General features: G+C 51.0%; 1 long non-coding RNA gene across 1 annotated transcript; it reads left to right on the forward strand.

Annotated features, from left to right (window-relative positions):
* Window positions 1-2566: 2566 nt before the first annotated feature.
* Window positions 2567-54713, forward strand: LOC127484710 (uncharacterized). The gene is made up of 3 exons (XR_007911902.2): window positions 2567-3131; window positions 7697-7784; window positions 54118-54713. It is a non-coding gene; the product is annotated as an uncharacterized lncRNA (long non-coding RNA).
* Window positions 54714-71266: the final 16553 nt, after the last annotated feature.

Genomic DNA, 71266 nt, shown 5'->3' on the forward strand with positions numbered 1-71266 from the left:
GATGGCTGGTTCATTCCCCAAATGGCTGCTACAGCTGGAGCTGGGCCAGGCTGAAGCCAGGAGCCAGGAGCTTTATCCGGGTCTCCCACGTGGGTGCAGGGGCCCAAGCACTTGGGCCATCTTCCACTACTTTCCCAGACACACTAGCAGGGAGCTGGACCAGAAGTGGAGCAGCTGGGTCTCAAACCGGCGTCCATGTGGGATGCCCAGCACCATAGGTGGCGGCTTAACCCGCTATGCCACAGCGCCAACACCGCACTGATTTCTCTTTAGCTGGACTCGCTTTCCCCTGGCAGTACATTCCCCCACCCTAAGGCATAACAGCCACCAAAGCAGAGCCGTGCTGACCTTGGCCCTTGCTGCTGCGCCACACTCAGATATCGCTGGTTAAATGAAGAAAAGCTTGGCTTGGAAACGCATCTTAGGTACAGTGCATGGTGTGTGTCCCAGGCAGGCCTGCCTGCATTGTCTGCAGGCCAGCACTTGGCAGAAACGTGGGGTTTCCTGCTGCAAAGTGGCCAAGCACTGTGAGATGGCAACCGCAGCACGTTAGAGCAGCGCTGGGACCGCTGAGCGCTGGAACCCTGGAGGCCAGGACCTGGTCAGGCTGGGAGCCCGGAAGCTGGCCCCGGCCCAGGCTTTGGGAAAGCCCATTTTAAGTAGGACCAGTTTGCTCTCCCAGCCCAGATCCCTGGGCCCACAGACAGTGGGAAGCCTGCTGCCCACCCACATTCAGGGGACTTGAAGGGCTGCCTGTGAGCTGCAGGGTCTCGAAGCAGCCGATAGCACATGTGGTCTCAGCGGACCCCTGGTCCAGGAGCGCTGAGCCCAGGGGAGCCAGGAGGCGTGCCCACGAGGCGGTCTCCTTAGTGGGGCTAGGAGGAAGAGCTGCGTGGTGGGACTGAGAATGTGCGCCTGTCTGTCTGCTTGCTTTGGTGATGAGCTCCGTGTGGTTAATACTGCCGCCCAGGGATAAATATTTTCCTTCCCTTGTCATGCAAGAGGGAGGGATAGACAGAAACTGGAGGAGCAGGATGGGGGCAAGAGAGTGGGGGTGGGAGAGAGAAACAGATCCAGAAATAAAAAAAGAGAAAACATTTCAACGTGGATTTGCAGAACCCTTACAAGAGTCGCAACAATCTCTTTGGCCCAGCTGTTCCGTCACCTGCAGGTGACTGCCAATATCCGTGAAACACCCTAGGCTCCTGGGCTCCGGGATGCAAACCCCAAGCGCTGGTCGTGCTTGGCACCCAGTGTCAGGGGCTCTGTTCTTTGGGCTTTGAGTTTGAGGCCATCAGCAATGATTTTATGAGTGTGGCTGTTTCAGCCGGGATGGCTTCTCGCTGGAGACCGGCGGGCCCGGAGCACTCAGTTGCCCATGGAGCACCCGCTCAGCCTCGGAGAAGTTGTGAGCTCCGCAACAGTAGGTCCCACTGCTGGGAATGGAGCTTGTTCAAGCCATTTTCAATCCACCACAGAGATTCTGCAGGAAAACCACGTTTTGTGGTAAGGGGACACAGCTCTTCCAAAAATCTTTCTCTTGGTTTTGTTCTGTCGCCTTCTCCAGGAGTTGAGTTAAAACAAATAAATAAGGAAAACGTGTATTTCACAAAAAATTCAAGTGGAGTTTATTTTCCGAAGAGTGTCATCTGGGCTCTGCCGGCGTCACCGTCCCAGTGCCCGAGAGAGGTCATCAAATTCCATCCTGTGTCGCCGTCCCAGTGCCCGCCCGGGAGAGGTTGTCGAGTTCCATCCTCAACAGTAGGAGGTGGGGACGGCATCCTCTGCTTCAGAGACCACAGCTGAGGCGGAAGCAGCTTGCTCGGTCTGTACACCTGTAGGTGCTGGAGTTGAGCTTCAAATCTGTGTGGACCCAACTTTTAAGTCCTATGAGCAAGCAAGGACTCTTCTCTTCCCCTGTACAAATTGTTCTCACCCACTAACTGGTTCCTTCAAGAGACATCGATTGAGCCCCTGCTCCGTGCTGGGCTGGGTCTTAGGCACTGCTGATGTTACCGATGCAGCTCTGTCTCTCATTGCTGCATTGTTCTTGTCTCGCTTTTCTTCTGCTTTTCATTCCCATACCTTTCCCCCATTGCTCTGTGGCAGCAGTCACCCACCGGGTTTGTCTCTCTTCTCATCGAGAGGCAAACGCCAGGGGAACTCGGGTCTGTGTCCCAGCCTGCGCCCAGGACCTGTGTCACAAACAACTGGGGTTTGGGTTTGCATAGTCACAGCTTTCCCACTTCCGTTCTGAAATTGCTCCTCCCTCACTTTAAACAGGAGGCGCCAATCCCATTTTCCACCTCCGACCACAGTGATTGGTCCAAGCATGTGCAGGGGACTCAGACAGAGCCAATCAAATTGCTTCCCTAGGATTTTTCTTACCGAGTTGGTAGGGGAGGTTTTTTTCATTGTTGCTGGTTCAGGTGCAGCCATGATTTCGGCTTCCTGATGGCAGAAGAAGAAGGAATGATGACGGAAATGGGTCAGGGACGTGTAGGGTGGAGAGTTCCCAAAAGCCCATTGCTGACATTTGAGAAGGGTTCCTGTCCCACCCTCTCTGTTTTTGGTGAGTGCAGTTGGAGCTGGATTTCTGGGTCCTGACTAGCACATTAGAGCTCAATCGTTCTGGCCCTGGGTTCTTTTGAAACGTTTATGCAACACCATGCCGGGTGTTGGGAAGAGGCTGGAGCCGGGAAGGAATCAGACTGGAATTATGGATCCCATTCCTCAGGTGGAAAAAAACAAGTTCCTGGAAAGAAACCTGGCCTGCCCAGTGCCATGAAGCTGTTCAGCGGAGGGGCTGGAACCAGAACCAGGGTCTTCAGACCTGGAGCCAGCGTGGATTTTTTTTCCTTTCTGCCCCTGAAGAGTTCCCCACCGCCATCCCCCACCTGGGCCGGAGCAGGCCCCTGCAGCTCTTCTGAATGTGGGGAATGCTCCGATTCCTCACGCACTCACAGCCCCGCTGTCTCAGGAAGCTCGCAATAAATTGTTTTTCCAGGCAACGCCTTGCTCCCATCCCTGCAAAACAATGTATTTATTATTGCTGAGCCTTTTCCATCTTAGAGGAGAAAATGCATTCCACATGACTCCCCAAAGCTGAGCGGTCCCGGTTTACAAATACGGTACGTTAATAGCTTTGTAAACATTTATTCAGGATGACAGCTGAGGGGGACATGTGGCATTAATTAGAAGGCTCGACAACGCGGCCTATTAAGAGGGAGGTGAAATCGGAATTAGTTCGCTTTGCTGAGGCAAGAGGCTGTGGGGTGCAAAACTCGGCTCTCGTGTGTTCTGACTCTGGGGACGTGGGGTGTGTTGGGGTGCGTGGGGGTCTCCGAACTTGGGGAAGAAGCCTGCGTTGTTGCAAGATGACCAGGGCCGGCTTCCCCGAGGGTTTCTCCCATGAGCGCTTTCACATGGGGTGGGGTGGGGGGCTTCAAGCCCCATGTCAGCCCCGGGAGCAGGAGGACGGGGTGTGGCAGAACTGGCCAGCCTGCTCTGGGGGGCTGTGGGGGCGCAGCTGTCAAGGAGCTGACTGCGGCTCCGCCTTGCTGTCGTCTCTCCTCTGTGACTGGTAGGCTCTGTGGGCTTCCCCATCACGGCGCTGCCTGGTGCAGATCGTCCCTGCCTTGGGGTACCCAGGAGGCACCCCACTCCACAGGGCAACTCCCAGGGTCCTGCCTCTTCCCAGCTGCCTTGGCGTTCAGCAAGGTTTGCCTCATGGGGCTGTTAGATTGCGGCCTTGTGTTCTTCAAGGTTCTTGAGTTTAGATGTCGGAGGTTATCCCCAGATGGCTGTACGCGCACACACACAAATATCCCAACAGGCTCAGGAGGGGGTGACACGTGTCACACCACTCTAAACTTGTGTCCCGTAGTATCCCCTGTAGACGGTGATATATGAATACTCTTTGGTTTTCCATAAATCCTTTAATTATCTCGTGAATAGCACAATTACGTTGCTTTGTTGCTCTGGGGGCGGTGCTCAGTGTGTTAATTTGTTACTTGTAAGCACGCAGTTGCTCCCTGGTTTGCCCGTGGTCCGGTTTTGGTCTTTCTTCATCTGTGAGTATTCTCCTACAAAGGGGACCCAGGTGCCTCTTGACTTGCAAGAACTTGGCTAGTGGGCTGTGACTGCAAGCAGGAAAGTTGCGTCTGACCTTGGGGAAGCCATGTGCTTTCTCTGGGGCTCTGTTTCACCATCTGTCAAGTGGGAGGATGGGCAGGTAAGGACTGGGGACGCCGTGCGCTGATGGGAGCACTACACAGAGCTGTGGTTTCTGCCCTGCAGGTTTTGCGTGCAAGAGTCTCTGGTCCCTCTGCCCTGGATCCATTCTCTTTGTTCCACTCCTCTGACCTCCTGGCTGAGCCATCCTCGTGCTCAGATCCAAGCCCCACCTGATGACATCAACACGGATAGGAGGAGCCGAAGCAGACCCTCCCCTTGGGCACTGCCTACAAACCACCGCCTTCTCTCCTCCTCTCCGCTCGCAGGGCGGCAGGGAGAGCTCAAAAGCTCAAAGCCGTGCCCTCCTTCCATGGCTTTCAAACATTGTCATGCTCCTCTTCTATGCAAGTGAACTTGCAATGTATTATTACAATGAGCCAACCAGGCGTGGCCACAGATGAAACTAGAGTAGGAGGTCCTACGTCCTTTTCTAGAACCTTCCAGGGTGTGGCAGGGTCCTTTGCAAAGTCTCTATCTAACTCCTCATTTCATGGATGGGGAGCTCCCACCTAGATGGGGCAGAGCCTTGTCCAGCTGGGAAGAGGTGGGGTGGGCCTTCCCCCTTTTTCTTCCCACTAGATTTCAGCAGAAAGGCAAGAGTTTGAGAGAGCATGCTGATAACAGGTAGGTAGCCAGCGGTGAAGAGGGGGTGCCTAAGAGGTGAACTCCCGGGTTCCAATTCTGATCCTATCACTGAGGCTCCGTGGGGCCCAGGCAAATGGCCTTGCCTCTCTGGGACTCAGCTTCTTCGTTATAATAGAAGCGACCTCACTGGCTTGTTGTGAGCGTCTAGTGAGGTGGGGACTTACAGAGTACTCAGCACTGGAGCCTGGTGCTCAGTTGGGGCTGCTCCACCAGCTCCATGGTGCGGGGGACTCATTGGTTGGACAGCTATGGGGAGTGCCGATCAGGCAGACGAGAATGCCAGCTTTGCAACGAACGCCTGGGCACTGATCCCGGATCCCCACTGCCTGCCCTGAGCCCCTCTCAGAGCCCCAGCCACCTCCTCTGATGTCACCTGCTTCTCGCCTTCCTCGTAAGGACAAAGAGAAGGAAGCCATGGAAAGTTCTTAGCTCAATGCCTGGTGTGGACTGTGTCCTCAGCTAAATGGCAGCCTTGATTCTCAGTACAGTGTTTTTTTTTTATTGTTTTCTTCTCAGTAGAGGATGTAGGGCCAGAAAGTCTTCTCTTTCTGGTTCACCCATGTCTCTCTCAATGATCATCCTCATTATAATTATCATGATTATAATCATTACCAACTTAAAAATTGCTCAGGTTCAATCACGGCTCTGCCGCCTAAGAGCTTAAGCTCTTAGACATCACTCTTCCTATCTGTGAAGTGGGTTGGTGATGCTCCCTGCATGGCATAGTGAGGGTTAAAAGGACCATCTAGCAAATGCTGTTTAGAACAGCGCCTGGCACATCAACAAGCTATGCAGGAGCATTGGTCATTTCAGTATTAGTTTTGTTTATGGTGGAAGAAGTCTTCATCCTTATGGAGCTGACAGGGAAAGAAAGAATGTGTGCCATTTGGCGGAACAGGAGACTGAGTCTCCGAGACTTTCAGACCCTTGGCCAGGTCCCCAGGCCTGTAAGAGCTGGAGTCGGCTGCATCCCCTGCCCCCGACACGGCCATCCCCAGCTGGCCCCGGGGTCTGGTGGAAGACTGGGGAATCAGGTGCAGGGTCCAGGCTTCCACCTGTTACTGAACCAGCGGACAAAGCGGGGGCGGCCGCACCCTCTTGTCAGCACCTTCGGCCTTTGCTTTGTTCTCTTTCCAGCCTCCTTTTGGCCTGGAGAAGAACCGACCGTACGACTAGGCTGCTCGAACAGAGCGTGGCTGAGACCCACAAGGACAGCTTTGTTACGGGGTGATGCCCCTGGAGACAGAGGACGTGTGGTGGTGCCTCTTCCAAGCACCTTTGAACACCTCTTCCACTAAAGGCCAGGGGTCATTCTGATCTGTTGGAGAGCTGGGCCGGCACCTGGGAGCGGGGCTGTTTAGATCTTCCACTGAAATGCTGAACAATGCTGGCGAGTTACTTAGCATCGCTGACCTTTGATTTCCCCTTTGATCCAATGACCCATGATCTCATGGCCAAGTATCCTGAAGTCTTTTTTTTTTTTTTTTTTTTTGACAGGCAGAGTGGACAGTGAGAGAGAGAGACAGAGAGAAAGGTCTTCCTTTTGCCGTTGGTTCACCCTCCAATGTCCGCCACGGCCAGAGCGCTGCGGCCGGTGCACCGCACTGATCCGATGGCAGGAGCCAGGTGCTTCTCCTGGTCTCCCATGGGGTGCAGGGCCCAAGCACTTGGGCCATCCTCCACTGCACTCCCTGGCCACAGCAGAGAGCTGGCCTGGAAGAGGGCAACCGGGACAGAATCCGGCACCCCGACCGGGACTAGAACCCGGTGTGCCGGCGCCGCAAGGCGGAGGATTAGCCTAGTGAGCCGCGGCGTCGGCCCCTGAAGTCTTTTCTAACTTTTCTTAATAGTCACTGTGTGTTGGGGGCTAACACACCCTAGTCCCCATGGGATGCTCTTGGAAGGCATTACCCATAATCCCCTGGACAAACCAATGAGATTGGAGTAGAAGCCACATAATCAAACTCAACTGGGTCATATGTCCATTAGTGGGAAATAACCAGTTAAGGCCAGGAACAAACAAAGGATGCACTGTGTTTCAACCTATAAATGTGCATTAATTTGTCACTGTGCTGATACAGGATTAAAGGCTTGAAATTGTATCTGTTGACTGAAGGCTCTTGTACAAGTCACATTCAGTATGGGGGTGACCCACACTCTGTCTGTGAAAGGGGCATCATGAACAATTCCACTGGGATGGCAGGTGTCAACCATGACCTTCAAGGGGAAACAAGGGCATCTGTTCCCTCTACCCATTGTGAGTCATGTAGAATTTCTAATTTATGAAGAAGAGTCTTCCTAGAATTTTACAAACTCCCTCCGATAGTTTAAATTTATCTTATGCACACCTAATTCAAAAGTTATTTTTAAAAGAATATTTATGTATTTATTTGAAGGGGAGAGAGGGAGAGAGGGAGAGAGGGAGAGAGGGAGAGAGAGAGAGGTTGAGAGAGAGAGAGAGAAAGATCTTCTATCTGCTGGTTCACTCCCCAAATGGCCACAAAGTCAGGAGCTAGGAGCTTCCTCTGGGTGTCCCATGTGGGTCCAGGGGCCCAAGCACTTGGGCCATCTTCCACTGCTTTCCCAGGTGCATTAGCAGGGAGCTGGCTCTGAAGCACAGCAGGTGGGACTCGAACCGGTGTCCATATGGGATACCGGCACTGCAGACAAAAGCTTAACTTGCCATGCCACAGCACCAGCCCCCAAAAGTGATTTTTGGAAACAACTTCATTCCATTGTGTCTAAGGTTCTAAACATTCCATTGTTTCGAATTTTAGTGTTCCTTGATGTAATTATTCTCATTCTGCACTTGCAGAAAATGTTACGTGATGTATGATTACCTGATGACAACGATGAGTACAACTGGGGTCGATTGATTTGGGAGCAAACACAAGGAACTCTTGGTGAGTGTGCAGCTCGCGTGGCAGAGGTGGGTTCGAAGGAGACTCCGTAGCAGAGTTGTGAGCACCTGTTGGTACAGTCCCTGGAGGGAGATCTGGTGAAGGGTCAGATAAGAGAGTGTCATTAGTCTTATGATTCTGATTTTTCAAGATACGCGGAGTGGGAGTAACTTACTCAATTTTTTTAAAAGATTTATTTATTTTACTTGAAATGCAGAGCTAAAGAGAAGCAGAGGCAGAGAGAGAGAGAGACAGAGACACAGAGAGAGAATCTTCCATCTGCTGGTTCACTCCCCAGTTGGCCACAACGGCCAGATCTGTGCCAATCCGAAGCCAGGAGCCAGGAGTTTCTTGCAGGTCTCCCATGCAGGTACAGGGGCCCAAGGACTTGGGCCATCTTCTATTGCTTTCCCAGGCCATAGCAGGGAGCTGGATTGGAAGTGAAGCATCTGGGACTTGAACTGGTGCCCATACGGGATGCCGGCACCGCAGGCGGTGGCTTTACCTGCTACACCACAGCGCCTGCTCCCACTTACTCCTACAGCTGTGTAGTCCCTGCTGGAAATTCAAAGGCACATCAGCACATTCAGACTGCTCTGTGCCCCAGGGAAGGGTTCTGCTCAACTATTTAATTACGACTCCTTCATAACATCCTCCTTCCCTTTAAAAATACATACGTACAAAATCCTGTGTCACATAGACACTAGCACGCCACGGAGGTCTCCTGGGAAAACCACACACTTTTCAAGGCTGCTCACATTTTGATGTGCACATGAAATTCCTGCAAATCCTGTGAAAGTGCAAATTATGTTTCGGTAGGGTTGGGCTGGAGCTTGCAAGTCTGTGCTTCTAGAAAGTTCCCCGGGTGATGCCTGTGCCGCGGGTTTAGCTTTTGAGTAGCAGGAGCGCAGATCTGTTCAGCAGAACGACAGGAGTCAGTGTGTAGCTTTCCATTTCCTAGCAGCCACAAGAAAGTTACAGAAAGAAACAGTTGGCTGGCGTCCGTTTCAATGTATTTTGCTTAGGGGGCTGGCACTGTGGCATAGTGGGTTAAGCTGCTGCCTGCAATGCTGACATCCACATGGGTACAAGTTCGAGTCCCAGTTGCTCCACTTCCAATCCGGTTTGTTGCTAATGAGCCTGGGTAAGCAGCAGGAGATGGCCTGAGTCCTTGGACCCCTGAGCCCACACTGGAGACCCAGATGGAACTCCAGGTTCCTGGCTTCCACCTGGCTCAGCCCTGGCCATTGTGGCCATTTGGGGAGTAAACCAGCAGATGGAAGATGTCTCTCTTTCTCTGTCTCTTCCCCCTCTATCTCTGTAACTTCCATTCAAATAAACAAATAAATCTTTAAAAAATTATTTTGTTTCACCCAATATAACAAAAATGTTATCCTTTTGATATGTAATTAATATAAAGAGATGAAACCATTAACAAAGGATGTAGATAAAAACCAATGCTATCTTACTTTTTTTTTTTTTTTTTTTTGACAGGCAGAGTGGACAGTGAGAGAAAGAGAGCCAGAGAGAAAGGTCTTCCTTTGGCATTGGCTCACCCCACAATGGCCGCTGCGGCCGGCACGCTGCGGCCGGCGCATCACACTGATCCGAAGCCAGGAGCCAGGTGCTTCTCCTGGTCTCCCGTGCGGGTGCAGGGCCCAAGCATTTGGGCCATCCTCCACTGCACTCCCTGGCCAGAGCAGAGAGCTGGCCTGGAAGAGGGGCAACTGGGACAGAATCCGGCGCCCCGACCGGGACTAGAACCCCGTGTGCCGGTGCCGCAAGGCAGAGGATTAGCCTATTGAGCTATGGCGCTGGCCTCTTACGTTCTTTATTAACATGCTAAAGCTTGGACAACTGGTGTATTGCTGACACTTATGGAATGTCCCCGTTTGGAACAGAAAGGGTTCCAGTAGTCGTCCCACATGCGTGGTGGCTGGCGCAGTGGCACAGGTGGCCCTGGCACACAGGGTGGGGTCTAGGACTGCCTCATGTGCGCATCTGACTCCGCCCCCCTCTTTTGTTGTGAAATCTGAGTCACTTACAGAATTTTCCCAAGCCTGGGTTTCTTCATCTGGCAAATGCAACTGAAATTCGGGTCCCAGCCCTGGGGCAGCTCGCCTTCTCTGGAGTCATCCAGTCGCCCAGACGGGAGGTGTGGTGTACAGTGAGCCCTCAGGGAAGATTGCGAGGAAGGCCCAAGGCTCTTCAGGCATGTTCTGACCCATGTCGTTGCAAACACAGCCCTCCCTGGGGCCGGGCAGGCAGGGGCTCCCTTGGACTCGTCTCTGCTGTCCTTCACTGTGTGGACATCTCGCTCGCTTCTTGGAGAGGAGCGGTCCCTCTGGTTGGCTGACCGCTTAGAGGGAGAAGCAAGCAATCGGGGCTGGGAACACGGCAGCCCAGGCTCTCAGCGCCAACAGTTGGCTGCAGGTGCACTGAGTGACAAGGGCCCCCGTTCTGTTCTGGGAAGGGCTGTGCCTGGCCTTTCAGGTGTGGATAAGAAACATGGGGCGAATGCATGGGCAGATAAGCCAATTAATGGGGGGACAAAGCCAACAGAGCCGCGGGGAAATAACTGAGACTAATGGGCCGCGGGTCTAAAAAGCGCCCTTTATGAACCTGCGAGAGAAGCAGCCTTTTGCTTGCCTTTCTTTTCTTTTCTTCCTGATGTAGGAGGGAGAAGGTTGTTTTGTTCCGTCTGGGTGTTTAGGCGTTTCCATGGGTCCCTGTACGTATTTCAGAGCCCCGAGGTGGTGTCTCTGCTGCTCCATTTCCTCTGGAGCGGCCCACGGGGCCCTGGGGTGAAGCTCAGGATTTAGAAGACCCATCCCTGCCCCAAGGCATCAGGGCTGCTTCTTGGAGCTTTGCTTCCCTGCCATGCCAGCTCTTTGAGCTGTGCCAGATGGAGATTCGTCCGGAATCTCGGAGCTCTCTAGAGGTGGGAGGCCCGGGGAGCTGCAGTGGACCACGTCCGGCCCGTCGCCTGTCACACACCCGGCTGCTGAGTCTGTGCCCGCGATGGAGCAGTGACCTTAGGCACTCATTTCCAAAGGCAGAAGGAGGAGCCAGTGACGGGCTTGGGGCAGTGGCAGGAGAGGGCCTTCCTTCTATTCGCTCACCGTGCTTGGCCTGTCTGAGGGAGTCTCCAGCAAGTTCTAGGAGTTCAAGTTGTCTCTCTGCGTCGTCAACTGACAGGGTAAAGAGAAAAGGTCATGGTTAAGGGGAGGTTTGACACCCAGGCTTACGGGAGAGGAAACCCTCTCATAGGACATCAGATAGACAACCAGAAGTCCCACCTCCACTTCCGGTCCTGCTGCTGACCACAGTGTGACTGGGTGGGGCCAGAGCCACCGCTTCCCTCCAGGCCTCAGTTTCCCCACCTTTAAACTAGGAGAAAATCTCTCCTCTGCCCAAACATGTGGGAAAAATCGTCAACCAAGCCTGGGTCCTTAGCAATGCAGTTTGAGCATCATAGTCCAAAAATCTGAACTCCTGAGTGGTTCAAAATCTGAAACGTTTTGAGCATTGATAGGATACCACTACTGGGAAATTTCACACCATGAAAATTTGTCACATGGGCAAAATCATTAAAAGCAGTGAATAAAATTACCTTCAGGCTATGTGCGTATGTATGAAACATACATGAATTCTATGGTTAGACTTTCATCTCCAAGATATTTTGCAAATATTCTAGAGTCCTCCAACATTCAAAGTCTGGAACATATCTGGTCTCAAATATCTATGGACCAAGGATGCTCAACCTGTATCGTCACACCACAAGGTGTTTGTAGGTGGGGCATAGCTTGTCGTCAGCTGTTCTTTCCTGTAAGATTTGGGAAACCTTGGGGTTTCGCTTACGGGAGAATGGGGAGATGGCAACACTGACCAGGGAGAAGGGCTCTTGGTTGGAAGATGGGAGGGATGTGATGTTAACGGTCAGAGCTCAGCCTGAGTTCATGGCCGGGTTCACAGCCGGGTTCACGGCCGGGTTCATGGCCAGGTTCTGAAGTTGGCCTCCAAGACTTGTGCTTAAAAAAAAAAATCCTTGTGGGAGCTGCCAAACCAATATTAAAACCAGTGGCTTATGAAAGGGGCTGGCAGTCAGTACCAGGGATCTTTCTGCACCTCCTAATTTTGCAGAGAGAAGGAAACATCCCATCTGAGCAGGTCTTGCAGAGACACGAAGAGCAGACAGGGGACAGGGGGGACCCTGTGCCTCAAGGCTGTGATGGCTCCGTTTAGAAATGGTCCAAGAGGCAAGGGGCGGGGTGGGGGGACCGCTCAGAAGGCCAAGGGACCCAACCATAGGTAGGGAGAGACGTCATCACGGACAGGGAGACGCCCACATGGAAACCCAGCAATGGCTCAGCTAACCGACCCTGCACGCCGCTGGGGCTTTTTGTTGTCATTGTTTTCAAAAACATTTTACTCACACCCACGAGGGCGACCCAGCACCACTGCATGTGACGGATGTGAGGCCAAATTGAGAGCGCTTTCGGGAGGGCAAATTCCTCCACAAGGTGCGAACCTTCCCCCGCTGTCATGAGCTTATCCCCCACTGGAGGAGAGCACGGAGGTGGAGGAGAAAGACGGGGCTGCAACATCGTGGCCGGCAGCAGTGACGAGAAACGACCGCGTCACTGACAGTGGGAGGCTGGCTAAGACAGGGAGTTGTACTCAGGCGTGGGGGGTTCAGAAGACGCTAAGAGTTACTTTCCTCTTCCCTTCCACCCTACCCTCCCTCCCTCCTTTCCTCTTCTCCCTCCCTCCTGTCCTTCTCATCAGTAGATGAGACATCGCTCGTCTACTGTTTCACTCCCTAAACGGCTGCAACAGCTGGGGCTAAGCCAGGAACTCCAGCAGGATCTCCCACGTGGTGGCAGAGGCCCAACCATTTGGGCCATCTTCTGTCTTCCCGGGTGCATTAGTAGGGAGCTGGATCAGAAGTGGAGCAGCCAGGGTTCAAACTGATGCTCAGACATGGGATACCAGTGTTGTAGGTGGAGGCTTAGCTCACTGCACCACCGTGCCAGTTCCGCTGCAAAATACTTTTGAAATCAATGCATATGCAGGATCTTGAGAAAGTCAGTGGAAGATGTGAACTTTTCACAGTACCCTCCTATGTCTTGGGCACTGTATTATGATTTTTACATAAAGATTTATTTATTTATTTGAGAGGCAGAGTTAGAGAGAGAGAGGTCTTCCATCTGCTGGTTCACTCCCCAGATGGTGGCAGCGTCTAGAGCTGGGCCGATCTGAAGCCAGGAGCCAGGAGCTTCCTCTGGGTCTCCCATGTGGGTGCAAGAGCCCAAGCACTTGGGCCAATTCTACTGCTCTCCCAGGCTATAGCAGAGAGCCAGATCAGAAGTGGAGCAGCCAGGACTCAAACTGGCGCCCATATGGGATGTCGGCACTGCAGGCAGCGGCTTTACCCCTACGCCACAGTGCCGGCCCCTGCACCACTTTACATGCCTATCAATGAGGCTGAGGACTCTGATGTCCTCCCTGCCAACACTTGTTTTTCATTTTCTTTTGTTAAAATTCATTAAATTATTTGAGAGGCAGACTGACAGCTAGGGAAAGACAAAGAGAGAAGCCAGGAGCCAGGAGCTTCTTCCAGGTCTCTGATGCAGGTGGAGGGGTGCAAGCACTCTGCTCTCTCAGGCCATAGCAGAGAGCTGGATCGGAAGTGGAGCAGCCAGGACTCGAACTGGTGCCCATATGGGATGCCGGCGCTGCAGGAAATGACTTAACCCAGGGCGCCTCAACGTCGGCCCCCATTTTCTTGGTTACAGCCATCTTGGTTGTCGCTCCCCCTCTTCGTGGAGGAATGACACTAAACCCTGCCTAGGCTTCATATCCGAGTCACGGCACCATTATGTCGCTCCCCGTCTTCGTGGAGGAACGACACAGGACCCTGCGCTGTTCTTTCGTCTGCTCGGCCCTCCCCGGGTTTGCTGCTGGTTCTTCCCAGGTTGGCTACCGACCCTTCCACCTCCGTGGAAGGGCGGTTCCCCCTGCCACATTCCCCACTTCCGCGGGGGAGCAGCACACCGCCGGCTGGCTCTCTCGGGGGCTGCACAGGTGTTCCTTCAGATAGATGTTCCCCTTAGATGTTCCTGGTGCATGTTGTCTCTCTCCCCCTTTATAGTCCTTTTCCACCAATCCCAACTCTGCTACCCACACGCCGAGTACGCTGCTCTCCTCCAATCAGGAGCAGGTCCTGCTGTTTATTGGTTGAACTGGAGGCAGCTGTGTAGAAGCTGTTTCCCTTCTCAGCGCCATATTGTGGGAAAGCAGATGCATAGAATAAGTCTTAATTCCAGTAACTTAGTCTAGTCCGAGTTGCTCCCAGTTGCTCCCCACATTGGTGGCTGTGGAGTGGCAGTTTACTGGTGACCACATGACATCCTGTGCTCATCGGCCACTTGCACATCTTCTCTGGGAAGACGTCTACTCACAGCTCCCGCCCAGTGATGACCGGGTCACTTGCTCCTTTGTTGCTGTACTCCGGGTTGTCTGAACTGGATTGGCTATTGGGCAGCGAGGTCCTTGGGAGGAGCAGTCAGCTACGAAGACCCGTGCAGATAGTCCCTGGATGAAAGAGTGAGGAAACGAAATCAGGGGACGCTCCCGCGACAGCTGACCTCTGACAAAGAAATTTGGCCAAACTCACGAGGAAGTTTAGAGGCCTCCGTGCCACCTGAGTATTAGGAAGACTTCTGCAAATGTCGCTGGAAAACACTAATTCTAGGACACAAGCGGTTCTTCTCATTACAAGAACATTCCACATCCGTAAGTCCTTTTAATCACTTGTAACACTCTCTCTTTATCTCTCATATGGAAGCAATATGTTCTGTTTTCCATATGCCGTAATTACCCCCTTTGATAAAACCATGTGTGAAAACATGCACAACACGCCAAGTATTATCCACGTGGTCGATTTACATACAGTATACATTTTTTTTAATACTACGGATTTTGCTCCGTGTGTTTTTATAGCCATATTACCCAGCTTCGGTCCGAGAGACAGTGAATGGAAAATGTAGCGTAATTGCAAAGTTCTCTCCCTCTTTCATCTGCAGCCTCTTCTCTGTGATTCCATTAACCCATCACACAGGGAAACAAGAGCCTTGGAGCCAGAGAGATCCTTCAACACCTCCGACTGAGGGTGTGGGGCTCGCTCTGTCTCGGCATCAGAAAATCCTTGGGTGTCCTGGACGAGGGCCCGTCCTCCAACCTTGCTTCCTGGCAGCCCCTAAGGTGAGGCTGGAGGGAGGCCCCCAAGCCCCGGCCTTCCTGGGCTGTGGTTGATTCCCGGTCCCTGGAGTGGGATCATGTCTGCTGGGACCCTGAGTCCCCTGGGCGCGCTGCTGGTAGAACAAGGTGACAAGACTTTCTGTCATGGAATCAGACGGTTTCCATAGTAGTATAGAGGCCTCTAGGGCTTTTTGTAGATGGAGGTAAGACCTGGGGTGAGTTTCTGGATCATTCTGGAGCTTAGTCCCTTTGATTTTAAACTGGGGTAGGAAAGGGCCCAGCCCACGGAGCTTACATAGTCTTAGTGCAGCCAGTCTTGCCTGAGCGCTTACATGCACAAGGCACTGGATACAGCATTTTACCAAATGTTACTCTTTTTTAAAAAGAGATATTTATTTTATTTATTTGAAAGACAGAGTTACGGGGGGGGGGGAGAGAGAGAGAAATCTTCTATCCACTGGTTCACTCCCCAAATGGCCATAACAGTTAGCTGGGCCAGACCAAAGCCAGGAGCTTTTTCAAGGTTTCCCACGTGGGTGCAGGGGCCCAAGCATTTGGGACCACCCTCCTCTGCTTTCCCAGGTGCATTAGCAGGGAGCCGACTCGGAAGTGGAGCAGCCAGGACTCGAACCGGCGCCCATATCGGATGCGAGTGTCGCAGGTGGTGGCTTAACCTGCTGTGCCACAGATGCAGCCCCGGATGTTACACCTAACCCTGGCCACAGTTGTATCAAGAGACCCCTTGTAGGTCTATTTTACAGATGAGGAAATTGAGGTCCAAGGGCTCACAGCCTGTCCTCCGGGGCGCTGGGGCTAGCCTCTGTCTTGTGCTGTCACCACCAGTGGGCTCCTCAGATGGTGGGTGTGTGTCCCCCTCCTCACAGATGGGGCCAGGGGCGTGGGGAGCAGAGGCCCAGCGCACGGGAGGCAGGTTACGATTTGGCCTCCCCTTGCCTCCTCTCCGAGTGGCTCGTCCGACGGGCGCTTTCTCAGAGGCTGGAGTTCAGGAGCGCGGCACGGAGCTCTGGAAGGGATTCACCGAGCGCTGCCAACAGCTTTCAAAGGTTTCGGGGGTCTGCAAAGCCCCCGAAGAATTTGGCTTTGAGCAGTTTTCCCCTTCATTTCTAAATCCAATGGCAGATTAGGCAAAATGGAATCCGTATGTTTCTGATTCATTTACACTTAACTCATCAAAATGTTCCTTTTTATGAGCTATTTGATGTCCAGAAAGCCTTTTGAGTAGATTTTATAAGCCTTTTAAAGACTTTTCTCTTAGAAACAGGCGGTTGCATTTTGCCAAGAATAAACAAACTTGAACCTCAAAAGTGCAGAGCTTGCCAAGGCTTTCGATGCCAGAGGGCAAGTTTGCGAAGTCACCCTTCCTCGCCCCTGACGCCTGCTTCCATTTCTCTCCCCCACCCTCCTGCTCTTGGCCTCTCTGTTCCCTCCTTGGTTTCCCTGCAGAACTTTTTACCCCGGTTGCAAACATTTGCACCTCCTTCCAACATAGTCCTCGGGCAGCTGCTCTGCTTCGCAGCTGCGGGCCCCACGCATTCCGTCTCTTGCTGCCCCATTACCCACCTGGAACAACTGAGCACCCCCGAGAAGCCACGGCTCATTCCCAGAAGCCCTGCGGTCGGCGTGGATACCAGGACCCCTCCGCGGGCTGCGTGCAAAGAGCTCTCATTAGCCCCTGTGGTTTCTGCCGCTTGCCTGATTCTCAGGTTCTATTCACACCGGGAGACCGAGGCTCTGAGCACCCAGTGGCTCAGCTGGGAGCACCGAGCTCGAAGGTGGTGAACCCCAGGGACTTGTGCTTGGTTCTCCTTTGTCTTGTTTGTGGTGTCATTTCTTAAGAATGAGCCAGAAGGCGACCTACCAGCTTATCAAAGGACCTGGTTTTCTCTAAGGTATTACATCCAAAGAATGCAAAGGCAACTTAACTCTATTATTCCAGCTTCAAAACAGCTTTGAGGGGCAGCCACACTGTTTCCACTCTGGGAAAACCAAGGTTCAGGAGGGGGACATCACTCACATGCAGCCGCACAGGCAGGCCAAGGAGACAAGGCATTGGGACCCCGCACGGCTGGTGCTGTGTGTCCCTCCAGGCGGCTGTGTGTGCGTCAGGATGGGCCAGGACGTGAAAGCAAGCAGTTCGCCATCACACAGAGACGGGTTTTCCCTTGTGCCGGCGTCTCTCAAGTCCCACTGGCAAAGACAGAGCCTGGGAGTGGCCCTGGTGGGCCGTCCGCAGCCCTCCAAAGCTTTCTCCTCTCCACTGCGTGACATGGAGAGAGTGGGCATTGTGCTCAGAACCTCCCACTGGTGGAAGTGTGTAGCGTGGATTCAATAGCTTTATTTGGCTTTCGTTATTTTTCTTTTTAAAATTATTTATTCTTTTACTTATTTGAGAGAGAGGGGGGGAGAGAGAGAGAGAGAGAGAAAGAGAGAGAGAGAGAAACACGCTCCTATTTGCTAATTCACTCTCAAAACACCCATACCAGCCAGAGCTAGGTCTGACCGAAGGCAAGAACTAGGAGCTCAGTCCAGGTCTCCCACATGGATGGCGGACACTCATCCAGCTGAGCCGCCACCTGCTGCCTCCCAGGGTGTGCGTTAGCAGGAAGCCGGAACCAGGACTTGAACTCAGGCACTTTACCACTTTGATATGGGTCATTGGGATTCAAGATATTGTGCACTGTTTGAAGTATATATTTGTAAGTATATTTAACATACATGGATATAACACACACACACACACACACACCTATGAAGGTACTTCAATAAGCTTATGGGAAGAAGAAATGAAAGGATACGTTTCTTTTAGTGCAAAACATTTTGAAATTCATTTCTTTTGTAATATTCATTTTTCACAAACATTTTGGGGACCTCGCATATAATAATGGTATACATTTTCCTTGTGAGGGTAAGTAAATAAAAGGGTTGATTTAAGAAAAATACTGTAAGCAAATGATTATACACAGGCTGAGAGTGGTGAAATGTTGAATATTAGAACATGTCGAGTCTATTTTGCAGGTGATGAAACTGAGTACCTGAGGGAAATCTCAAGGTCAGTTAGCAGGGGTCAAGGTCAGAACTTGAGAGATCTGGTCAGTTTGGTAGTTGAGGCCATATCCTAGAAGGCACTTGCAAGGGCATCTTTGAACCGCTTGGTGGTTTCCTGCCAGGGTTTGCACGAGTCCTGCCATGACCTGTCAGTCAACAGCCATTGAAGGAGCCAGTGAGTGAAAAATGGATGAATGAGCGGAACAGTTGATGACTTCCTTCCTAATCCCTGATGTAAAGAAAGAAAACGTGGTGTGGAAGGTACCAGGCCAGGCTGGACCGGATCCTAAATTGAGCTTAACTCCTTCAAAACGTACAGGTGCTTTTGGCTTTGCGACTGGGGGTGATTTTGCACCCAACCCCAGGGGACATGTGTGCAGACACTATTGGTTGTCACAATGGAGAGAGGGTGGATGGGGGATGCCAATCCTACTGGTATTTAGCAGACAAGGATCATGGAGGCTGCTAAGTATTTTCCAACGTGCAGGACAGCTCCTACCATGGAGAGTCAGCCAGCCTGCAATATCAGCGGTGACCAGGTGGAAAAACCCAGTCCCTGAGAACCCAGCAGGGTCACCAGGCCCCAAAGAGGGAGAGAGCTAGCAGACAACCTGGAGAGTCCAGTCTTGCTGAGTGCTTGGTAGCCATCGCTCTTCCCGGCCGGCTGTCGCTCAGCAAGCCTTCCCACACTGCAGTTCTGCTGGTTGATGCCCAGGCACGCAGGTGCACGTTTGTAAAAAAGTCATTGATTGGCAGGAGTGGTCATTTGTTGACATGATCATCTTTGATGCCTGCTGTGACAGTCCAGGGCTTGGTTGGATTCCTTCCATGCAATGGGTATCTTAAATTACCCGGGAATAGCCCTGTTGGTGGTTCCTATGAGTTTTTTTTTGTTTGTTTTGTTTTAGAAAAAAGTAGTGATAGTTAGTTTAAAGAACTCTGAGTAATTCTGCCTGTTGGTGTCAGAATTTTAGGCCATTACAGAATGATATTAAGCACAGTCAGTCACGTGGGCCTTTTGTATGTATCTCTTGTACCAGAATCGTGTGCACTTAGCATCCACCGTCTTCCTAGTTGCCCAAGACAAGGTTAATGAATATTATTGCAATTTTTTAAATAAAAAATTTAAATTTATTTGAGAGAGAGAGAGAGAAAGAGAGAGAGAGAGAGAGTGAGTTCTCATTTGCTGGCTCATTCCCCAATTGCCTGCAATGGCTGGTGCTGGACCGGGGCAGAAGCTGGGAGTCACGGACACAATCCAGGCCTCTCATGTGCGTGGCAGGGACCCAATTACACGCACCAGCACCGCTGCCTCACTGGGTCTGTGTGGAGGCAGCACAGGCACTTTGATGCGGGAGGCAGGTGTCAACCATTAGGCAGATGCCCGAGTCCTGATTCACAGTCCTTAACGTGGCGTTTTGTGTCCACGTTTAAGCTGTAGCACCTCCTCTTTCTAGGTGACGTAATTGATGTTCAGGAGAGCTAAGGCATTGCTCCAAGGTCACACAGCCAGACTCACGGAAGAAGAAACAGGAAGCAGGACGGGTGGAAGACAACGGGCCCGGCTGCCACACACACAGAGGATTTCCTGGTTAGAGGCTCAGGCAGACCAAAGACAGTGCTGCTAACAGGAGCGTTTATCCACCAGGGGCTGTGGAAGCCTCAGCAGGGACAGGAAGCCTGGAGTGGCTTGGAGGGACCTGGACTCGGGCTACACTGCATGCCCCTGGGTTCTCTAAGAAGCCCAGCCTCCTTACCCCCGACAGGGGCATAATCAGAGTGTCGGACTCACAGGCTGCTCACGGAAGCAGATGGGAGTAGTACGGGAAAAGCCCAGGTCCTGGTAGATAGTGAGAGCTCCGGGGAGCTGGAGCTCTCCGTAGTGAACTTGAACTTGAACGAGACTTTTCCCCTTTACAGAGAGAGAAGACGGTCTCACCTTTCTGAAGACTGAGCCATAGAAAGAACTTCCCATCCAGTGAAAAATTAGCTCTTCTGCTTCAGAGCACACAGGCCCTTGAAGAAAGTAAGACATAAAACACGAGCGGAGAGCAGATGCTGGGCAAACGCCATCTTTTTATTGGCACTAGCAGAGGGAAATATATGAACTGTATAATACCGTCATAAATACAGCTATTTGTAATGTCAAAGCAACAATGCCAGCCACAGCGTTTGTCTCTTTCATTCCCTCCCCTAGAAATGCTTCATAAGCAAGCATAAAATCACAGGAAAATGTGAATAATGTTTTCATTCATTAGAGGTTCATAATGATATATTAGCCATGCTAGCCTGCAGCCCTCGGAATGAGGGCTTTTGCTTTTCTGCAGGGATTTTAGTTCCTTTTTTTGTCTCCGAGGCAAAGCTCTTTCACTGGAAATCATTTTTAAAAGAATGAGGTGTTGGAGCGCATATCTCGACAAAACATCAAACGGTGCTCTCGCCCACCACCGCCTCTCTCCCACCACCGCCTCTCTCCTGCAGCCGACGTGGGAACCTCCTGGTTCCTCGAGGAAGCGGGTTTGGGGGAGATCATGACCTACCACAGCACGGGGTTATGAGAGCTGCTCTGAAAGGAGAAGGTAGCTGTGCACCTTGTCCTTTTAGTCTTTCTCATCGTGTACACCCACACCCACACACACACACACCCACACCCCCCCACACACACACTGGTCAAATTCTGGGCAACCCAGCATCTCTGTTTTCCATCATCTCAGGGAGAGACCGAGGCTGTATGCATCAGGACATCTGGTCAACCACACACACACACACACACACACACACACACGCATCCATCCCACCCTTATCAGCAAACTGCACATTCAGGGGTACCTGGGCTCTTGAGAGATTCAGTTTGTTGACCAGGCAACAGTTTCTGAGTTAGGTGTAGGGAGACACTCCAAAATCCTGGGATAAAATTAGGCGATTTGTTTGTCTCCTTTTTGCTAAGTTTAATATGAATTTGCCCCCGCCACTGAATCTGTTTTGGATTTTGTTCTACTGGAGTAGATTGTATTTCTTCTTCTTCTCCTTCTTTCTTCTTCTTCTTCTTTTTAAGATTTATTTATTTATTTGGGCCGGCGCCACAGCTCAATAGGCTAATCCTCCGCCTTGCGGCACCGGCACACCAGGTTCTAGTCCTGGTCGGGGCGCCGGATTCTGTCCAGGTTGCCCCTCTTCCAGGCCAGCTCTCTGCTGTGGCCCGGGAGTGCAGTGGAGGATGGCCCAAGTGCTTGGGCCCTGCATCCCATGGGAGACCAGGAGAAGTACCTGGCTCCTGCCATCGGATCAGCGCGGTGCGCCGGCCACAGCGCGCTGGCTGTGGCGGCCATTGGAGGGTGAACCAACGGCAAAGGAAGACCTTTCTCTCTGTCTCTCTCTCTCTCACTGTCCACTCTGCCTGTCAAAAAAAAAAAAAAGATTTATTTATTTATTTGAAAGGCAAAGTTATATATATGTAGAGAGAGAGACAGAGAGATCTTCCATCTGCTGGTCACTCCCCAGATGGCCACAATGGCCAGGGTTGGGCCAGGCTGAAGCCAGGAGCCAGGAGCTTCCTCTGTATCCTTCATGTGAGTGGCAGGGACTCAGCCACTTGCGCCATCCTCTGCTGCTTTCCCAGGCCATTAGCAGGGTGCTGGGTCGGAAGTGGAGCGGCTGAGACACGGACAGGCGCCTATATGAGATGCTGGCTCTGCAGGCAGCAGCTTAACCCATTACGCCGCAACTTTTCTTTTAATTTCAAGATGTTGCCTATCCTGGGAAGCAGCCTAACAGACTCATTTAGTTTGTGGAGAGGAATTGTTTTTCTTGAAATTTTCTCTTCAATTGTTTAAGACTAGAAGTCACAACACTGGTCTTATAAATGGAAAGAAGAGGACAGGAATGATGACGGTTGTATGTGTGCAGGTGGGGAGAAGGCACTGAGTTTGAGTAAGTTTACTTTCAATACCAGAATATTTAAATTTGAAACAATCAAGGTTGAATTCCTCTCTTTCTCCCTCTTATTTTTCAACCCCCAGCTTTCTACTCCTTTCATTATGAAAGGCTTACATGCTGACTCTGTGATACTTGGAAAATAGGCAAAGAACAATGAAAAATTATCCCCAATACTCTAACAGTACAGAGATAACCACTGTTAAGCATTTTAATTGATTTCATTCAGGTTGAGATAACTCTGCAGATACAATTTTGAATCATTTTTCATACACTGTCATATCAAGAGCATTTTCTCATGTCATTAAATATTTATTAGATTCATAATTTAAAATGATTGTGACACATTTGACTATGCCACAATTTTACTTAATCATTTTTAATTGATGGATATTTGGCTTCAAAAATCTTCATTATAAATATCAGCCTTATGGACATCTTTATGCATAAATCATTGCCCCTGTATTGTATTCAAAGACCAAAGAGGTTTAGAATGATTGGTGCACAGAACAAAAGGGGTGACAGGAAGAGACAGGCTTGGGTAGGTAGGCAAGAAATAGATTTTGTGGTCCTTGTATGCGATGCTAGCAGTTTTGAACTTTCATCGAGCAATGATAATGACAAAGATGAGGATGAACATCATGGTCACGGCTAGTACTTTTTTTTTTCTTTGACAGGCAGAGTGGACAGTGAGAGAGAGGGACAGAGAGAAAGGTCTTCCTTTGCCGTTGGTTCACCCTCCAATGGCTGCCACGGCCGGCGCACCGTGCTGATCTGAAGGCAGGAGCCAGGTGCTTCTCCTGGTCTCCCATGGGGTACAGGGCCCAAGCACTTGGGCCATCCTCCACTGCACTCCCTGGCCACAGCAGAGAGCTGGCCTGGAAGAGGGGCAACCGGGACAGAATCCGGTGCCCCGACCGGGACTAGAACCCGGTGTGCTGGCGCCGCAGGCGGAGGATTAGCCTATTGAGCCGCGGTGCCGGCCTAGTACTTTTTTTTTTTTTTTTAAGATTTATTTATTTTATTTGAAAGGCAGAGTTACAGAGAGGCAGAGAGAGAGAGAGAGAGGTCTTCCATCTGCTGGTTCACTCCCCAGATGGCCGCAACAGCAGGAGCTGCTCTGATCTGAAGCCAGGAGCCAGGAGCTTCCTCCAGGTCTCTTATGGGGATGCATGGGCCCAAGGACTTGGGCCATCTTCTACTGCTTTCCCAGGCCATAGCAGACAGCTCGAGCAGAAGTGGAGCAGCCAGGACTCGAATCAGTGCCCATATGGGATGCCGGTACTGGAAGCAGCAGCTTTACCCACCATGCCACAGTGCCAGCCCCATGGCTAGCATTTTTTGAGTCCCTACTATTCCTTCACTGGACAACTTTCCAAAGAGTTTGTATCTATTCATATTGTTTAACCTTTGCAATAACCCTGGGCTGGAGGGCACAGCTTGCAAAACAAAAGCGTGGAGAGATTAGGCCACTTGACCAAGGTCATAAAGGAGTAGGAGCCCACACTGTAGAACTGACAGAGCTCACCTCTTGGGCCCATTACCTTGTAGCAAGAGGGAGCCCCGAAGGGTATAGGGTAAGGGAAGCTTGATAAATGGATTTGCGTATTTTAAAGACTAATTCTGTTGTAAGTCAGGATGGAACAGCCAAACGTGGAAGCAGTGAGGCCAAATCCAGGGGAGGGATGGAGGTAGTGAAAATAGGTGGCATTGGGGATAAAGGCAGCAGGGGGTCCCCTCACTCCTTGCCTTTAATCCCAGAAGCTTCCCTGATAGAGGCAAGCAGCTCCCTGAGGGGCATGGTGAGGGCTGGCGCTCTGTTTTGATGAGATGAGAAGCGGAGCCTTTAACTCTCAATCCAGTTGGGTGGGGTTTCTTACGGGGAATAATTTGGGCAGATGAGGTGACAAAGTAGAGGGGGAAATGTGGGCTTTGGAGAGTAGCCACTCTACGCTTGAATCCTAGTGTTGCCATTTCTTTTTTTCTTTGCTTCTTCTTCTTCTTTTAATCTGGTAACCATGGGGAGGCTGGTTTGTGTCCTTGAACTTAACTTTTATTTAACCGTAAAATGGAGGGGGGGATGGTTATCAATGAAATCACAGACACCCCAACCCCAAGGTTGAGAAATCTATCTATCATCTCTCTCTCTCTCCCCTCTGTCTCATCTATCTGTCTATGTTAACATGAGCTCCATTTTTCTTTTCTTCCCACTAGAACCTCCACGTGCACTTCTCTATTTTGAAGACTTTCTTCCTCCTCTCACTGTTTCTGAGTGTGTAACTGTGGCTCCCAGCTGCAGGGTTGGTCCCTGGCAGGCTAGTGGATTAGCCAGCACTCGGGTAGCTCTTCATAAGAGGCAAAGCACTTTCTAGGAACATTATCATTCAGTGCCGTTTCTCACAGCTCTGTCAGATTAAGAATATTAAGAATATCCCCATTTAACAAATGAAGACATTGAGTTTCAGAGACACAAAATGATGAGCCCATTCTCCAGAAAAGCTTCTGTGAGAGCCTCAATCCTGCCCCTAGAGCTTGGATTCCTTCTCTTTAATCTGAGGGCACTTCAGAAAGCTTGTAGGAAAATGGAATTCAAAATGAAGTTTATTTTGGTGCAACAGTTTCTTAGATCCATGCGTGATCCGCCCCCCACAATACCCGTTTTCCAAGAACTTTTTGAAAACTCCTTATATAATCATCTCTCTCTTCTGCTGTCCCTTGAAAAAGGGAAGCCATGACCCTGCATGTGCACTGTCCCTTATTCAAAAATAAAGCACAGCCCAGGGCAGGTGTTGGGCAGAGTGGTAAAGATAACTGCTTGGGATACATGCGTCTCATGCCAGAGCACCCAGGTTCAAGTTCTGGCTCTTTCTCTAATGTACACCTGGGAGGCAGCAGGTGCTAGGTCAAGTACTTGGGTCCCTGTCACCCATGTGGGAGATCTGGATTGAGTTTGGGGCTCTTGGCTTCATCTTGGTCCAGTTTCATTGCAGGCATTGGGTGAGTGAACCAGCAAATAGAAGATTTCTCTCTGTCTCTGACTCTCTGCCTTTCAAATAAATAAAAGATGGCTGAATAAAAATGGAAAAATAAAACTGATCAATTTCAGAAAATAATTTAAAATAAAACAAAGTGCTTTCTTTTGTAGCACAATCACTCTTTCTGGCCTGGGGATAGATGGTCTCAGCCAGGATTTCTCTCAGGCTAGGATTGCGCCTCAGAGCTCAGCAATGCCAGCTCTGATCTTAGCCGGCAGCTGACCCCATCACTCCCTCTGCACCTGCTCTTTCTGCGCCCAGCTCCAGCTGTGTGAATGTATCAATGCTGGAGCCATAGAGGTTCCATGCTGGGTTGTTTGTGTTTCCAGCTCATCGGAACATTGAAGCAACTGCATGGAAGACAGAGTAACTAATCTTGAAAACAAAAACATAACCCCAAACCCTAGAAAAGCCAAAGCAAGTCAATGCCCTCCAGGAGGACAGATGAGTGCCTTTTTAAAGGTAGAACACAATATAGGTGCAGCCGGGGTCAGGTAGTTCAGGGCCGAGTCTGAGCTGTGTGGCTTTGGGCAGGATCTCTCCTTCTCTGTGATTCTGCTTCCCAGTCCACAGGACTGGAATTCCAAGCAAGCAGTGCATCTGTCTGTTCTGTTCACTGCGGCAGTCTCAGTGCCAAGAACAGGGCCCGGCACACCGTAGTTGCTCTGAAAATATTTATTGAATGAATTTGTCAACGTTAATGATTGTTTCCACCCTGAGATATTGCAGGAAGCAGTAAGATGTGGCACACCAAGGTGGCCCAGCCCCGTGTGAGTGTGCGATTAATGGCCACTTCTCTTGTGACTTTTGGTACCCTCTTTGTAGGTGGCACGACTTGGTTCCATTATGAAAGGAGCATTAGAGTGCTCACTTCCCCGCACAGAACAAGGTGTTTTTCTGGCTGTCATTTTTTTTTTAAAGATTTATTTATTTATTTGAAAGTCAGAGTTACACAGAGAGAGGAGAGGCAGAGAGAGGTCTTCCGTCTGATGGTTCACTCCCTAATTGGCTGCAACAGCCGGAGATGCTCTGATCTGAAGCCAGGAACCAGAAGCCTCCTCCCAGTCTCCCACATGGGTGCAGGGGCTCAAGGACTTGGGCCATCTTCTACTGCTTCCCCAGGCCATAGCAGAGAGCTGGATCGGAAGTGGAGCAACCGGGTCTCGAACTGGCGCCCATATGGGATGCCAGCACTGCAGGTGGCGGCTTCTCCCGCTCCCACACAGCGCTGGCCCCACTGGCCGGCTGTCACTTTGGGCAAGGACAACATCTGTGCCTGCTGCTGCAGAGAGCAGTGTGCTTCTGAAAGCAGGAGAAGTCGTCTCTGTCGTCCTCCACGCTTGTGGCTCAGCTGCGCATGCCCCAAGACCTAGAACTCAGGAAGCTTTTTGCAGTGCGAAGGGGAGAGGTGAGACTTGGGATCTGGCTGGAAGCTCTGTGCAGTCAGAGGGGAGGCTGCTGTAGAGGGAAAGCAGAGAATGCAGTAATGAAAGACCCCATCGCTCCTTTGCCAAAGAGTCCCGGTGATTTGGATTTGATGCGCAGCCAACTGGCAATCTGCGTAATTGTGCTTTGATGACCTGAAGGTCTCCCTTGGGATTCCCGGAGACACAGTTCTGTCTCCTGTCTCCCGAGAGCCGTCAGCTTCTGTGCAGAGGGCCCACCGGGTAACAGCGGGAGGACAGGCTGGGTTTTATTACTGGGAGGGTTGAACAACACCCGTGCTGGATAGACTCACCACGTCACAGTCCAACTCGGCAGCACCCCTCATGGACACAGCCTTGCACCCCAACACGGCCTCTGAAACAGTCCCGCAGCCCTCCAGCTACCAAAACAGCACTGCGGCAACACAAGATGACCCGATATCCCCCTGTGACGTCACCCACCAAGCCAGCAAGGTCTCCAACACAACACGAGGCCCCATCTGAGCGCCACACTCCCAGCACTCTTCCTCCTCAACGCCACGATGGCCCAGCAAAGCCCAAGCCGCTCCAGTGCTGGTTCGGCAAGGCAGAACTGGCCCAGAGAACGGAAAAAGAATACTGGGAATACTGGGTACAACCCTTGTTCTGGAAAGCCCAGTCTCTGTCCCTGCCAAAGGTTGTGGTTGTGTGTGACTGGGGTTTTCCCAGCCTTGGGGAACGAAGAAACCAAACATCCAACCCTCTCGGATTTGCCGACATGCAATATTTCCTCTCACCCTGACTGCTCTCCCTCCACTACCTCCTCTGTTCCCTTGGCCGCCATTAGGCCTGGCTAACCACACTCAGGATGCTGGTGCCAACTCGGGCCTTAGAGTCAGCTCCGAGAGAGAGAGAGAGAGAGAGAGAGAGAGAGAGTTGGAGCAAGATGTCCAGCCCAGAGAGCGCTGTGGGAGCGAGTTCTCAGCATCTCAGGAAAATGGTGCTGTCCACGGGCAGCTCTGTGTGGTCTGCTCGTCTGTCCAACACAAACCTCAAACTCAACACTCGATTTGGCAGTCGGGAAAAAATAGAACAAAGTTTGTTCCCTCTTGCAAGAAGTGGACCCAGGAATCCCACTCTTGGGCTTTTTCCTTTTTAAACAAACCGCCTGGCTTTTAAGATCTTCAAAATCCCATTAAAGCCTTTTACCCCTTCGCATGGGGGAGGCGTCTGATGAAAGGGGGTAGAGGGGAGGGAAAAGATAATGGGGCCTCCGAGAACAGAGAGCAGAGGCCTTAATTTCGCTGTCTCCCCTGCCGGTAATGGTGTTGGATGTAAACACTGCTCTGGTGAATAGTGGGGCGTGATTACAGGACGGCGGGAGAGGAAGTGCTTGCGAACCACAGGCAGGAATGTCCCCCTTTGAAGGAGCCTGGCATTTATTTCGTGCCCCCTCCGCGGGTCCCCCCGCAACCCCATTCCTACTACTTTTCTCTGCTGCTTGCTTCTCTGGGTTCCTTGTGCTTTCGTAAACACAGTGACAGAAATTAGATGTGGGCAAATCTGTTAAACATTTCAGATCCAAGTGGGGTTGGCAGTTTCACTCGGCGGGATATGCGAGCCGAAGCTAATAACTTCGTAATGGGTCTTTTGTTTTTGTCTGGGGACTGCTGGGAGAGAGCAGGGGCCAGGGGTGAGGAGGGGGATTGCGATGGAGAGTGGGGTCAGGCTCCTGTTGTAGAATCGACCCAAGCTTCCCAGCTTCGGGGAGCCGAGTGGCCGGGGTGAGGGCGCCACTGTAGCACATGGGGTGGGATGGCCGGCGACCACTGCCCGCCAGCACACTGCTTGCCCTCCGTGTTTTGTGGTACATTCTCTCGTGTCCTGGTCACGAAGCTTCCTGGTCTTGACAGCTTCCTGCTGCACACGTCTCCCACCGCCTCTTCATTTGTTCCATCCGTGAAATTCCCCGTGACGTCAATGGGCTTCCATATGCAGGACACGTGCGAGCCCTGGGACCGGGAGCAGCACCAGGGAGCGCAGTGTCGACTCTGGATTTTCCGCCTACATGTTTTGCTGTCTGGAAGCCTCCACCCACGATCAAGTTCTGGGTCTTAATTCCGGTCAGATGCTTGGGGTGGGAGCCTACAAACCCACAACTGGAAGCTCCATCAGGGATCATTGAATTAATGCGACTAACATGCATGGAGAGCGTGCAACGTGGGGAGTGCGTGAGAGGTTGGGGAGAGGATCATAAGACGAGTTTGGCCTTGGCTTCCAGGGGAGCGAGAGTTCTGTGTGCTGTACCAGTTCAATCCCAACCGCAACGAGCTACAAAGAAAGACGGTGTAAAATGGGGTGCCTGTTCTAGTCTGCAGACAGAGTGGGTGCAGGCGACCCCTCTTTCTTTCTGGTAGAATGACTGTTTAAGCCAGGGAGTGGGAATCTGGGGCCTATGGACATTCGACTTTTTAGAAATTCCATGGCCGGCGCCACCGCTCACTAGGCTAATCCTCTGCCTTGTGGCACCGGCACACGGGGTTCTAGTCCCGGTCAGGGCGCTGGATTCTGTCCCAGTTGCCCCTCTTCCAGGCCAGATCTCTGCTGTGGCCAGAGAGTGTAGTGGAGGATGGCCCAAGCGCTTGGGCCCTGCACCCCATGGGAGGCCAGGATAAGTACCTGGCTCCTGCCATCGGATCAGCGCGGTGCGCCGGCTGCAGTGGCCATTGGAGGGTGAACCAACGGCAACGGCAAAGGAAGACCTTTCTCTCTGTCTCTCTCTCTCACTGTCCGCTCTGCCTGGCGCAGTGATGTATGGGGTTAGGCCTCCGCTTCTGGTGCTGGCATCCTTATATGGGTGCTGGTTTGAGTCCCGGCTGCTCCATTTCTGATCCAACTCTCTGCTGATGGCCTGGGAAAGCAGGAAAGCAGTGCAAGATGGCCCAAGTGCTTGAGCCCCTGCACCCACGTAGGGGACCTGGCGGAAGCTGCTGGCTCCTGGCTTCAGATTGGTCCAGCTCTGGCTGTTGCAGCCATTGGGGGAGTGAACCAGTGGAAGGAAGACCTCTCTCTCTCTCTGTCTCTGTGTCTCTCCCTCTGTGTCTCTGCCTCTCAAATAAATAAATGGATCTTTTTAAAAAAAGAGAAATTGCAGCCCAGAGAGATTAACTCAGTTCTCTAATACCACACAGCTACTAAATGATGAAGCCAGGACACAAACTCAGGACCTCAAACTCTTAATTCATTATTCTTCCCTAATACATTGGCTTTGATTTTTTGAAAGATTGATTTATTTATTTGAAAGTCAGGGTTACAGAGAGAGGGAGACACAAAGAGGGATCTTCCATCCACTGGTTTACTCCCCAGATGGCCCCAGTGGCCGAGGGCCAGGGTTGAGCTAGGCTGAAACCAGGAGCCAGGAGCTTCCTCTAGGTCTCCCACATGGGTGCAGGAGCCATCTTCCACTGCTTTCCCTAGGCCATTAGCAGGGAGCTGGATTGGAAGTGGAGCAACTGGGACATGAACTGGCACGCATTGCAATGCCAATGTCACAGGCAGTGGCTTAACCCACTATACCACAGAGCCAGCCCCTACCTGGGATTTCATAGCTTTTAAAATTTATTGATACCTCTCTCTTTTTAAATAAAAGATTTATGCATGTATGTATGTAAGAGAGAGAGAGAGAGAGAGAGAGAGAGAGAGACTTCCATCTGCTGATTCATTCCCCAAATGGCCACAACTGCCAGAGCTGGGTCTATCCAAAGCCAGGTGCCAGGAGCTTCTTCCAGGTCTCCCATGCAGGTGCAGGGGCCCAAGGACTTGGGCCATCCTCCACTTCTTTCCCAGGCCACAGCAGAGAGCTGGACTGGAAGTGAAGCAGCCAGGACTCAAACTGGCGCCCATATGGGATGCCGGCACTGCAGGCAGTGGCTTTACCTGTTATACCACAGCGCTGGCTCCTGAATCCTATGTCTTATATTAAATTATTAGTCTCCCAAGGGTGGATAATTTATTATCAACATCCTGAAATATATGTTCAGAATTTTCTATATGGATGGTTTTGAGCCGTCACTGAAGATACTTTGTACTTCTCTACATCCAATTAGAATCCCGTCTCTCTTTCTGCTCAATAGAACTCCACTTACTGCAGCTGACATATTTCTCATCTGCACCTGTCAAGCCCAGAGTGAATGGCCGTGTTGCCTTCCAGCTCCTCGCAGGGCTAACACATTGTTAACCACCTCTGCCCTCTGCCACACGCCTGGCGATTAACCATCCCAGCCACTCTGCCGCACGCCTGGGGATGTCTCCGTTGCTGTTTGCCCAAAGCTGGAGGACATGATTTAGAAGGAACTCTCACAAAACTTCTCCGAGAGATCAGCATCCAAAGCAGACACGTTCAGGTGGGAGCAGAGTTGAGACGAAAGCCGCTCATGGGCTGTGAAGGTTCGTGGGGTCTCTGGCCTCGTCGTGTCCCCGCACCCGCCCCAGGAGACCTGGAATTCAAGGACTGCACCACTGCGTGGCTAGTCCCTATTTTGAGGGGTGGCGTCTGGCTTCCCTGTTTGAATCTGGCCCGACTTTAGCAACTTGCTTGGCCCCTGGGGTGGGTAGAGGAGCTCTGGGAGGCTGGGTCCTCTGAACTTCGCAGTCCCCTCCCGGGCCCCCGGGGACACTTCGTTTTGGAGCCAGCAGCCACACCATGCGGCAGTCCACGCAGTCTCAAGACTCCAATGGAGAGGCAGCAAGGGCCCGGAGACGGACCTGGCACCCGGCTCGGTGACTGGGTCGCTTGTGAGTGAGGCCTCCCGATTGAACACTTCCACCTGTCACTCCACGCAGCACAGTTGAGCTGTCTGCCGAGCTACACATCTCTGCGCTAGATGAATGACTGTGGTTATCTTAAGTCACTAGGTTTGGGGCGGTTTGTTACACAGCGATAGATAACTAGGACAGCGCCCCCCCCCCCCCCCCACTCAGGACCAGCCATCTGTCTTCCGGGTGCAGGATGGGGCCAGATAAGCAGCGGACAGGCACGGGCTAGCCAAATCCACTCGCTTTTCAAACCTGGCTACGTCAGCAGCTTTTCTGGGAGGTGCAGTGGAAAATGACTGACAAGAGCCTCCCTTCTATAGACTGAGATCCGATTAGAAGTCCAACGGCTGCCCACGTGCGGAATGCTTCTCCTATGAAAAGCTCCGTTCCAAGCATTCTCCACGGGTGATTTCATTCATTTCTTTTTTTTTTCTTTTTTTTTTTTTGACAGGCAGAGTGGACAGTGAGAGAGAGAGAGACAGAGAGAAAGGTCTTCCTTTGCCGTTGGTTCACCCTCCAATGGCCGCTGCGGCTGGCACACCGCACTGATCTGATGGCAGGAGCCAGGTGCTTCTCCTGGTCTCCCATGGGATGCAAGGCCCAAGCACTTGGGCCATCCTCCACTGCACTCCCTGGCCACAGCACAGAGCTGGCCTGGAAGAGGGGCAACCGGGACAGAACCAGCGCCCCGACCGGGACTAGAACCCGGTGTGCCGGCGCCGCAAGGCGGAGGATTAGCCCAGTGAGCCGCGGCGCCGGCCTCATTCATTTCTCACAACATCCCTGAGGTTTCTCATTCACAGATGAGACCACTGTGGCACGGGGAGGTGAAATAACCTTGCCAAAACCAGGTCGCATGTAGGTAAAAGAATCGAGAACGAACCCAGGTAACTTGGCTCCAGAATCAATGCTCTTCAAGCAGTTCTCTACTGCTTTTTTTGACTTTTAAATTTGAACAAAAATATTTTCTGCTAAAAATGCCCAAAGGTGTTGCATCTCATATGAACTGTTTTCTATGGTCCGTCTTGCTGCTAGACACAGGAGATTTAGAGATGAATGGGTAGGGGCTGGTGCTGTGGCCTAGTAGGTTAAGCCTCTGCCTGTGTCGCTGGCATTCCCTATGGGCTTAGGATCGAGTCCCTGCTGCTCCACTTCTGATCCAGCTCCCTGCTTATGTGCCTGGAAAAGCAGTAGAAGATGGCCCAAGTGCTTGGGCCCCTGTACTCGCATGGGAGACCTGGAAGAAGCTCCTGGCTCCTGGCTTCTGGCTTTGGATCAGCCCAGCTCTGGCCACTGTGGCCATTTGGGGAATCAACCAGAGGATGGAAGACCCCTCCCCCTCTATTTCTCCCCCTCTCTCTATCTCTCTGTAACTCTGCCTCTCAAATAAACAAATAAATCGTTAAAAAAGGGATGAATTCATAATAAGCAAAGAAAGGCATTAGGTTAAATGTTCTGCTGAAATACAGGATTCATTTCATTTTAACAATAACCATGTGAGGAAAGCACCAGTGTGAATCCCATTTTACAGATGAGGAAATCAAGGCTTGGAGAAATTAAGCAACTTGCTTCAGGCCACATCTGTAGTGTGACCACAGAGTCTGTGTTTTCATTTCTTTGTGCTTGGTCTCTGCCCTCTGGTTTTCAGTCCAGCTGGGGAGTCAGACTAGGGCCAGCCACATCACGTGGCTGCGAGTGTGCTGGATTATAGACGTTAGAAGGTGCTGGGGGGTGGGAGGGCTGGGGGGAAGGGATCCAGTGTGCCCAGGGAAGTAGAGAAAAGTCTTTCTACAAATAGGGCAGCCCAGGGACCTCTTGGATAATTAGACTTAAAAAAAAGATGTATTTATTTGAAAGAGAGATATATTTATTTGAGAGAGAGAGAGAGAGAGAGAGAATCATCTCTCTGCTGGTTCACACCCTGAATGGCCACAACAGCCTGGGCCAGCTCGAAGCCAGGAGCCAGGAACTCCATCTGGGCCTCCCACGTGGGTGGAGGGAGGCCAAGTACTTGGACCATCATCTGCTGCCTCCTTGGCGCATTAGCGGGGAGCTGGTTTGAAAGCAGAGTAGCAGGGACTTGAACCAGCACTCCAGCATAGGACGGGAGCATCCCAAGTGACAGCTTAATCCGCTGAGCCGCAACGCCTGCCTCCAACGATTAGACTGTGCCAGTCACACAGAAAGGACCGAGGTCATCCCGGATCGCCACGGGCTGGAGAGAAGGCCCAGCAGGCACACAGGAGGAAAAGCGAGAAATAAACGGCGCTTTGGGGTAGAAACCTCCAGACGGGGCTGCTGGCGAACCAGATCCAGAAGGGAGCTTTGTGCCGCAGGAAGAGCTGTGGACTCGTCTCTGAGGGAGGCCACGCTTAGCAAAAGGACTGACAGCCACTCCAAAGGAGTCTCTTCTTATTGAGCCATCTTGGCTGCACCCCCTCCGCACCACGCCATTCAAAGGCGCGTTTGCACAAGCAGAGGTCTCCGCCATTCGGACGAGCCCGTCTCCCTCCCCGCGAACACATCATTTATTTCCTGTAAGTGCCTGTCTCCCTCGTCCTCAAATGTGCTCAGGGTTACAACTCTCCCTGCTCCCTGGGGGCGTGCCCACTCCGCACGGTGATCACTCACTCCATAAAGGCTGTCTCCAAAGCCCCCTGCTCAGCCCTTCTCCCCCCCGCCCCCGGGAACCGACCAGCGAGAGGGCAGGCGCACTGCCTCTCTACCTGATAAAAACAGCTGCCCTGGTGGTTCCCGTCCCGAAATGAATGTCCCTTTCGGGCTCCTTCCTTTGCTGCCTTGGAAGTCAGCGTCCTCTGCTTGGTGCCTTCTCACCCCGCGTCTACACATCCAACCAGGAAGGCTGAGCTCTGACTGCTCACAACGTCATGGCAGAGACGGCCTCACGTCCAAGTCTTGTGCTGAGATGCGTGGGGGGGTGGGCACATACAAGCTCCGAAGCCATGAACGCAGCTGCCGCTACAACTTCACTCCGTCGCTCTTCCGGGCTGTAAGACGAAGACGTGTGTCCCACCCGGTCCGGCTGTGTCGCCTCCAGCGAGGCAGATGGAAAGGGCTGGAATAAAACGTCTCACACAACGACCGCTCAGACGCGTCAAAACTTTGTGGAAAAAGTGGGTTTATTTTGGTGCTGGAAAAGTTTAAATGCACGCATGTGAGGAGTCTTCATGAAAAACTTGTGCATACATGTGAAAGCTTTTTGCACCCCAATAAACTTATCTTCTGTGTTACAGATTTCTTTATTTATTTGAAAGGCAGAGTAAGATAGAGAGAGAGAAAACAGACAGAGGGAGGTCTTCTAACCGCTGGTTCACTCCCCAAATGGACACAGCGACTGGAGCTGTGCCAGGCCGAAGCCAGAAACCAGGAGCTTCTCCCTGGTCTTCCACGTGGGTGCAGGGGCTCAAGCCCTTAGGTCATCTTCTACTGCCTTCCCCGGCTGTTAGCAGGGAGCTGGATGGGAAGAGGAGCAGCCAGGACTGGAATTGGCGCTCATACAGGATGCGGGTGCCACAGGCAGCGGCTTTGCCTGCTACACCACAGCACCAGCCCCTAAAATTATCTTTTAACTTGCATTTTCCATGAAGATTTTTGAAGTACCCTTGTATAAAACAAGCTACATGTGTAAGACTCTTTTTTTTTTTTCTTCTTCTTTTTTTTTTTTTTTTTAAGATTTATTTATTTGGAGGCCGGCGCTGTGGCTCAATAGGCTAATCCTCCGCCTTGCAGCGCCAGCACCCCGGGTTCTAGTCCTGGTCGGGGCGCCAGATTCTGTCCCGGTTGCCCCTCTTCCAGGCCAGCTCTCTGCTGTGGCCCGGGAGTGCAGTGGAGGATGGCCCAAGTGCTTGGGCCCTGCACCAACATGGGAGACCAGGAGAAGCACCTGGCTCCTGGCTTCAGATCAGTGCGATGCGCCGGCCGCAGCGCGCCGGCCGCAGCGGCCATTGGAGGGTGAACCAACGGCAAAGGAAGACCTTTCTCTGTCTCTCTCTCTCTCACTGTCCACTCTGCCTGTAAAAAAAAAAAAAGATTTATTTATTTGAAAGGCAGAGAGACTGAGAGAGAAGGAACTTCCATCTGTGGGCTCATTCCCTAAACGGCTGCACCAGCCAAGGCTGGGAAGCCATTAGCAGGAGCAGGAGCTCCATCTGGGTCTCCCACGTGGGTGGCGGGGCCCAGGCACGTCAGCCACCTGCTGCTGCCTTCCCGGATGCATTGGCAGGATGCTGAACTGGAAAAAGGAGCTGCTGGGACTCAAAGCAGCTCTCCGATATGGAACGCTGGCATAGCAGGCGGTGGCTTAACCCTTTGTGCCACAACGCTAGCTCCCACATACAGCGTTTCAATAGTTGTGATGTCAGGAGTAACCAAATCAGCAATAATAATGTTGACCAGGAATTTAAAGAAAAGACCGGGTAAGAGCCAGATTGCTGGTCGGTGCCGCGGCTCAATAGGCTAATCCTCCTGCGGTGCCGGCACCCCTGGTTCTAGTCCCGGTTGGGGCGCCGGATTCTGTCCCAGTTGCTCCTCTTCCAGTCCAGCTCTCTGCTGTGACCCGGGAAGGCAGTGGAGAATGGCCCAAGTGCTTGGGCCCTGCACCTGCATGGGAGACCAGGAGGAAGCACCTGGCTCCTGGCTTTGGATTGGCACAGTGCTCCGGCCATAGCAGCCATTTGGGGAGTGAACCAATGGAAGGAAGACCTTTCTCTCTCTCTCACTGTCTAAACTCTGCCTGTCAAAAAAAAAAAAAAAAAAAAAAAAAAAAAAAAAAAAAAAAAAAAAAAAAAAAGCCAGATTGCTTGGGTTTAAAATTCTTGGTTGCTGTGTGACCTGGGGAAGTGGGTTGATGTCCCTGTGTTTCTTTATCTGTAAAGAGAGTAACTTCCTCAAAGAGCTGTCCTAAGAAGCCGGTGACTACAGGAGGGCTTAGAGTCTTGCCTGGCCTGTCCTGAGCGCCATACTCACGTTCATTTTCGTTATTCTCATTTTTTGTTACTGCTTTCCACACTCGCATGTCAAAATCTCAACCTCCTCGCCCGATAAAAATCTCCCCCAGTTCAGTAGCTTCAATTCTGTAATTTTTCCTAGTCCAGAAAGAAGAGAACGAGTGCTATTGAGAACATGGTAGTGGGTAGAGCCCTCAATCCTCAGGACAGAGGGATGGGTGAGAAAGGTGAGTGGTGGACGTGGCCATGACTTTGGACAGCTTCAGCCATCAGGGCCCTAACACCCCCAGCTCTGTCCAGATTCCTTGTCATACAGCTTCAAGGCCTCAAGACAGTGGGACCTGGGCAAGAATCCCCGTTCTACTATTCCACTACGGTCGGGATTTGCCCACAGTCAGTCATTGGTACCTGTTACCACATCATGGTGAGGAGCTCAGTGTCTGTGTTCATCAGAGCCTTGCCAGTAATACCTCTGATAAAGGCACTGATGAGGCTCTGGCCTCCCAGTGAACCAAAGCTCACACTTCGGGAACCCTGGTGTCCCCCAACCCCCGTTGGCTGTGTGATGCATAACTCTCTCCTAGTCCTCACCCAACGGCTGGTAAAACTAAAAAAGAGAGAGAGAGAGAAACAGCCCGCAATGAGAAAAGGGGAAAATGTATGAAAGAGATTAAGGCCCGGTATGAAAACTATTTTTATAGGCAGTTTGGCCTGAGCTTTGAAGTTCAGTAGGGAGTGATGTATTGCTATCAGGTTGGATTTCACACCTATTCAATTCTGTAGCCAGGTAATGATGGACAACCTCCCCTGGGAATAGAAGAATGAGGCAAAATTAAGGCAAGCTGTGAAATGGCTTTCTTGCTACAATTTCATCTCTGGGCTTTGCCGGAGTGTGTCTCTATTTTTTTTTTTCTTTAAATGAGAAAGATGGTGTGACAATATTGAAAGTGCTTTGCAAAAAGGGGGACAAAAATCATCCCTTGGACTCTAACGCCCAAAGTCAAAGCCATTTTCATGTTTGAATGTTACCAGTTAGTCCTGGTCCCGAGGCAGACTCCATGATTACAGAGTTGCATCCGGCATTTGCTTTTAAAAACGCTTTTATTCCTAACAGGATGTTTTATCATCCCTCATGCTCCCCTTTCTCCAAGTGCAGAGACACAAACATAAAATCCGACGCCGCTGAGTCGCTAGGAAGGCGATGACGGCTGCATCGTGGTTGCCACCAAGCAGCCTCTCTCCGGCAGCACCGTAACCGTTTGCCCCTGCGGATTTCACATTTAACCAGCAGCCCACTGCGTTTTTGCAACAACTGGCGCTCATTTCCACCTTACGCCCGTAGGCAAAGCCATGGTGTCCAAGACTGGAAACAGAGTGGGTACAGTGAGATGCGGCTGGTCCGCCCGGAGCCACGGCTGCCTACCTCAGGTCCAGGAGCGGTGCCCCCGCCTCTTGTGGTCTCCATGGGGACAGGTGGCTGCTGCAAGCCCCCAGCTCTGGAAGCTCACTGTTTGAAGTGGTCACTGGGAGAGGTCCCGGCCCACCAAGCTCCTCACTCCTCTTCCGGATGGTGCAACACCTAGAACTAGCCCTTGCCTGAAGCACCAGTGCTGTCCACCCTGGAGAAAATCTTCCAGCTCACTCCTATTTTTGACTGCTCAGAAGTAACTGGTCTACCACACAGCAGTCCTCGCCTTGGGAGGGGTACAGGAGGGTTGGTAAGGAGCGAAGACCCCCTTCTCCTCCAGGAGCCTGCTCCTCCAACCGGACCCTTGTAACTCTCCCGTGGCACACACCACCTGCAGCCTCCCCCTACCCCTGCTTTGCTGATGGCTGGAGGCTTGATCAGCATTAACCTGATCTCCTTTTAACAGACTTCAGCTTCCCATGCTGAGACCCTGTGCCATCGCAACGTGTCCGCCTCCCCTCCCCTCCCTTCCACCCTTTAGTGAAACACCAAGACATTCGATTCCAACGGACCCTCAGCCCCTTTTGTGCCCAGTTGGATGAACGCAGGCCATTTTCCCAGGCTTCTCCCAGGAAACCGAGGCACACGGGGGTCATGAAACAGCCTCGTGGTTGTGCAATACACGAACTCCCAAGCCACAAACATGAGCCCCAAATGTGTGTGGCTCCAGACTCCCCGGTGGCCTGGGTCACACTCCCCAGAGAGCCATGATGGTGGAGGCAAGGCTGCTCAGGTTGGCTTCAGCTCCTCCCACCCCGAGCCAGCAGCATTGCACAACCGGCATAGCTTCATGTTTGTTTCTTCATCTGTAAAATGGGCTTAATAATAGCAGGGGTGCTGTGGGCCAGATTAATTAATGTTTGGACGAGTTCTTTGAGATTCGCGGGATGAAAGGTGTGAGGGGCTGCCAAGGGTTATTAACACAGAGGCATTTGCCATGCCTAATTTAGGATTGCCTCCATGGTGATTGCTGACGCAGGAAATAGTTCTGAGAGCAGCCAGTAATACCCCAACACCAGGCTTGGCTGTGACAGCAGAGGGGACATGGGGGCTTCTCTTATTGTCACCTTGTTCCTCGTTGGTGGTCTCTCCTTCCATGTTGAGACCTATGGTCCCCGCAAGTCATGATCTTTGGCAGGGGCTAGAATGTAAGAGTGGATGGAGCTGGCGCCGTGGCTCAACAGGCTAATCCTCCACCTAGCGGCGCCGGCACACCGGGTTCTAGTCCCGGTCGGGGCACCGGATTCTGTCCCGGTTGCCCCTCTTCCAGGCCAGCTCTCTGCTGTGGCCAGGGAGTGCAGTGGAGGATGGCCCAGGTGCTTGGGCCCTGCACCCGCATGGGAGACCAGGAGAAGCACCTGGTTCCTGCTTTCAGATCAGCGCGGTGCGCCGACCGCAGTGGCCATTGGAGGGTGAACCAACAGCAAAGGAAGACCTTTCTCTCTGTCTCTCTCTCTCTCTCAGTGTCCACTCTGCCTGTCAAAAAATAAAATAAAATAAAAAATAAAAAAAAAAGAGTGGATGGAGTGCAACAGGCTGGGCTGGGCACCCACAGATCGGCTTCCTTCCAGAACTAACCGTGGTGACAGTCAGTGCCTTAGGTCTCCCAAGAGCCTGGAAGTCAAGCAAGTGTGACACAGGAGCAAACGACAGCTGCCTTTACAGACACAGGTGGGCGACAGGTCCACGTTACCCAAAAATGTCCTCCCACGCTCAGGAAGGGGCCACACTAAGAAAGTTGAAAAGACACCCCTTGCCCCCACCTCGTTCTGCTTCCTTGGTTATATGGTTCAACTACATAACTGATGGCTTTTTCATAAGTTTTATCTTAGAATGGTTTTGAAACTATTTGGAAACAGTTTTCGTGTAGGAAAATGATGGCGAGGCCCCCAGGATTCCCATGTATTTCACACGGTTATTTCCCTATTGCTAACAGCTTACGTGAGTGTGGTCTGTTTGTCACGGTGAGTGGAGCAATGCCTGGGCGTTATTAGCACCGACAGCGTGTACTCTCCTCCCTCTGTTCCAGGAGCCCATCCGGGGCACGACATGACGCAGTCGTCAGCTCTCCTTATGCGCCTCTCGGCTGTGACGGCTGCCCAGATCTCCCTGGTTTTAGATGACCTTGGCTGTTCTGAGGAGCGGTCGTCATGTGTGCTGTAGAATGTCCATCCACAGGGGCCTGTTTGATGCTTTTCTAAAGACCAGAAGGTGGTGATGGGGTGTTGGGAGGTGGCCTACCATTCGCACCCCAGCATATCAAGGGCACATACTTATGAACACCATGGATGGTGAATTGTATCGATGGGCAGTGCTTGCCAGAAGCTGAGGATGGCTTAAATTTATTTTTGTATCTTATTTCGTATAAACCAATGCAGACCTACAGGCAGGATGTGATGTGATTTCTCCATGATAGGATTACATAGGATTGCAAATGATATGATGACTCCATCCATGTCTGTTTCAAACTCCCTGAGAACTCACTCACAATGCTCTCTCGAGCCCATGGCTCTGTGCTCAGTGAATCCCTCCGTGAAAGGAGGAAATGAGACTTGGACTTGAAGGAACATCTTAGAAGATAAGTGCTAACATTGACCTTAGACAAGGGAAAGTCAGAAGACTGTGCCAGTGTCTGGTGGGTGAATGAAGGAATGACTGAATGGACAGAGGATGGAAGGACATTTCCCCAGCACGTGCAGAAGGGGAATGACCAAGCTGCTGTCGCTGGCATGCTGGTCCACAGAGAATATTTCTCCACGCAGTGGAGCGAGCTGAGAAGAGCCAGTTTCTATCAACTGGCCTGCATGCCCTTGGCTGTACTTCTTCCAGTAAACCCTGTCCTGTTAGCATCTCTTGGGGAAATGAAGAGTTTCTTGGTTAGGACAAGCCTGCTGGTTCTCCTAGAAGCTCTGCTCGTGCGAGGCAATCAACACATGGACATGCAGATACAGCCTCACCCTCAAGGAACTCGGACTTCCCACGTGGGACATTTCACTTAGCGAATGTTGGTGGAGTGCCTATTGTGTAGATCTGAGGTCTTGCTAAGCAAGACAGACAGACACAGCTCCATCCCCCAGGATCTCAGAGTCTGGTGGAGAAGTTGGCCATGGCCATCTTTGGAAGCACGGTCTATGAGAAGGGGGCAGTCTCATCCTGGGTGCCCTCCCTGCCCTTATGTGGCACACAGGATTGGAACGATCAGGCAGCCTGCTGTCCCATTTCTCCATCTTGATGCTCTCTAGCTGCAACGGAGGAAAATGGGTCCAATTATGAAGAGTGGTAGGGACCTGTAAAAGACATTATTATTGCTGACTCATATGAAAACAGAAGCAAAGCAGGTTGCTCAATCAATTGGCTCATGCACTCTCCTACCTTCGTCGACGGTTGAATTCATACACCCAAAAACCCTGGTCGTCTCCACCAGACTTGCTATTTTTGTGGACAAACTACATTCATGCTTGCACATGAGTCCATTCCAGGATCTGCACCGGCCTAGCTATTTCATCATCCAGCTTCAAGCTTTCCTGGTAAGATGACCTTGTACTGGATAAAGTGCGCCAAGTCCTCCACTGAATCAAGGCTTCATGGAGATTTCCCCAATAAGGAAGCTTCCGAGCACAGAGAGGCTCCAGGCAAGGAGATCCAGACCTCTTAGACTGTTGACAGGGAGCTAAGAAAGTGAAGTCAGGGCCGGTGCCGCGGAGAACTAGGCTAATCCTCTGCCTGTGGCACCGGCACCCTGGGTTCTAGTCCCGGTCAGGGCACCGGATTCTGTCCTGGTTGTTCCTCTTCCAGTCCAGCTCTCTGCTGTGGCCCGGGAAGGCAGTGGAGGATGGCCCAAATGCTTGGGCCCTGCACCCCATGGGAGACCAGGAGGAAGTACCTGGCTCCTGGCTTCGGATTGGCTCAGTGTGTCAGTCATAGCAGCCATTTGGGGGGTGAACCAACGGGAGGAAGACCTTTCTCTCTGTCTCTCTCTCTCACTGTCTAACTCTGCCTGTCAAAAAAAAAATTAAAAAAAAAAAGTGAAGTCAGAAAAAGAATGTATCCAGGAATGAGTGAACAAGTGAATGAAAGAACCTGGGCTGCCTAAGCCTCAGTTCCTTCAGCTATGAACTAAGAATTAAAACAAACCCCTCTATTTCAAAGACTATACAAGGTGATACATTTTTGACCCATGAAGTCCTGTAATAGAGAAAAATATATCGTTTGGAGAATTACTAGATTGTGGGCAGGGACTTGGTCTTGAATGAATGGAGGTGGTTGGATGGATGAGTGAATAAATGAATAGAAAGTTGGATGAACGGACAAATGGAAAGAAGGAGGGATGATGGCTACGAAGATGGGCAGATGAAAGGATGGCTGAGTGGGGAGACGGATGGGTGGAGGCGGGGGGAGTGACTGCTGAATAAATGAATGACTCAGAGCGGTAGGCAGAGTCCCTCCTACAAATGGATCTTTTCTCTCCAGTTCCTTGTGATCATAGGAAGGCAATCATCCTAAATTTGGCTTCTGCCTTACAACTGTTTTGTGGCTTTGAACCAGCCAACTAACCTCTTAGTTTCTTTGCTCATAAAAGGACTGTAATGACACCTTCTTTGGGGGCTGGTGGTGCAGTGGGTGTTGAGAAGATTAATTGGGTGGTGGTGAGCGGCTTTGAGAGCCCCAGATGAAAGGTGCCGCACAGGTGAGCTGTTATTATCCTGGGTACCTGGGGTTTCCTCTCACTGCTTCTGCCTCCCTCAAGGCTGGCTCTTCCCAGCCTCACGGGGATGCACCGTGCCCTAGAAGCGAGTCTCGTTGGACAAGGAGCCTGCCTTTCATTGGACCGACTCTTCCCTGAGGTCAATTGGCAGACGGCGGCCAGGCGAGAGGGATATAATCCTAGGAACTTGGCTGACCTGCCTCGTTTCCTTCCAAGGATTGGTTTTCCCCAATACCAACCAGTGCACCTTAGCCTGAAAACGTACTCTCTTTCCCCATCTCCTGGCCTGATACAGTAAGGGAGCCTTCTAGATCCTCTGGTTTGGGGGTCCCATCTGTTGGCAATTCCTGGACTTGGAACTAGAGACCAGGTGTTTGCCACCTGCTATCCAAAGAGACCACAGCCTCCCTCCCTCCCCAGGTGTGGCCCAGGTTGAAGGCTGGTCACATACACACATTTTGGTTTGTGTGTTTCCAGCAGAAAAAAAAAAAGTCACAGACACTAAGAGGGTGGATTGGATCCATGGAGAAATTGCTTTACCTCCCAGACATCTCCTTGCTGCCGTTTGTAAAAGGGGGCTCTAATGCTGACCACACAGCATTGTTGGAGGGTTGGACAAGACAGCGCATGTTCAAGTGCTCAGAAGGTTTCTTTCCCCTTCTTCGACCCCCAGGGCTGCTCCTGGGATTTCTTTGGCTTGCAAGGAGTCTTGCTTTGATCCTTTGCTCCCCACCCTAGTAAATCCTAAGTTCCTGGATCCAGAGACCTGAGTGTCAGCCTCACCTGGCTCCTGGCCCCCCACAGCCCACCTCCGTCCAGGTGAAGGTTTTCTCAGGTCTGTCTCTTCCCTGTGTCATCCTTCTCAGAGACAGGCCTCCTCCTGCCTGTCCTCCCCACAGGAGGCAGAGAACTCCTCTTCCACTGTCAACGGGTGCGTATGATTCCCCACGTAGGCTTTCAATGTCTTCCCAAAGGGAGCAGGTGTCTCCGGAGCCCACATCACACCCCTGTGTCCGGGTGGTTGGAGTTGGAAGCAATTGCCAGGATGCATTCTCTCGAGAAAGTTTGACAATTCTCCTTTATCACAGTAGCACCTGGGGAGTGCTCATATTCGTCCTTCATTGGGAACTTGTTTGGGGAGAGACCACATTTTATACACACCGCCGTCTTCCACCAGGCCTGCTCAGTGCAGGGGCAGTTGGAGTTTAATCAGCAAGTGCTGAGTTGCACGGAGTGAAGAGAGAAGGTCCTCCTCATGCAAATCTGTCAGGCTAAGCTGGTTCCCACATCTTCCACAGTAGCCCAGATTATTCTATACCCTTAAAGATACCTGAAATCCCCTTGGGCCATCTTCCCTTGCTTTCCCAGGCCATAGCAGGGAGCAGGATCAGAAGTGGAGCAGCCAGGACTCAAACCGGCGCCCATATGGGATGCCAGCATCTGAGGCAGAGGCTTAACCTCCTATGCCACAGTGCTGGCCCCTTCCACAAACTTTTTGAGGCACCCTCATGGACAGTATCAATGAAACGTAAGTGAGTTTTATGCAGAGACCAGCAAGATCTCTTATATATATATATAAACTATATATATATATATAAACTATATATATATATATAGTTTATATATATATAGTTTATGTATATATATATACAGATATACAAAATTTTTAAAAAAATGACAAAACCCGAAGCGCCGAGCATCTGGGTAAGGGCTGCGCCACCTCTGCTTCCTGTTTGGATGGGGAGAGAAGTGACTTCCAGGGATCTTTCCATCAGACTGCTGCAGAGCGTTGAAGACAGCGGTGGAAACGCTGTCCCCGCCTCTCCTCCTCCACACGACAAATCTCTCCATGTGAAAACTATACCTGGCTTCCCCACCTTTTCCTCTCTGGGTGGATTTTGCTTGTGTTGAGTGAGCTCCCGGGTCAATCGATTAGAGCCCAGTGCCTCTTTTTGTAAGTAAATTTTTATTGGCGCACAGCCACACCCATTCTTTAAGTTATTTTCTAAAGCCAACTTGGCACTGAGCTGGCACAATTCAATTGTCGCGCAGTGACTGTGGGGCCGGAAAAGTCTCCAGCATTTCCCATCTGCTCCTTTGCAGGTTAAGTTTGCTGAAAGAGACGGGGCCGTCAGACTCCTTTCCAGTGAACCCTCGTGCCGTGTTTAGCTCTTTCTATGGAGCAACTGTGTACCATGTAGACAGACGCCACCCCGTTTGTAGAACGGGGTTCCTGGACATGGCAGCCTGGCGTCCAGCACAGGGACTTCCGTTCTGAGCCAGTGGAGATGCCGAAGCCGGGGCTCCGGTGTCGAAACCTGCCCCTCTCGGGTTCATTTCTGGAGGCACACCGCCACATCCAGCAGGAATCTGCTCCTACTTGTTTCACCCCCACTGTCCAGGTGCCTAATCCCTTATGTAATATTCCCAAACCCAAAATTCTCTGAAAAGAGCTTTTTTTGCACCATAAATCACTGTCTAGCTGTACCGAGCCCGAACAGACGGGAGATTATTTATAGACTTTCAAAACTCTGTTGTAACGTGGCGGGGTGAGGATGTGCTGCAGAACTGAGAAGGCGCCCAGTGAGGGGTGCAGGTGCCACCTTCTGAAATCCGGAAACTCCTTGGTTCTGAAACACATCTGGCCCCGGGGGCTTTGGGAAAAGGATTGTGCACCCCTGTGTCTTTTGGCAGCCACACCCACTTCCTGGAAAGTGTTTAAAAGTGTATAAAGCAAGACCACTTCAGCAAATAACAAACGCGAAGTAAATAATAAGAGAGGCACCTGGGACTAGTTTCCATCATAGAGCGGTGTGGAAGGGAGAAGTGTGGGAAGGTGGCCCAAGGGGCATTTTCCATCCCTTCTGTGACCCCCTCAACCCCCTCTCTCACACTCCTTTGAGGTCCTCCAGCTGCCTCTCACGGCTGCTGAACCCTGAGCACCTTGCGCCCAGTGGTTGATGGGCAGTCCTGTCCCGCCCAGGCAATGCTGTGTGGACCCATGAGCTGACGTGACAGTGTCAGCACTTCCAGGGACCAACCTGAGGTCCCTTTGCGTCTGTGCAGAAAGGAGCGCCCCCCCCCCCCCCCCCCCGCTCTGGGGACCCGAGGAGGCGGCGGGTCTCAGGGTCTGGGGTCTGGGGGATGGTTGAGAGCCAAGGCAAGGGCCTCGAGGCTGAATCACCACCCTTTCCTAGGGCAATCTCCCTGGCCTAAGTAGTTCTTAAAACACCCAGAAGCATCAGCTCCCACAAATGAGGAGGCTTAAACCTAAAGCCCATTACAGCCAAGAGTGGCGAGGCAGCCAAGGTGCCATAAAGAAATGATGTTATTATGGCCATGGGATGCCATTAAAACTCTGTTTACAAACCAAATGTGCCGGAGAATGGGTAAGGGAAAGAATTATTAGCAACAAAGCTATTTGATCTCTTTTATGATCCAGTGAGTCATGTCGCTCCGTGCTGCAGAAGGTGAATTAATGAAAACCTCAAGCCTGTTGATTTATAAACAGGCCCAGAATTCCTTGTTCTTTAACCTCAGATGGCCTCTTAAGTGTGACTTACCCTAAATCAAATGGGACATCGGATGCCACTGGGCTTCTCCCTCCTCCCGAGAGGTAATTGAAGAGGTGATTGGCGTACAGGGTGCCTAAAACCCCTGTTCAAGATGATGGATAGCTCGGGGGGAGGGTCAACAGCCAGGAGGACTCTGAGGCCCGGCTTTGTCTCTGCACGCCGGGGATCTGCAGGCTGTCTTTGTTCAAACTCTCGGATTCTCAGCCGACCGACCAAAGGGGGATTCGGGGTCGATGTTAATACTTTGTCGCAAAGCAACAGCAAAGTGGGGCTTGGGGTCCGTGTTCATACTTTGTCGCAAAGCAACAGCTTCGCTTCCCTTTCCCCTCCAGGAAGAGGTTGCAGAGAGCATGGCCAGTCCAGTTTACGTCTGAGCTCCGCTCCGGACCCAGGGCAGCCTCAGTTTCCACATCTGTGCAATCAAACAGTCATGGTTTGCACTCGGCACTATGCTCAGTGTGCCACCTTATTTCAGTGTTTATCTTTTATTTATTTTCAGTTTTTATTTGAAATAGTTGGAGAATCAGAGAGTCAGAGAGATATAACCCATGTGGCAGATGCTTTCCTTAGAATTTTGTCTCTGTGTATTTCATCTTCACAGTGGTCCTGTGAGATCGTACTGAGAACACAACCCTAAAGCACCCCCCTCCCCAGGCAGGATTTTATTCTTTCTTTTTAAGGTTTATTTTACTTATTGAACGTCAGAGAGGTAGAGGAGAGACAGAGAGAGAGGGGTATTCTATCCGCTGGTTCGCTCCCCAATTGGCCGCAACGACTGGAGCTGTGCTGATCCAAAGCCAGGAGCCAGGAGCTTCTTCCGGGTCTCCCATGCGAGTGCAGGGGCCCAAAGACTTGGTTCATCCTCTACTGCTTCCCCAGGCCATAGCAGAGAGCTGGATTGGAAGTGGAGCAGCCGGGTCTTGAACCGGCACCCATGTGGGTTTGCCGGAGCTTCAGGCCAGGGTGTTAACCCGCTGACCACAGTACTGGTCCCAGGACTTTATTCTAAGCGATTCATTTGGGAGGAAATGCCCAAGAAGCCACTCGAAGGAAGTGGGACAGAAGATGGGAAAGGAAAGAACTGAGAGTCAAGTCACAGCCCTGTCACCAGCATCGCCACTGTGGGTAGCTGGGGTGCAGCTATAAATGAGATCTTTAGAAGGGGTGCACCTCCATGGCCCCCCTCCCCAGGAAAGTGAAGAAGTTGGGGTATTTACGCCCAGGCTCCTGTCAGTCATACTGGAACCTTCACCCCACAATCCCAGTCTATAGAAAGAATTGTGTGTGCTGCAATCGGAAGCTGCTGGGTTGACCTGCGCAAGGATAGTGAGGAGAGGTGTGGGCATGGCTCAGTACATGTGTGTGCTGTGGCCAAGACCACGGAGCCAAAGCTTGGCCAGCTGGCACGAGGCGAGGGGTAGGATATATGGCCATTGGCCCGACTTCAGGGTCCACAATGAAAACTTCTGCTTAGGCAGCCACTGATGCGCCCTTGGGGCCCACCCGCAAGACCTACCTCATCCAGCCTACCTCCCGAAGACCCCACCTCCAAAGACCTTCAACCTATATTTTGGGGAGGGGGTTAAGTTTCCAACATGCGAGCTTTTGGAGGACACATTCACACCACAGTACAATCGATGTTCCATTTATAAATTACGTCTATGCAGTTCATAGGGGGGTGAATTGATGTGGTCCCACTGCAAACGAGCAGTTGAGCCAGATCAGAACGTGGTTCCCAATGACCTCAAAGCCAAGGTCAACCTCTGCACGCTGCCTTCCTTCTGTCTGCCATGGGACCTCCCTCCCCCCACCCAAAGTTGCCCTGAATTGGACCAGTGACCGAGGTCTAGGTCCGCACATGCAGGCTACAGGGGCAAACAGAAGGGTCGTGCTGTTGCAATTCCTGGAAGTCATACTCTCGGCTGAGGGGAGGGGCGGCTGATTGTAGGTGCTGGGCCCTTGTGCCCAGATTCCAGATAGGGTGTTTCCAAAGACAAACTCGTGGCTCCAGTCCCACCCAGCTGTTTCCAGCCCCTAGATACTGCCCAGGTCTGCCCCATCCCCTCTTCTGCCCCTTCAAGGAATGATACACAGGCTTAAAAAACTGCATCGAGGTCACCAGCACCCTGGCAGGGAGCGCAGAGAGCAGCATTAAGAAACCGCACGGCACCCGCGTGTGATGTGGTTTCTCTGGCTCACTTTGCTAGATCGTGCCCTGCACTGTCCCCAGAGCTGTTTGTCATTGTACTTACAACTCACATCACACCCCGAGTCAGCCCATTACCCTGCAGAGCCAACAGCCGGGCCGTTTTCATGTACAGCCAGCAAAAACAGACTGCCTGGAGGAGTTGGAAAACACACAGCCTCCCGAGCCTCCCCCGTTTCTGCAGAAATAATAAATGATAATGGCATTGAGGATGGCTGGGGCCTGGGCACACCAAGGAACAAAGAGTCCATGCTCTAAGCCCTGGCCTGGGAGACGAGGTCTGGCTCGGGCGCACATTTGCTTGGTGCCCTTGGCCAGGGCCTTCTTCTCCCCAAGTCTCATCTGTCTTATGAAAGCTGAAGTTGAACCTGAAATTCCTTTCCAGCTTTGGGGCATTGCATTGGTTTCCTAGGCAACCAAAGTGGTCACTTCAGACAACTGACATCCATCCTCTCACAGTTCTGGAGCCACATGTCCACGGGCCTGAGCCCCCTTGGCGGCCCCAGGAAGAATCCTCCCAGCTTCGGGGGGCTATGAGGCCAATCCTTGGTGTTCCTTAGCTTGCAACACCATCCATGCAGTCTCTGTCTCTCCTTTGCGTGGTGTTGCCCCTGGACATGTCCGCATTGATTCAAAGCCCACTCTGTTCTAGAATGTTCTCATGATCTTAACTTGATCACAGCTGCAAAGAGCTTTTTTTTCTTCCTCGGAATAAGGTCCCATTCACAGGTACCTTGGGTTAGGACTGCAGCCTATCCTTTTAGGTGCCACAATCCAGTCCATCATGGGCATGACTGAGAGCTTGTCCAGTAAATAGCTTTAGGGAGTTGTAGGTTTGAAACTTGAGGTAGGTGATGCTGAGGGGCTGCCCTCGGTGGAGAGAAATTGGGGAAACAAGATAAGGACGGAGCTTAACTGTGGCTGGGGCAGAGTCCAGCTGGGATGCAGCAGCATAGCTCTGAAGTTTGTTAAAATGCAGGAGGGGCTGCCTGCTGCCCGGAGAAGCCCCCTCCCACGCACTCTTCTGGCCGGGGGGGAGGGTTGTGGCTCTGATGCTGGGGTTTCCACTTGGCTCTGGTTTGTAGGCCCAGTGACACAGGGCCTCACTGTGAGCCCAGGACGCCGTCCGTGACACTGGCCACAGGTTGAATGAGTCCCACTTGCCCCTGACAGACGCTGGCTGGAGACTCCAGGAGGGCAGGGGTGTTTGCCTGTCGGTGTGTTACTGGTGCGTATCACATGGAATTAGCACACAACAGAGGTTCACTTAATGCTTGTTGAATGAGTAAATGCAACCTGACAGCACTGGTGACCAACGCAGGCAAAGGAAGTCTTCCGTGCACCCACATACCCTTGGGACATGGTCAGAGCCTTCTAATTTCACATCTGTTCCAGCAAGAAATGGCTGTTCCATAACTTGGGGGTGTCCAAGGCTTTGGTATCCTTGGAGTCTCTGGCATTCTCAGCATTTTGCAGCTGAGGCTGAGACTAAGAGACATGGAGCCCTTACTCAAAAGCACACAGGCCATAGGTGGTAGGGGCTGGAACCCTGGCCACACCTTCCCGACACAGCAGGATCCATCTCCAGTCTCCAGTCCCGTGTACAGTCACGCGCGTCGGTCTAGCCGGCCCCTCTGTGTAGCTCAGACACCTGAATTTGTGTCTTAGCGCAGGTTCTCCTGGAAGGCATCTCCATGCCCTTGTGCGGTGTCCCCCCTCGGCCAGGAGATCTGGCCCGTGGGAACCATGGGGTAGTGACAGAGGAGGGGTGTGGCTTCTGGGGTGCGTCGTAGGAGACACTGGGGTTCCCATCCCGCTGTCTTGGGTTGCTTGCTTTGGGGAATTCGCCCACCAGGTAGTGAGTGAGGACTTCCGACCTATGCCATGAAGAAGAGCTGGGACCTCTTTCCAACAGCCGTGTGAGTGGCCCCGGATGGGATCACGGCCCCAGGTGATCCTTGGACTGATGAGCAACCCTGAAACCCAGCCCCCCAGCCAAGCCACTCCCAGTTACTGACCTGCAACATGAGTTCATAAATGTTTTTTTCATAAATATTTTATTTTTGATTGTTTTTTAAAGATTTATTTATTTACTTGCAAGTCAGAGTTACACAGAGAGAGAAGGAGAGAGAGAGAGAGACAGAGGTCTTCTGCTCACTGGTTCACTCCCCAGTTGGCTGCAATGGCCGGAGCTGTGCTGATCTGAAGCCAGGAGCCAGGAGCTTCTTCCAGGTCTCCCACGTGGATACAGGGGCCCAATCTCTTGGGCCATCCTCTACTGCTTTTCCAGGCCGTAGCAGAGAGCTGGATTGGAAGTGGAGCAGCCAGGACTTGAACAGGCGCCCATATGGGATGCCGGCACTGTAGGCGGCAGCTTTACCCGCTACACCACAGCGCAGGCCCCTGATTGTTGTTTTAAGCAGCTAAATCTTGAAGTCATTTGCAGTAGATAAACAGATTATGAATACTATGTTGTACATATCTCTTTTCTTTCAAAATCTCTTATTTTTTATTTGAAAGGCACATACACAGACAAAAACAGACAGGCCAACAGAGAGAGAGCTCTCTAATTCACTGGTTCACTTCCCAAATGCTTGCAATAGCCAGGGCTGGGCCAGGCCAAAGCCAGGAGCTGAAAACTCAAATGGAGTCTCCCATGTGGACGGCAGGGACCTAGCTGCTTGGGTCCACCTACTACCTCCCAGGGTGCCCATTCCCAGGAAGGTAGAATCTGAAACAGAAAGAGTACTCGAACCCAGGCTCTCCCATATGGGATGCAGGAATCCCAAGTGGTGTCGTAAGCACCCCGAGTGAATGAATGGACAGATGAATAAGCACACTGTTTTTCAGGCTTATTAGAGTTAGTGGAAAAATAGCTTCCACCACCGCGGCCTAAGTGAGTGACTTCAGGCAACGTGATCTTGCCTTTGGACCTCAGTTTTCTCAGCTGCAAAGTGGGTGCGACAGCAGTAGCCACCTCAAGGCGTTGCTGTACGGATTCAGTGAGCAGAGACAGGCAAAGGCGCTGAGCAGGAGGCACAGTGAAATGACTTGAAACTCAGTGAGCTGCTGCCATGGCTCACTTGGTTAATCCTCTGCCTGCAGCACCAGCATCCCATATGGGTGCGGGTTCTAGTCCCAGCTGCTCCTCTTCCAGTCCAGCTCTCTGCTGTGGCCCAGGAAGGCAGTGGAGGATGGCCCAAATGCTTGGGCCCTGCAGCCATGTGAGAGGCCAGGAGGAAGCATCTGGCTCCTGGCTTCAGATTGGCGCAGCGCGCCAGCCGTAGCAGCCTTTTGGGGGGTGAACCAATGGAAGGAAGACCTTTCTCTCTGTCTCACTAACTCTGCCAAGTGGAGGCTCATTCTGCCCCGGGGGAGGAAGGGCCCAGCTAACCACACCACCAGAGGCCCCAGGAGACTTGGCCCTTGTCTGTCTCCATTCCACCTGCCAGCTGTTCTTCAGAGATGACGATGGTTTTCCCAGTCTGGCGCAGTTATGACTTCAGTCAGGAGCCAAGTGAAAAGCCAAGTCCACCGTCCACCCGCACTGCTGCCTGCAAGAGCCTCCGTTTCCCCGTCTGCAGAAACGGGGCCCCGGGGTCCTTCCCTTGTCCCGTGTTTGACACCAGTGATGCTCTATCAATGTCCCGCGAGATGCTGAATTGTGTCTCGCAAGGACAAGGCGGCAAGGGAGTCGAAGCCTGGATTCCCTTCCCGCACATGCTGCACGCAGGCCCCCTTGAACTTCAAAGAGAAACTGCACAGGAAGCTCGACAAAGTTGGGAGCCGGCTCCCGGCCGAGCAGCTGTTGGCTATCACGCCGGGGTGGCCGCGGCGTCGGGACGGGCCTGTTTATGGCTTGCAGATAACATCTCGAGTGGGCCGTGGGCAGGGGTGGGAGGAATGCTGAGGGTCAGTGTCCACCTTTGTAGTTGTTTAAGTATCGATTATAACGCAGCGGAGCGGGCCGGGGGCCGGGGGAGCACTGAGTGATGTGTGTGCATATATTCCACACAGCCTCTTGGAAGCCTCGGTTAGGGGATCTTAAATTTCCCAACCAAATGGGTGGATCGCAGCCCTCGTTTGCCTGGCTGAGAAAGTATCCAGCCGTTTCTCCTTCGTAACCATCGTTGTTGAAAATCTTGAAGACGCGAGAGGCCAGAGTCTCTGTCTTCGTGGAATATGCCAGTGAATGATGATGATAAGAGACTGAGTGAGTTTCCTGGCTCATTAGTACGGCTGTCAGGATGCTCGTTGGCGTTTAGGAAATAAGAATTCCTCAGTTAAAGATGTTTTGGAAACAATTTTTTAAAATAAAAATTGCAATTGTTTTCTTAACGACAAGATTCCCCAGAGACCATTGTAGGAAGGTATGTAAAAAAATGTGTGGCTAGGCCGGCGCTGTGGTGTAGGCAGTAAAGCCACTGCCTCCTAGAACTGGTATCTCATGAGGGCTCCAGTTCAAGTCCTGGGTGCTCCATTTCTGATCCAGCTCTCTGCTATGGCCTGGGAAGGCAGTGGAAGATGGCCCAAGTCCCTGGGCACTTGCACCTGTGTGGAAGACCTGGAAGAAGCTCCTGGCTCCTGGCTTTGGATCCGCACAGATCCTGCTGTTGTAGCCATTTGGAGAGTGAACCAGCAGATGGAAGACTCTCTCTCTCTCTCTCTGCCTCTCTGCAAATGCCTTTCAAATAAATAAATAAATGCATAGAAAAATGGAATGACAAGATATGTTTATGTCAGCACTCAAAACAGTTGAAATCCAGGGTGGATGTTTAGCTTAGCAGCTAAGAAGCCCTAGTCTCACTTCCTAGTACCTGGGTGGATTCCTGCATCCCACACCCAGGTTCCTGAAGACCCTGAGAAGTAGCAGTGATGGCTCAAATAATTGGGGTCCCTGACACCTGGGGGATTTGGATTGAATTCCTGGCTCTTGGCTTTGCCCCAACATAGCCCAAGCTATTGTGAGTATTTGCAGAGTAAACCAAAAGATAGAAGTGTGTTCTCTCTCTCTCTCTCTCATCTCAAATAAAAAAATACATCTAAGAGATTTTTAAATCCACGCGCAGTAGGTTTTTATGATGCACACATGAGCTTTTTGCAGACCCTGCTTATGCTCAGGTGCATTTTTTTTTTTTGGGACAGGCAGAGTTAGACAGTGAGAGAGAGAGAGAGACAGAGAGAAAGGTCTTTCTTCTGCTGGCTCACCCCCCCAAATGGCTGCTACGGCCGGCGCGCTGAGCCGATCCGAAGCCAGGAGCCAGGTGATTCCTCCTGGTCTCCCAAGGGCCCAAGCACTTGGGCCATCCTCCACTGCACTCCCGGGCCACAGCAGAGAGCTGGACTGGAAGAGGAGCAACCGGGACAGAACCGGAGTCCCAACCAGGACTAGAACCCAGAGTGCCGGCGCCACAGTAGGAGGATTAGCCTAGTGAGCCGTGGCGCCGGCCTCAAGTGCATTTTGGTTTTGCTTTCTCCCTGTGAAGGTCCTACAAGGCCTACTTCTCAAGGGCCTGTCTGGAGCATGGGATGTTTAATTTGTGAAACGTCGGGTGAGATCAGCATTCCCGGACACGGCACTTATCCAGACTGACCACGTAAAATCAAATGCAGACAAGACTCGGGGCGGTCACAGCACACAGCAAGGGCCCCGCACGCAATGCACAGTGTTCTGGAGTGGGCTGAGATGCAGAGTCACCTCCAAGTGCCTGTGTCCTAATCCTAGTGTCATCATAAAAGTGACATGTGTTGGCTTGCAAGAAATGAAAAAAAAAAAAAAAAAAAACACCTTAAGAACCACATACTCAAAATAACCACACACACAATAGCATTTCCTTAGTAGTTTCAATTCTGTTCCCAATGTTGGTCTTCATTTTCCTTTCTTTTGTGCTTCCTTCTAGATCTCAGCAGGGAATGGGAGTCTCAGAGGCACGTCAGATAATATCCACAGAAAACCCCAGGCGCAGGGTCAGCCCTGGGAGGAGAGGCGAGGTCTTGAAGAGGAGCCTGGCGCAGCAGAACCTGGGTGGGACCAGCGTCCTGCCTTGGACACCTGCTACCTGTGACCAGATGAAACTTGTCACGTACTGCCAAACAGGAACAAGGAGTCAACAGACTGCCTTGCCACTGGAGACATGCTGCACGGAGCAGCAGGTGGCTATCACCTGGGTTCTCACTGTCCTTGGGGAGGGAGGTCCTTGGCCACCTACTTACGCTGCCGGCTTTTGTTGGAGGAAGTGGGAAAGAGGCTGCTTGGTTAGCCAGATGTGCCTAAACACTTTGGAATTCCAAGTCCAGAGGGAAGTTCCCAATTCAGAGCGAGCTGGTGCCAATTCTGATTTTCATGTCGAGATCTGAACTCTAGACGGCAAAACCCCCATCCACCCCACCTGGAAGACTGATGCTCCTGCTTTCAACTCGCAGTCTCCCGTCACCTCCCTCGTTGCATGCTCTCGCGCCCTCTCCTTTTCCATAATAAAACAGAAATGTAATCAGACCCTGGAATGTGTCTTGGCTTGAGGGATAAACTCGGGCAGCTTGGTTTATTAGCTGTTTCCATGGGAGAGAGCTCTCGGGGCTAAACAGCTATTTACAAATATTGTCAGCCCCGTGCCGCTCCCCAGCGAAGTCCTGGCTATCTGGCGGTAAACAGCTTCTCGGGGAAGTTGTGCTTTTTGCTGCACCGGCTCCTCCTCCGCCCCCACATCTGCCCTGTTCTCCACCAGGTCATCCTGTAACCAGAAGCTCCAGAGCCAACTGCTCACTGCCCGTGGGAGTGCACGACGCTGGGGGACCGGACCGGAAATGGGGTTTTTGAAGGAGGAGTGTTTTGATATAGTCAGTAGTTTATCCAGCTGTGAGATTGTGAGAGCAGAAACGAGTGTCTCTTAGTGGGGGCTCTCAGCCACACAGCTCTTCCGAGGGGTCGGAGGACCAGGTCCAGGATGATCGTTTTAGCATCTTCCTGCTTTGAGTTTTCATCCCTTCAATAAATACAAGTACAGTCCCCAGGCCATCTGAGGCAGTGTGCTCAGCTCCGGAGTTGCCATCTGGTATCTGTAGGGGTTCAGACAGAAATCAGCCATCAGGAAGGGTCCTTCTAGCGGGAGGAATTGAATGCAGGGCGCTGAGGAAGCCAAGGGCAGAACGTGAGGTTGTTCAGAGATTACCAATAGCAGGAAGTCTTTCCTGTCCCTAGAGTAAGGGACAGCAAGAAGAGCGTGCCTCACCAGCGTTTTGGTGCCAGGACCTCCAAGCACAGCCGAGATCGCAGGGCCGCTGTAGCCACGGCCATAGCAGATGAGAGGGTGAATAGCCTGGCTGCTTCCTCTCTCCTCGCGCCAGCCCTCCGCCAGGGCTCCCCATTGGCTGAGTCTTCCAGGAAGCCAGAGGGCAAGGTAGTTTAGGAAATGTAGTTCCTTGCAACCTGGAAGTGCATCAGCAGGCACACGAGGAGATGGGTGCAGTCTTTGCAGTCTTGGAAAGATGTGGGTGCAAACTCTTGGTTGGCCCTACCCATACCCTGAAAACCTGTCTCTCAAACCCAGTCTGCATCTAATGGAGAACGGATGATGGTCTTCCAATGTGGTTTTTTTTTTCCCTTGTTAGTATTCGGGAACTTGCCAAGAAGAAAAACTTCACATTCCAGAAGGAAGGTGACTTAGTAGATGTGCAATGACTTGAAATGAGTGAGTCTCCAGTGGCATCACTTAAGCTTTAGTCCTCAAACTGGATTGAATGCTTGGCGGGGGTGGGGCATCATCCAGCCCTGAAAACACACCTTTCCGTGCAGTAATGGTGATGACCATTTTCTGAATACTTTGTGCTGGTCCTTGGGCTAAATTCTTTCCACACGTTGTCTCCTTAAACCTTACACCAATCTCAAGAAGTAAGCTACTTTTATTATACACAGTTTATACATGAGCAAGGCAGGTCCCTGTAGGTTAGATGATTTTCATAGGTCATGCTGCCGGGAAGTGGGAGCTCTGACTTCAGACCACTGATCTGTAGCCGCCGCTGTAGACTCCTCTCCATGTCTTTGTCTTGTACATGGAAGTTATCTGATGAAGGGGTGGGTTACTGTATGATGGATAAAAGGACATCGGCCTCACCTCATTTGAGGTAGGAGGTAGCTCTGCTGGAGAGGAACAACCCAGTATCGAGGCAGGTGTTTCTTTCTTTTGCACGTCAGAGTCTGGGCTGGCGTGGGGGGCGGGGTTTGCATCCTGGAGTTTTCAGGGGCATGGGCTTTGTGGTTTTTTTCTTGATCATTCTTAGGATATTTTCATCATTGGCTCTTTCGATCTGAAAGGCACAGTTACAGAGAGAGGAGGAGGAGGAAGAGGAGGAGGGAGAGAGAGAGAAAGAGAGAGAGAGAATCTTCTATTTGCATAGTAGCCAGGGCTGGGCCAGGTTGAAGCCAGGAGCCTGGAACTCCATCTGGGTCTCCCACATGGGTTTCCGGGGCCCAAGCACTTGGGCTATCTTCCACTGATTTCCCAGGTACATTAGCAAGGAGCTGAATTGGAAATGGAGCAGCTGGGACTCAAACCAGTGCTCATATGGGGTGCCAGTGCAGCAGGCAGCAGCCAACCCCCTGTGCCACACCGCCAGCTCCTCTGGGTATTTTACCACCAGGTCTTTATTCCAGGCAGCAGCAAGAGGACAAGCGAGGTTAAAAAGAAAAATACCTTCACTCTAAGGGAATGGCCTGGATATTGCACTCACTTCTCGCTGTTCTATTGGCCGGAACTTAATCGCCCATTCTCACCTAGCTGCATGGGAGCCTGAGTCAAGTGAACAGCTTGTTTACCAGTCAGTCACTCTCTCAGTACACTGGAAATGGAAGCTGGATATCGGATACCGAGGGGTGACTCTCTGCTTCTGCTTGCAGATGTCTTTTTTATTTCCGTTTACCGACGGAAAAGTTTTCCCACATTTCATTTCCACTGACACGGAATCTCCACTTTTGGATAATTCTGCCTTCAGTTTATAACACATGAGTTAGCTGAGAACAAGAGAGGCAAAATGATTTGTTCCAGGTCACCAAATGAGGCAACCATGTGCTGAAGGAGGTTGGAACGGGTATTAATTTTATAAGTGGCCATTCAATTGTGAATTCTTTTTTTATATTATAAATGGCTTTTTGCTCCTCTGTATGACCTCGTTACTGTGTTATAGTTGGATGCTAAATTCTTCTGTAATGAAGATTCAATGCGTATAGACACCCTTTGTTTACTATTCAATGTTATTCAACTACGAGGAATTATTATTGAGATTATTACTCAATTTTTGACATTAACACAATCCCAGCAAGTCTGAACTAAGTAATCCATGTGAAACAGTAAAAAGCAAATGTGACAGCTCAAGTGTCTGGAGGATTTAGTCAAAAAAGATTGCTTTTATTGAGTGAAGTAGTCAACCCAGCGCAAGCCAAGAGAAGATTGTGTAGGATTCACTAGTGTGTTCAAGGGTTGGAAACAACGTTTGGGAGATCTATCTTAGTCTGTTTTCTGTTGCTATAACAAAATACCTGAGGCTGCATAATTTATAAAGAGCAGAAGTATATTTGGCTCATGACCATGAGGACTGAGATGCCGGAGAGCAGACAGCCATCATCCGTGCCCAGGAATGGCTGGCACATCATATCACTCCATGGCAAGACAGGGCAAGCGTGGTAGCTCAAGTCTTCCTCCTCCTTCTGCCTTCTCCCTTTCCCTCCTCCTCCTCCTTCTTCCACTGATGCCATTGTGGCGGCTGCTTACTCACTACCTCATTTAATCCTAACCATCTCCCAAAGGCTCCGCCTCCAAATCCCATTAACCTGTGAATTTGGAGATTAAGTTTCCAACGCACAAACGTTGCTGCACTTTGCACGGATGTAACTGCCTACCAGGCTGCCAAGATCTGCCTGATGCTTCTTCATGGATGGCCAGATGCTGTAGATATCTAATACCGCTACGCAAATATCATGTAAATAGATTGCAAAGTGGGATTGCAAATCTTGCAAAAGATGCAGGATTTCATAAAGTGAATGAAAATTTTGCTGGAGAGCAGCTCTCATTACAAGCAAAGCATCAGGCAAGCTGACATGACAGGTGCTTCAAATGAGAATGATTTGTGTATCAAAGGATTAAGAGAGACCCTTAGTAAAATTGACGAAACCCTCCGGTACTTCTGAAAAATTATCCTCTTTATGATCCCGCGGCAAAAAGTCAAATTGAAGGGAATGTGTCATATTATCATTTCATATAATTTATATAAGTATATGTTCTTAGAAAACTTGCCAAAACTTGACTCCAGTTTTGTTCATTCTAAGAATTAGAACGCTGTTGACATTATAGCTGGCCTGGTGTTGGCTATGATAACATAACTTGTTTTTATCATTTTCATTTTGAAGGGTTTTCAAACCCCTCGGGTCCCTTGAATGTTTTATTGGATTGTGAAGTTTATTGAATATTTCTTCTTCCAATGGGGGCTGGAGGTCTTGACTTGTCTGTCTGCCTCTTAGCTGGAGCTGGTGCAGGGGACCGCATGCTGGAGAGCATCGATTCTTGGCAGGCTGTCTGGGCGCTGGAGTAATAACGATGCGGCTACTGCTGACGATCACGACAATAACAACAAACATTAATTGGCCCTCTGTTACGCCCAGGCACTGTGCCAAATGCTTTACGTGGCTGACATCATTCCATCCTCAGATAACCCCAGAAAGCGGCTGCTATTTCACCCCCAGTTAACAGTTGAAGATGTTCAGATCCAGCAAAGCGAAACATTCTTGCCACTGAAGTTCCACACGTGGTCCTTTGGGAGACTCCCTTTCTGCTACTTTCTTATTGCAGTAGCATTTACTATGAGATGTACCTCCGGACGTGTAGGAGCCAGTGTTGCTAGCTCTCAGCATCGCGTCACACAACAGATCTCTAGAACTTAGCCATTGTGCTCTATGGAGACCCTTACACCTGTTCAGTAACAACACCTGTTTCCTTCTCTCAGCACCTCGCAATGGCCATTCTTCTGTTGGCTTCTGCTGGGTCTGGCTGCCCCGGGCGTCGCCTACAAGCAGACGCCTTGTGTGACTAGCTTGTTTTACCTAGGGCAATGTCTTCTGGGTGCCCCTATGTTGTCACAAATGGTATGGATTCCTTCTTTTTTAAATCATTTTAAAAATTTATTTTATTTATTTGAAAGACAGGGTTACAGAGAGAGGTAGAGACAGAGAGACAGGTCTTCCATCCACTGGTTCACTCCCTAGATGGCCGCAATGGCCAGAGCTGCGCCGATCCGAAGCCAGGAGCCAGGAGCTTCCTCCAGGTCTCCCACGCAGGTGCAGGGGCCCAAGCACTTGGGCCATCTTCCACTGCTTTCCCAGTCCATAGAGAGAGCTGGATTAGAAGAGGAGCAGCCGAGACTAGAACTGGTGCCCATATGGGATGCCAGAGCTTCAGGCCAGGGCTTTAACCTGCTGCACTACAGTGCCAGCCCCAGGATTCCTTCTTTTTAAAGAAGGAATTCTCTTGTAGATGACAGAGAGAGGGAGGGAGAGAGGGAGAGAAGGATCATGTAAGTGAGGTATCTTTCATCCTCTGGTTCACTCCCCAAGGGCCAGGAGTGGGCCATGCTGAAGCCTGGAGCCAAGAACTCAATCCTGGTCTCCTAAGTAGTCGACAGGGATCCAAATATTTGGGTCGTCATCACCAGCTATCTGCCAGAAAGTGCCTCGGCAGGAAGCAAGACAAGAAGCCAAGCTGGGAAACAAACCCAGACTCTGTACTGGGGTTAGGGCATCTCAAGTGGTGACTGAACTGCTGCACCAAATGCCCACCTCTCTCTATTTACGTGTTATTTAAAAAAATTTGTTATTTGAGAGGCAGATTGAGAGAGAGACAGACACAGATATATACAGAGAGTTCCCACCCATGGGTTGATTCCCCAGACGTCTGCAATGGTTGGGGCTGGACCAGGACTGAAGCTGGGAGCTAGGAATTCCATCCAGGGCTCCCACATGGGTGGCAGGAAGCCAATGACTTGAGCTGTCATCATTTGTCTTTCAGGGTCTGCATTAGCAGGAAGGTGAATCAGGAGTGGAGCTTGGACTGGCAGTTGAACCCAGGGACTCCACTATGGGACACGGGTATCATAATTGGCCTCTTAACCACGAGGCCGAACACAAGCCTCACGGGGGTGATTTATAGTACACAGCACTAGATAACTAAGACACTCTAGAAACTGTGTGTAGTACTTGAAATATAAAAGGCATAAAAATAGCCTTGTTGAATAAATTCATGGCCTCGGAATCTTACTAATAATGGCCACGCTAATGGTCAAAACTTACGGCGCACCTGCTATGTGCCAGGCCTATACTACACATCATCTTGATCAAGTACGAGTAGGTACAACATTCATTCCCACTTCACAGATGACAAACTGGGGCCTAGAGTGCTTCAACGAGTTGAGTCAGGGTTCAAGCCGCATGTCTGCCTGATGCACAGCTTGAGACATTAACTGCTCTCCTGCCCTCTGCACCTACCTTGACGTTTTAATTACAGTCCTCCATTTTACAGAGAGGGAAATCGAGACTTGGCAGAGGGAAAGGACTTCAGTCAAGGCTACGCAATGAATTGGAGAGGACTAGGACTACAGCCTGGCCTCCCGGTGGCTATCCCGGTGTCCCCCCATCCCAGGCTGCGGGGGGGACCCCAGGCTGTCAGCAGAGGCTCGTTCCGTCTTCGCAAGGCTGACAATCAGACTGTTGATGCTTTCCTTATGTATCACCCAAGCATGGCAAATGCAGTTACCCAGTGACATCTGTGCCCACGGTTGAACTTATTTACAGTAACTACACCTACTTCTCCGGTAAGGAGCTCCTGTGTAATTGAGTGGGCCAGACAGGAATTAGATCTGGGCCCATGATCTATACAGCCTGTCCGTAGCTTAATCTATGTCAATTATTTCCGCTGATCGCTGCTCTGTAGCAAAATCTAACCATGTGGTTTTTGGAAGGCCAACAGACGGGGCAGCGGCAGATGCGTTCCGAGGAGGGTCACGCGGGTGGCACGGCTCGTCAATCCGAAACCTGGAAGAGGGCTCGGGTGGCCTGGATCGTTTGTCACGTAAACTCCAAAGCCCTCCCTGGCACCCATCGTGGGCCCCTTCCTCTCCAGGCAGCTGACCCTCCCCCCCAACAGTATCCATCACCCATCGAGAGATCTTCACTTGTCCCTCTCTATGGGTGGAATTCCCTTGGCGTGGGATTGGGTCTGGCTTATGTCTGCATCACCAGTATGGCATGTGCCTGGTTCCCGATGGACACCGAGGGGCCACTCGGTTGTTGACCTGGAAGCAACTGGAAGGAAAGGGCAGCCAATTGTCTCTCCCCACCACCCCAAGGCCCCAGGCCCTCCCTCTGCATTAGATGCCTCTTGGTTCCCACCCATGTCAGCACAACGTGCAGCAGAATTTGTCCTACACGGGACTTGAAAGGTAACCTGAATTGGCTTGGAAACAAGCTCTTCTTCAAGGGGTCCAAAGCTTTTTTTTTTTTTTTTAATTTTTATTCCTGTATTTTTCTTAGCAACAATTGTGTAATTAACAAGTTAAAGGCTTTAGACTCCTGGTAATAGTGAAAAATTAGAATCTTTCTGTTTTGAAACTGCTTTACTGAGGTATGATTGACATGTGAACATATGTATCTACTTGATGCATACATCTCGATAAGTTTGGGGAAAGAACACACATCCATGAAGCTATCACCACCATCAAGGCTATCAACCTCTACGTCACGTTCCAAAGTTTCCTCTTGTCCCCTAGAAGAAGGAGAAGAAGAAGAAGAAGAGGAAGAAGAGGAAGAAAATGATAGGAACATTTAAGGGAACACCTATCCCCTTAGTTGGGTGGGCATTTGGTGCAGTGGCAAAGACACTGCCTGAGGTACCTGCAGCCAGTATTAGAGCACTTGGGTCCATGTCCCATGTTTCACTTCCTATTCCAGCTTCCCGCTAATGTGCACCCTGGGATACAACAACTTGAGTCCCTGCCACCCAAGGGGGAGACCCCGTCTGACCTACCAGCTCCTGGCTTTAGCTAGCCCCATTCCCAGCTGCTGTGGGCTTTTGGGAAGTGAACCAGCACATGGAAGTTCCGCCTGCATCTGTCTCTGCCTCTCTCTCTCTCTCTCTCTCTCTCTGCCTTTCAAATAAACACACACACACACAAAAGAAACAAGGGAGAACTTCAAGCACGCCACGCAGGGCTGTGAGCTGCAGGCGCTATGCAGAATAGCAGCTTTCTAGAACTTCCTTACCCGGTACAACGGAAACTTCTCACCATCAACTCCCCAGTTCCCTACACCCACAGCCCCACTAACTAACATTCTGCGCTCTACTCTGATGAGGTAGACAACTTTAGATTCTGCACTTAAGTGAAATTACGTGGTGTGTGTCCTTAGAGTGGTCTTAGGTGCATCATGTTGTTGAACATGGTAGGATGTCCCTCCTTATGGCTTAAGGCAGTATGATATTCCATTCATGTAGGTGCCAGGTTTTCTTTCCTTTATTTGAAGATAATTTTTTTATTTAATGAATGCATTTTAACATAGATACAACTTTAGGAATACAGTGGTTCTTTCCCCCATACCCCTTACCCTGCTCCCATCCCACGTCCCATTCCCTCTCCCATCTCCTTCTTCATTATGGATCATTTTTCGTATGACTTTATATACAGAGGACCATCTCTATGCTAATCATAGATTTCAACAATTTGCCCCCACACCCACACACAACATATAGAGTACAGTTTGGGGAGAGAATTTGCAGTCGATTCTCATATTGCAATTCAACAGGGACAGAGGTCCTACCTGGGGAGCAAGTGCACAGTGACTTCTGTTGTTCCTTTAACAACTAACACTCTTTTTTATGACATCAGCGATCCTCCGAGGCTCTTGTCGTGAGCTGCCAGGGCCATGGAGGCCTTTTGTGACCATAGACTCGTCGGTATTTGGATGTGGCCATAAGCAAAGAGGATGTTCTCTTCTCCCTTCAGAGAAGAGTGTCTCTTTCTTTGATGACCCTTCCTTTATTTGAAGATAATTTTATCCATTTACTGTTTTACTTGATTTATATAAAGTTATGTATATTAATAGGCTCGGTTTAGCCGTTCCACAACCTATCAAAACACCACGTCATATGCCATAAGTAGGGACATCTTTACAACGCATTTTCTTTATCCATTCATTCATCCAAGGATGTTTAGGTTGTTTGCATACCTTAGCTATTGTATGTTAATAATGCTGCAGTAAAATGAGGGCACAGATGCCTCTCTGAGATCCTGATTTCGATTCCTTTTGGCTATGTACCCAGGAGCAGGATTGTGCGTCCCCATTCCAGTTTTCATCTTTTGGGGCAGCTTCCTTGTAATTTCCATAATGACCATACCAGTTTAACCCCAATGGCGTTATACAAGGGTTCTCTTTCCTCCAAAATCTTGCTGATACTTGTGATTTTTTTTTTATCATAGTCATCCTAACAAGTGTGAAACGATACCTCATTGTGGTTTTGATTTGCATTCCTCTGATGATTAGCGATGTTAGGTAGCTTTTCACATTTATGCTGGCCATTCCTCTGTCTTTTCTGGAAAAATCTCTTTTCAGATCTCTTCGCTTGTGTTATTTGTTTTCTTTGGTTTGAGTTCCTCAGACATTATGTGTATTTGCATATTAACCTCTTATTAGATACATTGTTTGCAAATATTTCCTCTCATTCCTTTGGTTGCCTTTTCATTTTGTTGAGTGTTTTCTCTGCTGCAAGAACCCTTTGGCTTGATATAGGATGCCATGTCTATTTCTCACCTAGTTGCCTGTGCTTTTTGTGTCATATCAGAAAGTTAATATTCCACTGTAGAGTGACAGGGAGAGGGAGACAGGGAGAGAGAGAGAGAGGTAGATCTAGAGATAGAGAGATCTTCCATCCTAGTTCACTCCCCAAATGCCCACAACAGCCAGGACAGGGCCATACTGAAATCAGGAGCCAGGCATTCAGTCCAAGTCTCTCACGTGGGTGGCAGGGACTCAGTCAGTTGAGACATCAACTTCTGCCTCCAAATGTACACACTCGCAGGAAACTGAATCTGAAGTGGAGGCTCTGGGACTTGAACCAGCTGCTTGGATGTGGAATGCAGGTGTCCCAAGCAGCATTTTACCCATTGTGCCACGTACTCACCCTGACATTTTTTTTTAAAGATTTGTTTATTTATTTGAAAGACAGAGTTACAGAAAGGGAGAGAGAGAGAGAGAGAGAGAGAGAGAGAGAGAGAGAGGTCTTCCATCTGCTGGTTCACTCCCCAGTTGGCCACAACAGCTGGAGCTGCGCTGATCCAAAGCCAGGAGCCAGGAGGTTCTTCCGGGTCTCCCACGTGGGTGCAGGGGCCCAAGGACTTGGGCCATCTTCTACTGCTTTCCCAGGCCATAGTAGAGAGCTGGATCAGAAGTGGAGCAGCTGGGACTAGAACCGTTGCCCATATGGGATGTCGGCACTGCAGATGGTGGCTTTACCCACTTAGGCCACAGCGCCAGTCCCACCCTGACATTTTTAATTGAAGGAAGAGAATACACATCTCTGGTTCAGGTAGTCGAGGCATAATTAATCGTTCAATTCAATAAACCTACACTGAGGTACAGCATCTACACTGAAGAAACATAGAGTCTCTGCTCAATCTAAAACCTCACAGCTCTGTAACCCCCTTAGGGGCATACATCCCCCAACTCCTCCATCCGTCTGTACAGGGACGAGTTCTCAGGAGGGCGATACCTTCTGAGAGATTCATATCAGTCCTATCTGTACATGACTTCAAGCACCAGGAGGGACAGGTAGTGAAAGCCAGACCGTTCCTGTATCTCAACGTTCATTGCCAGCTGATGGGCCACTGGACATTCCAAATAAATAACGTTTGTGCTATGAGATGAGTTCTATCTTTCTTAACTCATCCCAGCATAGCAAGCCTTAAAATGGGATTTCTGACTGAGTTTTCGCTAAGGGCCAAAATCAATCTGTCTAAACATCCCTACTTTCCCAAAGGAGGTGGCAGAGAATGAGTAGATGGTGGATTTCCCTCATTTTGTCCAAGAGAGTGTCTAAAGGCTGCAGGCTAACTCTCCCTCCCACGTGGCCTTCTTGGCTCCCCTTGGCCCCATGTGCAGCATGTACGTCCCAGCAGCCCTGGCCAGGCCTCTGTCCAAAGTTGATCTCTCCTAGCTCCATCTCAGTGGGTCATGGTGTCTCCTGGTGAGGAACATTCAATGACACCACCTGATGAGGTTACCTATTGGTCCTTATTTGCTTGGGGCTTCAAATGAAACTGAGGCAAGAGAAAGTCTGTTTTTAGCAGCCCAGTGCCCTAAATCCTGCCTCCCAATGACAAAGAGCTCTTTGGAGAACAAAGGTAAAATACACGCTCAAATCCAAAGATGATGACAATACCATCAACCACACATGTAATTTATTGAATGTCTCCTATTGGTTCAGGTTGCAGGCAATGTATTGGCCATCACTTTGCATTCTCATTTAATTATGATCACAACTGTGTAAGGCAGAAGTTCGCATGGAGCTGAGGCTTAGAATCGTGAACTTGCCAAAGACACATAAGAAGTGTTTTAGGTGGAATTTGACCGTCTGCTCTCATTATGAAGCTCTGGTTGGGATGGTGGGGGCGACCCACACGTAGAACAGGTCTGGCGCTGCTGGGTTTTCATCAGGGAGTGTCACTTTTCTAGTGATCCATCCCCGTCAAGACACTGCTATCAGAATGAGTCTAAGACTTTTTTCTTCTTTGCAGAACAAATTGAACATACATCTACATTTATGTCCGTTTCCACATCCATACCCGTACCCACACCTGTTTATGTATTTTCACTTACTCTAGACGTTTGCTACAGTTGACGTTGGGACTGGATAACTCTTTGTTCTTAGGGGCTATCCCGGGTATCACAGGACATTTAGCAACATCTCTGGCCTCTACCCGCTAGATACCAACAAAGCATTCACCAAAAATCTCCCAAGATGTTGTTACAATCTCCAGGAGGGCAAAATGACATCTTCCCTCTTCAGTTGAGAATCACTCAATTGAAGAGCAGCGTGATGACAAAATGACTCAGTTTTGGCCGAGGATCTAAGACCATTGATTGCAAAGGGCCACCACATTGCAAGTCTCACGCTGGGTCCCCAAGCAAGAGCTTGAAAGGAAGTGGGAAAACCAGATGGTTGTCCCAATGGCTTTGACCAAAGAGGCAACTCAAGGAAGGTACCTACACAATGCTGTTGCAGGACGAACTGCCTTCTCCCCAACTTGTAGCTCCAGGACTGACTTCTTCTCTGATTTCTTCTTTCCATTTATTCTTGGCCTGCTCAGGAAGGAGATGGCAGTGTCCATGGTCCACTCATTTATCATTTTAGTCGTTTTGTTTTTTACGGCACCAGCCACCCTGTCCCTATCTAATCAGGGGGCTGCTTCCTGTTTTTGTTCACTGCCATTTGTCTGGCTGGAGCGATTTTTATCATCAAACAGTTTGAAAATAGAATCCCAGGAGCTGGCACCCTTCTGCTGCTGAGAGCTCATGAGGCTGGCCAGTTGGCTTGGGCAGAAGATACGGAAACAATACAGGACCCAGGTCTGCATTGTCTGCAGCACAAACACTACAGCACTCCTCTCGTTCCCGTCACACGGACTCCCCACAAAACATAAAAATAATGATGCAGTTTGTTTAAACCCAGAGACACGTATTTACAAGCACTTCGTGGCCGTTCTTCCTGGAAAGAGCAGAGGGGGTTTTCACAGTCTGATGGATGGGTTCCTTCTGCCATCTGGAATGTGTTCCGAGGTGGGCATTCCCATTCAAGGGTGGCTCTTGATTTCCTCTTGGTCCAGTGTCTGTAGCCCGGAAGGAGCCATGGTTCTCAGTATGGCGACAGAATGGAGGTGTGTGGGTGGGCAGTTGTTGACTTCAGATCTCCGGGAGATCAGGAAAACTCGGTGACGTGAATGCCACAGAGGGAGTTTTCTCCAAGTCCAGTAGTTCTGCCGTTGCATGACCTTCGATGACTCACCATGATCCTGATGGGACAAAGGCTGGTAATTGTCACAATCTGCTTTGATGGCCTTAGACTCCATCTGTGACTTCTAACCCAGAGTGCTGAATCACTGCTCGCGTGTCAGGACGGTGCCTGGCATCAGGAGAGTTGCTTTGGAAAAAGAACAAGAAACAGAGCTCTGGGAAGGAGAAACCCTAGTTTCTCTTTAGTAAGTCATTCCTCATTTTTTTGAGAATCAGCCATATTTCCATTTCCTTTGCACCTTCATTGACAAATCCTCTTTGTCTGTGTCTTCTTCCTCATTAACGAAAGACCTCAAGTTCAACACCCCAGTGGCACCACTTACTGCTTGTCCTTATGATGCTGATCTAGGGTTGTCAAACTAAAGGCTTGAATGCCTTCTCTATCCATCTTGGCCCCATGGCAGACATTGCTAATCAATCCTGACATTCTTCCTCACGATTATTGCTGCGGCTTTAGAATCAGTCTCAGCAAGCATTCCGAAGTCTAAAATCCCAACTCCTGGTCTCCCTGGAAACTCTCACGCTAACAGAAATTATTATCAACTACGCCAAGAGCAAACTAGCTGAATTAATTAGCACCATCCTGCAAATATCTCCTAACCTTTTCCTTCCTTTGTAGTTGACAGAGAAAATACAGGACTCCTAGCTAAATTTGCATTTTAGAAAAATAACTAAGATTGTTTTTGTGTAATTACAGCCTCCAATATTGCATAAAGCATGCAGGTACTAAAAAATTATTCATCTGTTCATCTGAAATTCAAATTTAACTGGGAGTTCTATACTTTCACTTGTGAAACCTGGCATTGCTACCTCATATCCACGTCTGAAAATGGAGCTGTGAGGCTTTCGCTTATATGAATGTGCAATATTGCCGTTTCAGGCCAGGGCGACGCCGAGGTGAGACTTTTACTAGGAAATCTTGAGAGGGGAAATAGTTTGAGGTCTGCTGGGATGCGAGAAGAGAGTCTTTGTCCTGAAACTGCACCTTGTGTTTCTGCTCAGCCTAGGAGACAAGCAGGGGGTTCTGAGACACATCAGCGCCCAGCAGCGTGGGGATGAACGACCCCTTCAGCACTGATTCAGGAGTGAGACCTGGCAAGACAACCTGTCTCCGGCCAACCAAGACTCCCTGTCACCAAGTCTGTCTTTGAGGATCTTGATTTTTTTTTTCCTGGAGAGAACACAGTAGCCAGGATCAGGAAGGGAGGGTAAGGGCACAATCAGAAAGGATTTTTTTTTGGCAGGAAGAGTGGGCAGTGAGAGAGAGAGACAGAGAGAAAGGTCTTCCTTTTTGCCGTTGGTTCACCCTCCAATAGCCGCCGCAGCCGGCGCACCGCGCTGATCCGATGGCAGGAGCCAGGTACTTATCCTGGTCTCCCATGGGGTGCAGGGCCCAAGCACTTGGGCCATCCTCCACTGCACTCCCGGGCCACAGCAGAGAGCTGGCCTGGAAGAGGGGCAACCAGGACAGAATCCGGTGCCCCGACCGGGACTAGAACCGGTGTGCTGGCACCGCAAGGTGGAGGATTAGCTTAGTGAGCCGCGGCGCCGGCCCAGAAAGGATCTTAAAGTATCTGTGCATGATGTGGAAAGCCAAGACTAAAACACTCCTCGGTGTCCATATCCGTGTCTTGAATGAGCTGCTTTTCCTGGAGGACATCCAGGAAGGAGCTTCCCGCCTGTGCAGCAGGTGCATGGTCGGATGGGTGGCACCATGCCCTGTAGGGTGTGAAGTCTTTTGCCTGCTATCCCTGGTTTTAAAGTGTGCAAAGAGGCAGGCAGGTGGGCGTGGGATGCCGGAGAGTAAGTCCTCTGTCTCGGCCACGAGTTCCCACTGACCTTTGTTGCTTGGGAGGGTCCTGTGGTGAAGTCCTGCAAGTTCTGGTGCTTGGGTCACTCCCCCAGACCAGTGAGATCGGAGTGCATTGGTGGAGCCAGACGTGGACGCGTTGTGAAGAGCTCCAGGTGTTTCTGATAGGCGGCCAAGTTTATGTACGCTGTGTGTGTTGCCTCGGCTACAGCGGGCACATCCTCAGCTGGACCTCTGGGGACGCGAGCGGGAGGAAGCCGCCACCCTGCTGTGTCAGGCTTCAGGGTTGGGGGAAGTGGGAGGAGGGCGGGGCATCATCTCAGGATAGAGTGGCATTGTTTTGTATCAGTTTCTGGCTTTCTAGCTTGGCTGGGTTGGCTGAACAAAGACAGCTTCATGCAGGACAAAAGCGCACTGTTTCACCTAATGAGGACCAGTTGAGAGGTCTGGAGACAGCGCCCCATCAGCCAGGGACAGAGGGCGGCAGAAGACGGGCTCGGCGGGCCCTCGTAATGAAGAGCAGTTGAGAGGTGCCGGCCAGACACCAGTCTCGCCTTTCTCTGTACGCCCCCAACACTCTCCCCCCGCCACCTCGCCTGTCTCAAGAGGCTTGGCCCTGCTTCCAGAGAGAGAGAGAGAGACATGCTCAGATTCATCTGTCACCCTGACGGGTCCCGACCCCGTGACCTCTTGAGCCGTGCCCTCCGGCCTCTGGATTTGACCTTTCCAAAGAGCCCCTAGTCTGAAGCCAGAAGGACCCTATTGACTACCTGCTAGCGGCCACCTGCTGAAGCAGCCCCTGAGAAATGAAAGCCGGCAAATGATCCGCAGGGGACTCTTTGAGGCTTCGCTGGAGTGCCGTGGACGGGCCCGAGAACCAATCTTTCTAATTATCTGCCGCCAGAAGACTTCTTAAGGCGCGCGTCTTCGCCCGAACCAGGCTGATCATAAAATTCAGCCCCGTGAGATCAAGAGAGGGGAAGAGCATTGTTGTAAGGAACTTTGAGGTCCCCGGCTTGCCTCAAGGCCCAGCGGGGAAGTAGAGACCATGTGCACCCGGGACCTGCCCCCGCCCCGATTTTTTCCTTTCCAGAAAGACAGCTGGCTTCTGATGCAGGTCCCACCTCTGGCTTTCTGCAAACAAAATACCCATTGCTATGCAAGCAGATCTTCCATCCGCCAGGCTCCCGAGCCCCAACCTCAGTCAAGGTGGAGGCTGTATCATATGCAGTTGCCACTTCTGTGGGTTAAAAACGGTTCAGCGTTGACATAGTTGAACTGCATTTAGATAAACTGTGTCTTCTGCGAAAGGGGAAGTGATGGTATACCAGTTACCTGAGGCCGGATGACACGTTAGTCCCAGACGTAGAGGGGGACACAGCAAACATGCACTGTCTCACCGTTTCCATGGGAGTGGCTTAGCCTGGTGGGTCTGGCTCAGGTCTTTCATGTGGCTGCAGGCAGATGGCAACCAGCGTCCTCTGCAGATGTGGCTGGGTCTGGAGAGCCCAGTTTCAAGATGGCACACCTATTTGGCTGTTGGTAGGAGGCTGACCAAACCTCCTACCAGCGGGCCTCTCCCAGAGTTCCTTGCATGTCCTCATCATACAGCATCTGGCATCGGACAGAATAATGATCCAAGAGGAAAAGTCAGAGGGAGCCACGTTGCCTTCTGTGACCTCGTCTTGGAAGTTTCTACAAGAAGCTATTGCTTCTGCAGGCCAGCCCCATTCAGTGGAAGGGAACTATACCGGTGTGTGCCCGTCCAAAGGCAAGAATCTCGAGGGCCCCTCTCAGAGGCTGCCTACCCCAGAGAAACCGCTTCTCAGCCTCCTTCCTGGTGGCTTGCCTCCTCCTCTGCACACCTCGCCCGCCCTCCCTCCACCGTGCCAGTCAGGAGCTAGGCTGAGCGGGAGCTATGAAAACCTGCAGCCGCCAAGGCGGTGGGAGCCGAGTGCGCTGACAAGCACCGATGTCCTTCCCCGTTCAGCCTCTGGGATGTCGCTGAGCAGATCCTCACGGAAGGGAACGTGGGGCCTGTGATAACAGGACCTTTGGCCTGGCATTTTATGACTGATTTGTTAGATATAGTTAAGTCTCCCAGGAAACACCAGCTTACGCATTTTCCCATAAGCAATCC

This window comes from Oryctolagus cuniculus, chromosome 21 (assembly GCF_964237555.1).
Source record: "Oryctolagus cuniculus chromosome 21, mOryCun1.1, whole genome shotgun sequence".
Classification (NCBI taxonomy): domain Eukaryota; kingdom Metazoa; phylum Chordata; class Mammalia; order Lagomorpha; family Leporidae; genus Oryctolagus; species Oryctolagus cuniculus.